Here is a 57,470-nt window from a genome sequence, read left to right as displayed (position 1 = left end):
ACCCGAAGTTTGTTCCATCAAACTTCTCAATCTTGGATGTTTCCTTCTCAGATCCCATGTTTCTGACCTCAAATCGCCCGCGCCGAACCTGGTCGCTCTGATACCACTTGTTGGGGGATGCACAACCCCCCTGATGCGATTTGGAAATAGAGATTTAGGAGATAGAGAGAGAAAATCACAATCACAAACACACAAGATTTACGTGGTTCGCTTCTCAATGTGAGAAACTACGTCCACGACCGTCGCAGGAGAAAATTTCACTATTTTTATCTTAATTACATCATGCCCTAATCAACCCTTTTATAGATATAAGGGTATTACAAACAGGACTTGCGGGCGACCGCCGCGCCACGCGCGGTCGACCGCGCAGTTGCTCGAAATCCAGAAAAGTCTCTGGACTTTTGGCGGTCGATCACCACGCCACTCGCGGTCGACCGTGAAAACGACAGAAGCCTAGGAAAGTCTCAGGACTTTAGGCGGTCGACCGCCGCGCCATGCGCGGTCGACCGCGATGAACTTTTGACCTGTGCACCCTTGCTGTGCACGTATGCGGTCGACCGCCGCGCCATGCGCGGTCGACCGTGATCCTGTCAAACTGAGTTCTTCGTCGTTTTGCTTGAACTTCATCGCCGTTGACCCGGTTCCTTCAACTTCTTCTGTTTCCTCTTTAATCTGAAGTATAGGGCATGTCTGATAGTTAGGCTTCACATATCCTAACATTCGCTAAGCTCGATCTTGGACAATCTTCCATCTTGACAAAAGGTATGAAGCATGAACTCGTATTTGACTTGAATAGCGACAGCTTCATTCCTATTCTCCTTCCAACCTCCAATGGATATGATCGTGTATGCACAATCCAACCAACCTCCAACTGAGGATCATTGTGTAGAATACCTAACAAATAACTACAAACACTCGACAAACGTTGTTAGGAATTGTTTGTAACTAGATTAGATAGTAGACTCATAAACATGAGACCTAACACAAATTTTCTTAGTGAAAAGATTGGTAACTTAGTGTTCAATTTATCACTCTAGAGTTACCGTGATAATTGAGTGTTGTGATTTGATATTGTAGTGTACAAAATATCTTAAGCATCGATTTTTATGGACGAAAATCTGTTGTTAAATGAATGCACAAATAAATTGAAAATATAAATTTTTATTAGATATATCCCTTGTTAAATGAACGCACAATGAAATTTGAGACTGGACAGTTCTAATATAATCTTAAACCTTATTCAATTGCAAAACACTTTAAAGTTGCTATATTGAACATTGAGAATTATAATTATTAGAAGATTACTAGATAGATAAAATCACACGAACTAAACTCATTTTATTAAATAAGTTTGAAATGAGATGATTACTAGATGGATAAATTATATAGAAACTACCTGAGTTTTCCATTTATCCAAAGTAATTGGAAATAATTGATGATCGACATCTATATTTTTTTCTATTTCTTTTGCAACATCTACTAAAAACATCTGCTATATTATCTGGTTAGACAAGGCGATGAAAAAGATAGCATAGAAATTGATCATGTTTAACAGTTTAGTAGAGAAGTTATTTTTAATCTTTTATTCTTTTTGGAAAAGTTACCGTAAGGACAAATTAATTGAAATAATGTCCCGCAGGACCAAACCTAAAGTGACTCCAGGTTGGCTGACAAGGTACAACATAATATCATCTCTGAGACAACCTTTTTAGATTTAGAAATAGTTACAGAAAAAAATATTCTGAAGATTTCTTTTCTAATCAAATCTTATCACTCATATTGGTATAACAACTCATTCACTTCCTTTTATCCCATCAAAAGATTAGAAGAAAGTCGATAGAGGTTTGAAGTCTACAAAAGTTTTGTTAAAAGTTTCTTTTAACTATCATTTCGCACATATATTTGATCTTTTTAAAATGTTTTACCGTAAAATCATCGTAGAAACATAGTTGACATAACCTTTCAGTCCTATATAGGACCACCATTTAAAGGGATAAAGATTGGTACACAAGGTACTAACATAATAATTTGTGTGAATCAGTGATGTCCATATTTGCAAAAAGTTGAGTGTTAATTTTACACAGACGTGACATAAGAAAAATGTTAACCGTATTTTTAATATTGTTCTCCTAAATCTTTCATATTTAGAGTCCTCTAAATCCTTAAGAATTTTGAAATTAGTCCCTAAAATATTCATTTTTGAAAATAGTTTCCCAAATCATTAAGTGTTTTGAAATGATTCTCTCTAGTTTGCAGCAGGTTGAATGCTTTTGGGGACTAATTTCAAAATAATTAAGGATTTGGTTGACTAATTTCAAAATATAAAGATCTGGGGACCAATTTTAAAACAGTTAGGCTTAGTTTGGTAGGAGGTACAACGAGGGAAAGTAGGGTAAGGTAAGGTTCAATGGGGTGTAAAAAGATGTATATATTTTACGGTTTTTGTTTGGCTGGAGAGAAAATAAGGGCATGTACATGACTTTTTTAATTCATTTTGCATCTTCTCTCTTTTACTGTTGTGTCCCTCCAAATTAGAGAGATTTTCTCTCTCTTCATTTTCTAGTTCATTTTGTATCTTTTCTCTCTCCACCTCACTTTACTTCACATTACCCTCTAAAAACTTCCTACCTTCTAGTACATCCCCTCCTATCAAATTAAGCCTTCAGGAATTGGAGGACCAATTTCAAAATACGAAGGTTTGAGGCACTTAAGTCAAAATATGCAACATTTGAGGGACTAATACTAGAAAAAGCATCCCCCCAACCAGGGCCGGCCCTAGGGGCAGGCGGGAGAGGCCTGCGCCTAGGGCCCCCAAAAAACAGGGGCCCCCTATATATAATATATATACTATATATATATGAGTTAATGGGTATCCTTGTCATAGGAGGGGATTTCTTCCTTGACGGCTCTAAAATCACGTGATTAAGCGACATTGTGGATGTATCCGCTCCGTTGAACTTGCATCTACATATTCTAAAAACCCAACATACCAAGTTTGGCGGTGCAACCCGTCGTCGTTGACCCTTCATCCACTCGCTATCAATTTTAACGGTTTTTGAATGAATAGAACTTTTCACATGGCTCGATGGAGGGTCAAACGACGACGGATCACCCCAAACTTTAGGTTCACAACACTTCACGGTGTGTCCTGTTGGCGCCCGTTGGTCTAGAATTATGTAGATCAAGTTCAACGCGAGCGGATCATCCGATAATGTCGCTCAATCATATGGATTTTAGAGGCAAAGGAGCGAAATCCCCTCCTATGACAAGATACCCATTAATCTCTATATATATATATATATTTATATATATATATATATATATATATTATATTAATATATATAATTTATATTATATATATACTATTATATATAGGTGAAAACTCCTATAAACTAAGTGGTAGGATAGTTGTCACCAAACTTTTATCATGGATCTTACCTTAGGACTCCTTGCATGATATGAAGAGACTTTATATAATAAATTGAGTGGCCTATAAAAGTTTGGTGACAACTATTTCTCTATGCCACTTAAGTGATAGGGATCTTGCTCTATATATATATAATCGTATATATTTTATAATATATTATTATATAATATATATATTATATATTAGATATAAGTATAATATACTAATATATTCATATATATATATATATATATATATGATATGGAAATTGGAAAAGTAAGAGAGTTTTTATGCCAAAAATGTTATGGGCTATAAATACAAAAACGAAAGAAACCCTTGGTCTCTCCGATTTCGAAGTGGCCGTCTGATCGCTCGACCTCTCTCTTCTTTCTCTGATTCTCTTACAGTGACGTTTCTTCTTCCCGACTCCGTTCCGGACCGTCTGAGTCCGCTCTCTCCGCCTGGTCAAACTCCACGACGCCGTCTCGGCGACTCCTCCGTCCCTCCCACCAGCCAAGGCAAAACGCGACCTTCGCCGCCAGCGTCTTTGCCCTTTGGAGACTCTGGTCTTCTATGTCTGCAATTTGCGCCTCCTCTGGCGGGCGACTACTCCGTCAAGGTGTACAAGCGTATGATAAGTATATTTGAATAATTGAATATGTTCTATAATTCTATACAGATAACATACTATACTTAGAATAGCATATATATCTTTGTTTCATCACTTCATGACCTAATAATACCTTTGCTTTTTATTGATTCTATACAGCCACGAATCTGTGCATAACATTATTAACATACTGAATTAGTTGTATAAACAAAGTATGAATCTGTGGCATAACATATTTGATGAATCTGTGCATAACATTATATGAAATTATGAATCAGACTATACTTAGTATATTTGCTGATTAGTGATTAATCAATTGAAACAGAAACCATAATATGCATACAGGCTGTATAATCAAAGTGCGGTGCGCGTACCTGAACATGAAATCAGTAGCTAGTGATCCATACTTCAATATGATTGCATCGTGTCCCAAAAAATCTTTAAGTCCAAACTTTGTTTTTGTCTATTGAATTAGGAAGAAGAGATAAAGTGCATCTTTTTGGATTCAGGCGTGTTGATCTGAAATTTGTTTGAAGTTAAACTATTCAAATTTTAACGGTAATTTTATAACTTTATAAATTATAATATTTGTTGATATTATGTATTTTAGTATTTGGTATATAATTTTTTATGTAGGCATCCTAAAGTTACTTAGTGCAACACTTTATTTTAAAAAATCTTGATTATTACCGAGAGCCCCTTTAAGATTTTTGTTCAAGTTTTTGCCTAGGGCCCCCGAATGCTCAGGACCGGCCCTGCCCCCAACCCCCCAACCCAAGAAACAGATATCTCTATGTATCACTTCACATGTCTTATATGTACACTGAGTTATGCACTTAGAATTATGAGATATGATATAGCTGAGGTTATCTAGGCCACATACAGAATCAACATAAAAAATGAGATGGAAAGAGGAAGGAAGTAAAATATTTGGAAATCATTTCACAAAATGCCCCAAGAGTCCAACCAACCTAACTACATCCAAAATCCCATAGGAAAGATGGTAGAACACGTAATTACTGTGAACTAGAACGTAGTTTTCCTACCAAAAGAAATCATAGCTTCATTTGCAGTAAGGGGCATGATAATACCAACTTTTTAGACATATTCTATTGTATACTTTCAGAACAAAAAATAGGCTCGTCTTTTTCGGAAGCTATCATTATCAATTACAAGTGTCTGTCTTCAAAGGGTAGTGACGGGTAGGGGTGTCAATTTGGGTCTAAGGCTCGGGCCCAAGTCAGGACATGGCCCAGAAATCCGGGCCTATCAGGGCTCCGGGCCCACACTTGAGCCGCCTCGGCGGGCCCACACTGGATCAAGCCCGGCGCCAGCGTACGGAGCAAAAGGGTTGGGTCGGGTGTCTGGTCCGGCTGCGCCTAGAACCGAACGCGGACATCTCGGCCGGAACAGGCCGGGCCAATTCGGGCCCGGCCCAGGGCCCAAATGGTCATGAGCCCGGGGTAGACCTTTTTCTATCTGTCTGACTACGCGAGCCGGCCACGCCACAACGGTCACATTCGTGACCATTGGTCGGGCCGGTCCGGTCCAAACGGCCATAACGGTTATATTTGTGATTTTGACCAAAATATCCCCAAAATGGTTAACAAACAGCCTAATTTTGAGGGTATTTTGATCATTTGGTTAGGGGCTGCCTCTATAAATAGAGAGAGTTTTTATTTATTTTTCTCATCCAAAACTCATCTACTTCTCTCTAATACTCTATAATACTTTCTTATTCTTGTTTTTGCTCTCTAATTCTTCAATCAAATGGCTTCCTCCTTTTGATTATGAAGGGAAAATCCCAACTCCCGATGTTGAAACGAGTTTTAATACTCCTACTACAGGAGGTACAGTTACTCCTCCTACCGATGTTGATCACGAATTCGGTGGTGGTGATTCTGCACATGGAGCTTCTAAAAGGCCGAGATCCGATATGTGAGACTTCTTCGAGAAGATAGAAGTCTCCAGAGATCAACACGGTAGACTTCTCACCCAGAAGGCTAAGTGTGAGTTGTGCAGTCATATTTTCCAAGTTCACATAAAAGTAACACTAACCACCTCAAACACCATTTAGAAAAGCACAGCAGAGCTCAGGCAACGCCTCAAGGTGATATCCGACAATCTTTACTCTCCCAATCCTCATCCTCTGGTAGTTTCGGTAGTTGGAACTATGACGCAATTAGAGTCAGGAAATGCGTCATCAGGTTTATTATTCTTAAAATCATTCCTTTTAAATTAGTAGAAGATGATGAATTTGAAGATATGATTACATATGGTTTTTATCCCGTATTTAAAAATTTTCTCATCAATCTTGTCAATGTGATATTTTAAAATATTATCACAAGGAGCAAGCAAAAATAATTTTTTATTTTCAAAGTTTAAACTGTAAATTTTTTTTAACTTATGATATTTGGACATCTAAAGTACAAACTGGTTGTATATGTATCACAACACATTGGATTGATGATAATTGATAAATGTTTAAAAGAGTTATTTATTTTATTACATTTAAAGATTCACATAGTAGTATTAATATTACAAATTTAATAATAGAAGAACTTATAAAATTAGAAATTTTAGAAAAAATATTTTCTCTTTCACTAGATAATGCAAATAACAATAATATAGCTATTGATCATATCAAAGCATATTTGCTATTGCCATGTCATGGTGATATTTTTCATATTAGATGTATATATCATATTTTAAATTTAATTGTTCAAAGTGTATTTTATGAAATTAAATCCATGATAGAAAAGGTTAGGACAATAACTTATGCTCATAATGCTTCTGAACAAAGACTTAAAAGATGAAAACGATTGTGTAGAAGAAAAAAATTTAAACTCGGATTAATTCTAAAAGATGTTGACCATAGGTGGAATTCTACCTATGCAATATTAAATGTAACAATATAGTATAAAAGAAATTATAAATAATTTTATTTCTTTCTATACTTCTAGTTCTAGATCTGGTAATATGTATGGAATAATTGAGGATGAATGGTTAATTATATATAGTGTAAAAGAGATGTTACAAGTTTTTTATGAAGCTACTATGTTATTATCTGGTTGTTATTATCCAACTATTATTCAAGCTGCTTTACAAGTTTTAAATATTCTGGTTGTTATTATCCAACTATTATTCAAGCTGCTTTACAAGTTTTAAATATTCAAACTTTTTTAATAATTATCGTATGGATAATTATTTTGGAATCAAGCTGCTTTACAAGTTTTAAATATTCAAACTTTTTTAATAATTATCGTATGGATAATTATTTTGGAAATATGATTTTTTTAATAGAAAGTAAATATAAAAAGTATTTTAGGCCTATTTCTATTATTTTTGGTTTGAGCATTCTTATTGATCCATTTTTGAAGGATGTTGGCATTCGAAATTTGTTAAATTCTTTGTATGGTAACATGGTGTTTTCATCGAAAGTCACCTTCGTGATTGATTTCATTATAACTTTAGTCGTTTACAACGAATTCAAATAACAAAAATAAAAGAAAATACAACTCTCTCGAAAATAAACACAAGATCCGTTTATCGACTCTTGCTTGCGTGGGTTCTTCGCCGGTGCCGGGGTTTATCTATGGACGACCGTAGATCGGATCCGGTTGATGGAAAATTAACAGAGCTCCTACCTCACCAATGGGGTATTTACTTGAAGCGTTGAAATCGACCAAGCGAAATCAGTAGCTCTTCTCGAGATTAAGACAAAGTCTAATATCAAGGAACGGACGTACGGGGCTTCGAATCCTTCGAATGACTTCTCCTTTGTGCTGAAGTTCATCATGATCTCGTTGGCCTTTGCTAAAATTTCATGCTCCTTGACTCTTCAATCCAGCAACACCTCGTCCTCTTGATGTTCGCACCGTAAAATGAGCCCCTAGGCCTGTATTTATAGGCTTCGGTTGGGGGATTATCGGATAAGAATGAGTGATTTGCCCTTATCTTCAGTTAATAACGACCTAACCATGTTTGTAAATGATATTAAGTCAGTTGGGAACCCATTGAACAGATAAGTCCTGTAAAAAACCGCTTTGAAACCGTGAAAACGCGTCCGGAGGTCGAAACAGCGCGGGGGCGTGGGTTGCGCGGGGTCTGACCCACGCTTACGCGGGTCGGACGGATCGACCCGCGCTTGCGTGGGTCGGAACGCCGTCGACCGCGGCGGGGCGCGGGTCGGCACCTCCGACTAGCGCTGGAGCAGTGGTTGGGCGCAGTGCCCGTCCCGCGCCGGCGCGGGTCTGCCGCCTCTGTCGAACTTTTTTTTTGGCGCTTTGCTTTCTGGGACTTGTACTTTATGTCGTTTTGTTTACTCGCTCGTCGTGTTGACTTGTACGCTACGCGCGAGTTGACTGACGCGCGCGAGTTGATTGTCGTGCGCGAGCTGACTGATGCGTGCGAGTTGATTGACGCGCATGTGTTGACCGATGCATGCGAGCTGATTGACGCGCGCGAGCGGATTGGTGCGCGTTCGAACACTTAGAGATGATCGACGCGCACGAGCTGATTGTTGGGTATGCGTTGATTGACGTGCGCGAGCTGATTAATACGCGCGTGTTGATTGGCGCGCGTGTATTGACCGACGCATGTGAGTTGATTGACGCATGCGAGCTGATTGATGCGCGCGTGTTGATTGACGCGTACAAATTGATTGTCGTGCGCGCGGGTCATTCGGTTCGCCGTTTCGCTTCATGCGCTTGTCGGCGTCAGATAATCCTCTTAGACTCGGATAGCGACGTTCGTCATCTTCTCTCTGTCTCGAGCTGTGTGCGGACACCTATAGGCATTTTTATACGCCTACACATGGTAATAGACACTGATGATGATCAAACTATTACTGCTCTTACTCATCATAATACTATTAGAACTTATTTTCAAAGATTATATGATGAGTATGTAGTTAGATATGGTGTAAGTACACATCAGTCTACAGCTTCTGCTTCTACGAGTTTAAGTTGGGGCAAATGTACGAGTATTAATTGGGAATTATTGATAGCTCAGCTAACTGGTGAATCTGGAGCTTGTTCATCAATGAAAGTTTCTAAAATTGAATAATATTTAACTGTATCTTTAGTTAAAAGTCAAAATAATAGTTTTAATATTTTACAATGGTGGAGAGTATATGGAACCGTTTCATAACCTATACTTTTTATCATAGCTCGTGACTTACTAACAATGCATATTTCCACGGTAGCTTCGGAATCCGCCTTCAACACATCAGGACGTTTGATCGACGACCACAGGACATCGTTAGATCCGTCTACCCTACAGGCGGTAATATACCTACAAGATTGGTGGAGGTACGAGAAGAGAACTCAAGGCATCGATCTGATAGCTAGTATTAAAGATAAACTTGAAGAGTTAGCAATAGCAGATAGAGATAAAGAGTAAAAATTATTCATTGGTTTAGAATTTTTATTTCTTACCTAAAAATTTGTGATAAATTTTTTTAGAAAGAGTTGCAAATGATAGTGATATAGATAAGTAGGTGCAACCTAGTTGGGATGTATTCATCTATTGTGATACGACAAATTCCAAAATAAATTTGTAATTGTTAATGATTAACTGATTATTAATAAAGAATTTATTTTTATCATTTTAATTTTTATGATTTTTTGTATTTATAAATTATATAATTACAAGTGATTAATAGTATGATTGATTTTTTTATCAAAATTCCGCTTAATTTATTGTTATTTACTCTTGAAAAATTTTTTAGCAGAAAAAGGAAAAAAAAAAAAGAAAATGACCAGCCCGGCCTGGGCCAACAGGGCTCGGGACATAGGTTTTGCCCGGCCCGGGCCAGGTTTGTCTGCCCGACCCAGCCCGTTTGGACAGGCCTAGTGATAGGAACATTCATCCTTTATGAATAATTCACCCTTGTCTTTACAGTAACGTCTTCAAACTCTAATGGCTAGTTTGACAATCTTTAGAGTTATGCCATAATCTAGTAAACTGTTTTTTTATTATTAAAAACTGGGTCAGTTTATTTTAGTTTACTTTGAGGTTTTAAACTAATTTAGTTATGGTTTAGTTGTAGACTAAGAAGATCTAATTCACAACTAAACTGTTTTTGTTCATAATTAGTTTGAGGACTAAATTTGAGCCATTTTTAATGAGTTATCAAAGACACCCTTCAAAATAGATGGTCACAACGTGCTTCTATGAAACAATTTACTGTGTTCTTTTATCAACCCATATTCAGAAATACGATAGGAAGAGAATATCTTGATATTTGTATACCATTATTGCTCCTCAGTTAAGTACTTGATAACTCACATCAAGTATTAGTCCATTCTTTTGCTTAATTTCATTGTGCGATAGGCAAGAGCCAGAAGAGAAGAAGGAAAAAAAAAGTTTTTGTTGCTAATTAAAATAAGTGATTGTATGTAGAATTTTTTTTTTTCTTGAAACCACTTTTAAAATAGGATCATTATACAAAAATTATCTTTAATTGTCAATTTATATATAAATCACCTTCAAAGGATTATTATTATTATTATTACAAGTAACAAACTGGACTCACTTGTAAGTCAAGTTTCCTCAGTTTTGCTGTAATGATTAGCAGTCAAAAATCAAATTTATTAGAGGATGATTTTTAATAAGGTTAGGTAGGTTAATCATAAAAAAAACTTAGCTAAAAAGTTAGCCCATCGGGTTAATTGCAAATAAAAAATAAAAAATCTTTCAAGGTGATTTTATGTATACTTGACAATTAAAAGTTGTTTCTAAGTAATGACCTTATTTTATAAGTGGTTTCTAGGAAACAAAAAACCCTTAGGTCCCGTTTGGCAAAGGGTTAAGCAGGAGGGATTAAAGAGAAGGATTAACTTAGATATTTATAATTGATTTTCGATTGAAAGATGGATGAAGAAAAAAATTGGGAGAACAGAAATTCGATACTCATTCCATGAGAAATCTAAAACACTTAAATGGAATATTAGATTAAAATGCGATATAGTTAGATGTAAGTTAGCAAATAATTTTATCTGAGAGTACGAAAGACACACATGTGAAAGGCCCTGAAAAGAGTGAGTTTCATCGCTGATAACCCCCCATCATAATCATGCCTCTGCCTCAGTTGCTGTAAAAGAAAAAATAAAATAAAAAACGCATCTGCCTCGGTTTTCTTGTGAGAAAAAAAATAAAACAATTATTTCCCCACCGAAACTCTGACTTAACTGGGGAAAAAAGAGAAATGAGGAGAGAGAGAGAGACAGCTTTTTCTCCACACACTGGACAAGGCTTTTTCCTTCTCCTGTTGTCTTTTTACTTCAATCATGTGACTCTATAATTAAACAAGTGTTTACTCTTCAACAGTAATTAGCTCTCCTGTGACGAAGCGCTTCCGAGTACAACAAACTGCAACCACTTCACTTTAGAAACCCAATTATATGGTTAATTCTGCAGTAACAAAAAGGTACAAACAAAAGAATAGAAGAGGAAAAAAAAAATTCAAATCTCTTGCTTATTTAATCCCCCCTCTCTTTCTCACTCTTCACCATCCTCCCCCCCCCCCCCCCCCCCCCACACCACTCATTCTCTCTCTGAGGAAACATGAAGTCCGTAGCATGGAAGCCCGTGCAATGGCCATTGCAGCTTCTCTGTTTCAGATGAGCTCAGCAATGGGGGTAAATGAGCCCCTCTCAGCTGAGGACAAGGTCATCAAGCTCCCTGGGCAACCTCAGGTCAGCTTTGAGCAGTACTCAGGCTACATCTCAGTGGACAAGATGAAGCAGAGAGCTCTGTTCTATTACTTCGCTGAAGCTGAGATTGATCCAGCCACAAAACCTTTAGTTCTCTGGTTGAATGGAGGTAAAAAGAACAATTTTGACACTGTTCCCTCAGACGGGTTCTTTCAGGAACTCAAAAATACTAGAATTTTGATAAAGATTTGACGTGGGTTTTATTGCTCTGCTTGATTATTGAATAGGACCTGGTTGTTCTTCAGTTGGGGTTGGTGCATTCTCAGAGAATGGGCCTTTTAGACCCAGTGGGCAGATGCTAGTCAGAAATGAGTACAGTTGGAACAGAGGTAACAAAGTAGAGATCTTTTACATTCTACTTTGATCTAAAATTGTTGGAAAATATAAAAAATTATTTGTGATTCTGCAGAAGCGAATATGTTGTTTTTGGAGTCACCAGCAGGAGTTGGGTTCTCTTATTCCTCTGATAACTCCTATTATGGTGGAGTTGATGATAACATGACTGGTATATTCTCAGTTTCAGTAGAATTTAGTATTGTATCATTGCATTTTTCCAGATATATAATAATTTGGAGGAATTCTGAAACTTTTTATGGTTTGATCCTTAAGCTATGGACAATCTTGTGTTTCTTCAACGCTGGTTTGAGAAATTCCCACAATATAATAATAGGGATCTCTACATAGCTGGAGAAAGCTATGCAGGTCACTACATTCCTCAGCTTGCCAATCTCATGGTTCAGTTCAACAGGAGAGAAAAAATCTTCAACCTCAAAGGAATTGCTGTGAGTAATTCTGGATTGTGCTTCTTAGAGAATTATAAACTGTGCTATTTTCCTGAAAAGAAACTGCTATGAGTGAAAAGATGTACTTTTCAGGATCAAAGTTTATGGCTGAATGATGCTCTTTGTTTTTAGTGTTTATTTAATCTGATACAATTCTATATTTTTATCTCAATTTAGATTCTTTTAGTGGCAAAAACCCACCCTGAATTCTTTCAACTTTTGATCATATTTCTTCTTGACATTACAGTTTATTGTCCTTTAGATGATCCTAAAGAAGTTTCTTACTGCGGAATTCATAGTCATTCAATCCTGTTCTCTATGAGAGATTTACTCTTTAGGATCACGATCTTCTCCTTTTATGGTTTTAGTAATTTATCAAATTACATAATCTCTATCTCAATGAATTGTGAACAGTAAAGACTGAAATCTTTCAACTCTTGTGCACATTTCTTCTGTATACTTGAGTTGAATCGCCTTTATTTGATCCTGAACAATTTCTTTCTTGTTGGTAAATTTGCAGTTAGGCAATCCTGTTCTTGAGTTTGCCACTGACTTCAACTCAAGGGCTGAGTATTTCTGGTCTCATGGATTGATCTCTGACTCTACGTACCATATTTTCACATCAGTATGCAACTACTCTCGATATGTTGGAGAGTATTATAGAGATTCTCTTAGCCCTATTTGTGAAAGAGTGATGAGCCAAGTTACTAAAGAAACCAGCAGATTTGTTGACAAGTATGATGTTACCTTAGATGTTTGCATTTCATCGGTGCTCTCACAATCCTTGGTTCTAAGTCCTCAAGTAAGTTTAAGCTTTGGGTTTTAGATGGAAAAAAAATTCACAAGTTCGAGATTTTGTTGCTTAGATTGGTTTTGTTCTGATTTTGTTGCAGCAAGTTACTGAGAGAATAGATGTTTGTGTGGAAGATGAGACAGTGAACTATCTTAATCGCAAAGACGTGCAAGAAGCACTACATGCTCGACTCGAAGGTGTGACAAAATGGACTGTATGTAGCAGGTAATTCCCTAGAATATCCCCCCGTGTGTAGTGTGCACATGATTTGAAATTTCATTATATTAGTTGTCAAAATGTGGTATTTTGCTTCTAATGCATTCAAATATATGAAATAGGACAGGAGGAAATTGCTTTTGAATGTTTTTTTGTTAAAAAGTTAAAAGAACATTGGTTTTGAACTTTTGTGGAATAGAACATTTTGTGAGTATTACAATTTGCTTAATGTTACTGTTAGTCTAAATTTAGTTTTTATCATTTAAAATTTTTTAATCATTGTTACTTTATAAATGGAAGCAATCCGGTTTATGAAATAGAAGACTACTATGATTGCTCATTTCATTCTACAAATTATTTCATACCTCTACTTTTACAATTCGGTTTACTGTATTTCACGTAGCTCTTCCTCCCTCCTTTAGACTTCGCCAATAGATATATCAAAGTATAAACTAAAAAGGTTTCACTTCCTATAATGTTGCGATATTCTAGCTAAATGAACTATCTTACTCCAAGTTCCTAATGCATATTTTTATGATACTTTTCAGTTAAATATTGATGCTGATTTATAAACTTGAGAAACTTTGGTTCATGCATCTTTTCTGAACTATTTCATCACGGTCTCTTTCTTCAGTGTACTTGAATACGAGCTCCTCAACTTGGAGATACCCACTATATCGGTTGTGGGTTTGCTGGTTAAGTCTGGGATCCCCGTCTTGGTTTACAGGTAAATAAACACTGTCACCAAAATCTTTTCACCCAAACATAGTCTCCATAACCTAATTTTCTATGTGTATTTCCTCATGTCTTAGTGGTGACCAAGACTCTGTCATACCCTTAACTGGGAGTCGAACACTAGTACAAAGACTAGCAAATGAACTACGACTGAACACTACGGTTCCTTACAGAGTTTGGTTTGAGGGACAGCAGGTAATCTAATCAACCCCTAAACTTAATTCTCATTTTGCAGTGTGTTTAGTCGAAGAAATTAGAGTTACAAATTCATTTGCAATATCATGACGTTCCAGCCTCAATCTGAATGTAGCAGTAACTCTAATATTTTTGACGCATTTTACTTTTCCCACAAATCTATATGAATTGTAATAAAATCCAATCAAATAGCTGTGTTAGAATTTAAGGGGAAAAAGGTCCTATAGAAGGCCCTCTATGAAAAATCATAGAGGGAGGAAGATCACAACAAGTGATTAATAACATATTTCAAAGTTGGTGATTTCACTAATACGTTTTTGCATTAATGCAACCTTGGTAATTGCATTAATACGGTATTTTGATTGCACTGATATTGTATATTAATTGGCTTGATTTAGATTTGATAATGGGATGCATGTCACGATATCCTTCCTATATGATTTTCGAGACAGCCTAATTTTGATGTAGTTTAGCCCCATGATCCTTCAACTACTCATAACCAAACATGGCCTCTTTACATTTTCCTTGTTTGTATGTTAATTAATGTTTTACAAATAGGTTGGAGGATGGACTCAAGTATATGGAGGCATGCTCTCATTTGCTACGATAAGAGGAGCCTCTCACGAAGCTCCATTCTCTCAACCTGCAAGATCTCTTGGGCTCTTCAGAGCTTTTCTCACGGGCAAGCCATTGCCCGAAGCATTCTGATGGTTTCTCAGGAAAAGCAGTGTGCGTGTGTATATGGGGTTTCTTTCTATGTAAGCGAGGTTAGCATTCTTTTATGTGGTTTGCCTGTGTACTGGAACTGCAAGTTGGAGAAATTGTGTGATGAGCATGCAGAATGTATGTTTTTGATAAACTACCATCTTGTGGTTTCAGTTCAAATTTGTAGTTGCAGTTCAGAAAGTGTAATCTATATCTTGGCTATCACTTTGAATTCATATTTTGTTTTCTCATGTTAATGGTGGAAATAACAGAATTTGACTTTGTTTTCAACCGATAAAATTGGTACAAACTTGAAAAATTCACATGAATTTGAAGTTGTTGCTTCCAAAAGCTTATGAGCATCTGCATGAAGGTAGGAACGTGATCAAGCTCAACTTGGAAATCTCATTTAATTTGATAATGGATTGCCTATTTTAATGGGCTCACTTGAAGACTTGGAAGTTGCAAAAACAACTAGATGAAGGATGAATGTCATCAATCTCAGCTTTGTCTTTGTACATAGTGTGTTGGGGTTGAAACAATGACAACCCGTGCCCTTCCGGATACTGTGTCGAAAGTATAGCAAGCAAGACAATCACGGCAAATGACAAAACTTGCAGGAAAAACAATAAGAAAGAGAGAACATTAGATTTAACGAGGCTTGGCAAACGTGCCTACGTCCTCAGGAGCCACACCAAAAAATTCCTTTATGATTGAATAAGATTACAATGCCTGCAAACGACCTTCCTCTCTCTCTGAGAACTCTCTCTCAAAGTGTTCAGAAAACCCTCTCAAAACCCTCTTTTTCGTGTACTACATAACCCTAAAAACAAAGAAGGATTATATATATACCAAGCACAAAACATGAATCCAAACAGAAACAAGCTTTCTATTTTTAACGTCGTCGGTCGACTGACGCTCATGCGTCAGTCGACTGATGAGAACAGGTTTTCCAAGTGCACATGTATGTATAGAAATATATACACATGTATGTATATATACATCATAATATATACACATGTATGTATATATTAAAGTGACTCTCTTGGAACTATTTAACGGTGCTAAGGAGTTCATCACAAAGGTAGGTAATCATTTCCTTATTTTTTCATGCTATTGGATTCTTTTTCTATGCAACTTCGTTCATTGGATTCCTAATTTTTAGTTGTGTAAATATCCATGTTTGGGATGTTATCAATTGATGCTCTATGCATATTGACTCGTGTCATTGGACACATTTCCTTTCACATAATAATTACCTGTTTGCCAATATCAGTTGATGAAATTACTGTGAAATTGATACTCGTATAATTATTATCAGTATGCTTTCTTTTATTTTCTATTTCGGTTGACCAATGCCCTATTTGTTGGTAACATTTCTTTACTCGCTCTCAATTGATTGAGAATTCGCCTATTTCTTTCCTTGTGACTATTATGTGTAGGTACGTTCATTGTTCCCTCTCAATTCTTTAAGAGTTTAATTTTTCTTGAAATTCCTACAAGTTGATATTCGATGCTTAGTTGTATACCTTATTGCTTTTATAATATTCTTATTTAAATCACTTCATGCGTGGGCTATTTGTTGATTGCTTAACTTTTTCTATATCATTGTTGTAAATGGTTGAAATATACTCTATTTGACCAACGATGAGTTCGAATCCACGAAGTGAACACACATGGGCTAAACACTTCAGATGGGCTCAAGCATCAGCATATGGTAGGCTACAATGAAGTTCACTTGGATCACATGCGAGCATGACTATATCCGAGCTAAAGAGGACCTGAGTTTGAGTTAATCCTCAAGTCAGACTCTGGGCCGAGTCAAAAGGCGTCCTCAAGGCAGCGAGTCAAAAGGCATCCTCAAGTTAGATTTTGAGTCCAAGTCGAAAGGTATTTCTAATGTGGATTTTGGGCTGAATTGAAAGGCATCCTCAAGTCGACCGAGTTAATAAATGAGTTCAACTTGGATTATGAGTAAAAATTGACCTTATCAACAAAGCTCGTCCAAGCCACAACGAAGCTTGTCCGAGTCATAATGAAGCTCACTCTCAAGATCAAAACAAAGTGAAGCTTCAGGCGAAGTTCACCTAAAATGAGATTCACCCAAATAGTCCACGTGGGCCATGTAGTGAAGTTTGACGAAGCCACGAAGCCATAGTGAAGTTCACTAAAGCCGTAGTGAAACCCGCAAAAGTCATAGTAAAGCTCACCTAAGTGAGCTTCACATAAATGAGCTTCGCTCAATAGCCTATTGTAGGCATCAAAAATTACCTATAGGTCCCAAACACAGCTCAAGACGGAGAGAAGACGAAAAACATCATCATCTAAGTCATAGAAGACTAGCCAATGCAGAAGGAAGCAAAGGAGTATGGAAAACGACTCAGAAAAGAACTCAGAACTGTCTCACAATTGGTGAGACAACACCCATTGTCTCGTGTATCCAAGACAGTGTTCATTGTCTCGTATACGCGAGACAACCTCTCGGGTTTTCTGATAGTTTTGAGACTTTTTATGGGTGCCACGTGTTGGCCTTCTTATTTTGATGATGATTTACAAACAATTTACATCTAATATTGTTTGTCTAGTGTTTGTGTTTTATATTGATTCTAGGCAAACAATATGTTGGAGGATGGATGGAATAGAGCTTCAACGATCATATTCAAAGGAGGTTGGCGGAATGTCGGTGAAGCCTTGCAACTCAAAGTTAAAGATCAAGTTCAAGCTTCATCCGCACGTGTACCAAGTCAAGCTTAATTGAAGATCAAGATTGCTTGGGTAATGTAGTTTAGGATTTATATTATGTGTGTTAAGTACTCTAAGCTCAATTATCTACACACACACACATTTTATTGGTTTCCTTGTATATATATGTAGTCACATATATATACAATACAAGTTTTAGTTTTCATGTTTATAAATATGAAATTACATGTTTCATATTGTGATTTGGTTTATCTACTTAGATATGAAACAAATATATTTTCATATACATACTCATAGGTTTCATTTTCTATTGTATTTGTGAAAATATTGTATTCTTAGTTTATAGAGTTTAATATCAGTTTATATATGTTTTACTAAGTCTATAAAATCATTTTGTAAAGTTTTAAAAGTTGGTTTAGGTCAAAACATCAAACTCATGTGTTTACATTTTCATGTTTTGGACTATTTTGCAAAATGATGATATTTTTCATTTGGGAAGTCCTTTTTCGAAACCAGTTGCTGTAGCATGTTTATTATCATGTCTACAATCATTCCCCAAAGTTTTACATTTTTTAGAATTTATTTGATATTTTTAAACAGCGTTTTAAAATCAGATATACAGTTTTTGAGTATCAGTTTTTGGTCAACCGAACCGGTCGACCGAACCTGAGTTCATATGTTCTCTGGGCGACAGAGAGTCTGTCGGTCGACCGGTAGTTTTCTAAACTCTACTCTAGCTTTCATTTGTTATTTGTTAATTATCAATTCTATTAAAGCTAGTTTTATATTGAGTTTAGATTTGATTTCACTCATTGTTACACACACCCACTTTGAGCTTATTGTATTTGCATTCATAATATATTAGGGTTGTGAGAGTTGTAGCATTGAGTGTGAGCTTTTATTGTGTTCTCATCCATATTAGAGAATAATTTTATATTTGTTACATTGTGAGATTGTTAGGTTTTCGGTGAGCTAGAAACCGAGTGTGGTGTGAAAGTTTTCGGTGAACTAAAAAACCGATTGTGAGGAGTGACGTTGATCGGTGAGCGTTGAAAACCGATACTGTGAGGTGTAAACGTTGTTCGGGTGAACGTAGAAAACCCGGTTGTGATAGTGGAATTCTCCCCGGGAGTGGGGAGCGGAGACGTAGGACGGAAGGTCCGAACTCCGTGATCATATCGTGTGTTTGTGATTGCATTGGCGTTCTTATTCTTGTTTTCATATCTTATATCGCCTTTGTGTATTGCTCATCATATTACCCTATCACTTGTGTAGATTGTTTATTTTACCCTTGTGTTGTTTATATATCCTTGCATATATACATATTCATCACATAGGATATATCTCTTTGTTGTTCATATTACTTATCCTAGCTCATATACATTGTTGTATTTCATACTTGCTAGGATAACTTGTTAATAAGTTTTAATTGGCATTTAATCGGACTAGATTAGCATAAGACCCTAATCACCCCCCTCTAGGGTCGAACACCACGTGGCTCCATAACTGTTGGAAAATGTTCATTAACGTTAATGGACGATTATAGCCATGAAATACGCCCACTATCCATAAAATTTGCGGTATTTAACGCAATTTAAGTAGTGGGATGATGGTTACAAACTGGCTGGAACTGCCTCCTTTAGCCGAGACAGTAAACACTGTCTCGCCCAAAGGAGGTAGTGATCGTCAGTTGTTTTAACTTCTTTTCCATGGTTACGACTTCCAATGACTATAAATACCCCTTGGCACACTTGTGCACGGGGTACTGACCGAGGTACTAACAAAGGGAGAGGCTTTTGGAGAGCAGATAGAAGAAAGAACTTGGCATTTGGTGAACTTTGAGAGTAAGAGAGAGTCCCTCATCCGCTTTCAAGCATCTTCAAGAGTTCTTTGATGTTTCCTTGAGTTCAAACTTGGGTTTGATTTTGAGAAGAGTATCTATCTTATCTCAATCAGATATTTACTTAAGTTTTTTTTGTTTCCACATCGAAACATCAACTTTTAGCCTCATTCGTTTTTGACTTGGAATGTTGATTCGGTGGTCCATGGATAACGTATCCCCGGCACAGGCAAAGATCCCACACAAGCAAAACCTACTACATAGAAGTTTCCTGTGTGTGCTTCTAGGGAACATCACGATTTTTTTATTGTAAAAAAAAAGTTTTGCACATGTAAGGCTCATTCTTTTGTTTCTATTAAACGATTTAATGGAAGCTGCAATAAAATTTTTTCCCGACATGAATACGCTGGCGATCACAGTGGGAGCCAACAGTCTCGACAAGACTAGAGTGTCGCAGCCGATCAAGAAAAACCTAGTTCACTCGCAAGCATCCATGGCTGAATGGAGAAAGCGATCCGCCTAAGAAAGGGGAAGATCCCGGTCGACTCAACGGTCGAATACGAGTTCGACCAAGCTAAGTCCGCGGAGTATTTCTCCTCATCTTCATCAAGGTATTCCTCTCCCTACAAGTGCAGGAAGATTTCATTTTCAAAGAAGGTTTTTTAGTCTTCATCACTAATGAAGGCTCAGGGTGACGACTCTCGTCCAATAGTTGTCGAGGCTTCTGTAGGCGTCAAAAATTACTCACGGATTCCCGCACGTGGCTCGAGATAAAGAGAAGATGATGAACTTCATTATCCAAATCAAGGAGAATTATCTAATATCATAGAGAACGTAACAAATGCACGAAGCGAGTAAAGCATACAAATCAACGGGATGGTACAATAACGAAGAAGCAACTCGACCTGGGGTTACGTTTCACCCACAAAGGAGTAAGCACCACTCGTGTCTTGATCATCCCATAGATATCTCACCCATAGAAGGTTGTAGAGATCTTCATGAGCTTTCTAACTCGCCTTGGGTTACTTCATTCCAAGGTTGGGCGAGAGAGTTAGAGTCAAAATACCCGAGATAGTACAAACTGTTTCGTACCTGCGAGACACCAATTATGTCTTGCATATTTTGGTAATGATAAGATTCGAATCTGAAGAATCTCAAAAGATAAAAGTTATAGGTTTCATTGTCAGCTTCCTAATACATTTTGAATCACGTTATTCCAAGATCGGCCGAGAAAACTACAATGAAAATAGTATCGGGCATCCCGAGACATTCTCGGGCGTCTCGACCCTAAAAATACTGTCCGTAGCCTAAGATTCTATCCGCAGCCTCCCAAACTGATTTGAGGTTATCTTTGAACGTGGTTAAGTGGTTAAAACTGAGGATAAGAGAAAATCGTTCATTCTTATTAAAAAACAGGGCTTCTGAAGCCTATAAATACAGCCCTATGACCTTTATTTACACAGATCTGAAATTCTCGAACTTTGGCGAAGCCCTGTCGATTAGGAGACTGAAGGAGCATGAATTTTCAGAGAGGATACGGAGATCTCGGTGACTCATTCATCATAAAGAGGAATAGCTCAAGAGATCTACATTCGGTTCATCCTCTTCCCTTGAAATCTTACCTAGCTGTGATTATCGAGAAGAGTGGGTATCTCGCTTTGTCGAGATATTCGCTTAAGTTTCTTGTCTCCTTTGTGAGGCAACGAAACCGTTCTTTTGATCTGATCGCTCAGTGGTCCACAGATTAACCCCGGTACAGGCAAAGATCCCGCGCAAGCAAAAGACCGATAAATGATCTCTGCGGGTGTTCTCAGTAAATCTTTCTTTTTCTTTTCATTGTAAGGAAAGTATTATAAAAAGACTTAATTTTTCTTTTATTTTGAATCATAACACTTGAAGTTATAATGGATTCGAAAGCAATGAAACATATTTCTGATGCGAACATCTTCCCCTCGTAACATTACTCCAGCAACTAACAAAGCCGGAAGTTCTGCTAGCAATGACTCCTCCCCAGTTAAGAAGTCGCCCAACAAAAGTTTGCCAACTCTGACGAAGAGGGCTCATCAGAGACAATGCCAATGCTAGGCTCGTTAGCTTGCTAAGGCCTTAGAACAGGTTGATGGAGTTAGCTACTACGCGGACTTGGAGTCAAGGAAGCGTCGAGCATTCAAACCGGTTCAACATCAAGTCGCTGACGTTTCCTCCAAGCCATTGACGGAGGAATGAGTGCTCATTAAAAGGATTCATTCGACAAAGAAGGAGAGCATCCAAAAGCACCGCGCACATGCCGTGCATTCTCGTGTGTGAAAGGCACAAGAATTGAAGAAGAAATGGTGGCCGAAAAACCACCAAAATCCTGCAATGTTTGGATTCCAAGGTCCAAACTTGCGCGAAATCAAAATCAGAAAGTACCAGAAGGAGACTCCTTTGGCCGAGACAGTGGAAACTATCTCGTCCAAAGGGCCTTTGGCCGAGACAGTTCCCACTGTCTTGCCCAAAGGAGGTCTTCTGCGGTAAATTCTTCAGTTCCTTTGACATCTATTTTAGGTCCATTATCCACTGTTGTTTTTACTATGCCACCAGTGAAGCCTTGGATCAGTCATGACCTCTCAAAATTCAAAATCACAATGGCTGATCGCCTTGGTCCTTTGCACAAAAAACTGAGGAAAAACACCGGTGAAAGAGCGCTTGGGCTAGGTAGTCAAAACCCAAGAAGCTCCACAGACTGGGGGATGTACACACAGTCCCATCAAGCCAACTATTGCTCAAAGGTGTTCAGCCGCCTCCAAACAAACCGGGGTATCTCAATGTACTTGTTCGTGCGTCGTACATAAAAGAGGCAAGGAGGTCTCCCTTCCTAGGAGAATTCCTGTCACCTCTCACCTGGGATCTAAATGTGTGACTCCTAACGTGACCTTGGATCATTCAAAGGCAACAATAAATCATCCTGAGAATGTTAACAAGGTTCTACATCCCTAAAAGAAGACGTGTCCATCAAAAGACAACGTTATACTTGAGGAATCACACCAACAAATGATGGGGTACTCCGGTCACCATACAGATGTGTTGTACTATCAGACTGGGGGTGTGAGCAAGAGTCAAAAGAGGACCATTCGAGAAACAAGCTCTCAGTGTTCATGTGAGAGGCTTACCAAAGCAGTAATGTCGGAATGTAGCTATTCCAAAGCCATCCCTCAAAGATTCTTCGTGTTCCAGAGACTTTCCAGACTGTCAACTGAAGCGTCAAAACCTAAACAAAGACACTTTCGAAGGAGGAGACCTATCGTCCAAGATGATGAGTTCCCCAAGGTCATCATCAACATGGTCGGCAAAGGAAAAGGAAAGTCTAAGCAACATTTGACTGACTTTGATCCTGATTTTTCCCCAGGAGGAAGAGTCGATCCGAAAATATCCCAACGAATGTCTCGGCTCCAACTAAGAGCCACCAAACACAGGGACTATAGGAGAATGCATGAAGGAACATCTTCAGAGGATGAACTTTCAGACACTTGCTCTGCAATTTCTTCTGATGATATAATGTCCAGCATAGGGCAAGCTAGAGAGGTGCTCACAATCACTCCTGACCAAATGAATCAAATGCTTTAAGAAGCTCTAGCAAAGCAACATGAAAAGATTAGAACCAAGATAAAGATGGAGATGGAGTTGTCTATGCAACAAATGAGGGGCAAAGACAAGAAGATGATGAAGGAGCTAGAGAATAAGGTCAATGCTCTAATATCTGACCAAGAAGTAAAGAAGACCGGTATTCCGTGTCCATACCCAAGAGAGTGGGAGTCAATTACATACCCGACGAAGTTTAATTTGATCTACTTCACGCCATTTGATGGGAGAGGCTCACCAACCCAACATCTGATTTATTTCAAATCTCATCTGGGTGTGATCTCCAGTAATGAACCATTGATGATTCAGTCATTCGTAGGCACCCTTCGCGAGGCTGCCTTTCGATATCTCAAGCCAGGGATCATCAATTGCTAGGATGACATAGAGAATCTCTTCCTTAGCAACTTCTTTGATGATGATACAGAAGTGTCAATCAGAACTCTTCTAGATGAGAAGCAGAAAGACGGGGAGTCAGTTGATAATTTTGTCAAACGCTTTCATAACAAGGCTATGAATTGTAGGGATCCGGTCACAGATGAGTTTATACTCCAGACCTACCACAACAATTTTTCTCTCGACGTGTTGGAGACCATAGGGATTGTACCATCCAAAACCTAGAAGGAATTAAAGATGTGCGGAGAACAAGCTGAACGTTTCTTCAAAAGGAAAAAGGCTAAGAGAGGCCAAACGACGGTGAATTCTTCAAAATCTAACTTCACTCCTAAGGGTAGAGGGAAGGCACCATTGAGTGCTATTGATACTCATCAGACGTCACAACGACAACCGCAACAGCCATTGCCGCAATAGTCATCATTTCAACTGTAGCCTCAAACGCAACAATAACCTCAGAGGCAAAAAAGGACTCCGAATCCGAGATTCCAAAGGGAGTACTCTTTCAAAGACGATGAAGTTCTAGTCATCTTCAAATATCTCCTTGACAACAACAAAATCAAGTTGCAACCTATAACAAATCATGAGGAAGCCAACGAGACTTCGGATCCAAAGTACCGTACATATCACAGGAGAGTTCATCGCCCTACCAAGACTTTTTTGTTCTTAAAGACAGAATCCAAGCCTTGGTCGATGCCAGCATCATAACATAGAAAACGCTAGCATTATAACTCATGTGGCAAGCACTCCTTAATATTCAAAATTTTTTTAAGAGTCAGAGTTGTCCTAGTTTCCCCAGAGAAATATGTGATACCTCAAGCCTATTCTCTAATTGTACTATATTCTTTTATTGGGCCATGCTCCAACAACATGGCTGAGTATAATGCGCTTCTCAGTGGACTCAGTTTTGCTAAAGAACTGGGAGTGAAATACCTTGAAGCTTTTGGTAATTCCCAATTAATACTCAACCAAGTTCGAGGAGAGTATGAAGTCAGGAACCAAGACCTAATCCTGTACCACAAAGCAGCTATTGAGATGGCAATGTTATTTGAAGAATTCTTCATCGAGTATATCCCACGCTTCCAGAATGCTTATGTAGATGCATTGGAAGCACTAGCAGTCTCTTTGGCACAGCCTCCAGAGACAGAATAGTTGGTCACTGTGAAAACTCACGAACTCTTCATACCAGACTGTGCCCTAGACATCAAAGAGGTACACACAATTAGAATCAAACTCAAACCTCAAGACTGGTGTTTGCCCATCATTGATTATTCTATCACGATATCTTGTCGGAAAACATAAAAGAAAGGGACTCTGTTCGACGAAGAGCACCAAGGTTTTACTATAATGTATTAACCTAGACGCTCTATCACCGTACATATGACGGCTTATTACTCTGATACCTTTCCATCAAGGGGGCAGAAGAAGCCCTCAAGGAAGCTCATGATGAAACTTGTGGTGCACACAACCTGGTCCTAAATTATGTGATCGCCTTAGAAGAATGAGATATTATTGGCCGACTGTGGTCAAGAATATAATCACGTATGACCGATGGTGCCACACATATCAGATACATGCCAACTACATACACTAACCACCAGAGCACCTGCACCCTTCGGCCACATCATGTCCATTCGAGACCTAGGGAATGGGTGTTGTTGTCTTATTTTCCCTCCGTCAGCCAAAGGTGACTGCTTTATCTTGACGTTGACCAACTACTTCTCCAAGTGGGCTAAAGCGATTCTACTCAGACAAGTAAAGACGAGCGATGCTGCTAAATTCATCAAACACTATATTATCTACTAATATGATATTCTAAGACGAATCGTGCATAACAAAGGCCCTCAGTTTGTTAGCAAGTCGTTCGTCAAATTCTATGGAAAGTTTAGAATTCAAGATGTTTCGTCGACCACCTACAATTCCACTGCAAATAGTTTAACTGAAGCCTTCAACAAGACCATCATCAAGATATTGACAAAGCTAGTAAAAACCAATACGCGAGATTAGGATGACAAATTTGGTGAGGCTCTCTGGGCCTATCGTACTATAGTCCACACCCCTACCGGGGCAACTCTGTATTCTCTAGTGTATGGGTGTGAGGCTGTCCTTCTTCTGGAGATCTAAATTCCATCCCTTTGTATTGCTCTTGCAACAGGAATAACGATAGAAGAACAACATCAAAAACATCTCAAAGAATGTGAGATGTTAGATGAGAAATGCTTGAAAGCTCAGCAAGAAATTGAGCTATATCAAGCTAGAATCTCTAGAGCTTTCGACAAAAAGGTTCGACATCAGGTCTTTAAAGAGGGCAACTTAGTACTTGCCGTTCGGCGACCAATGACACTAACTCAAAGTAGAAAGTCAAGTTCCAACCTAAATGAGAAGGACCATTTGTAGTAGAGATAGTCTACTCAAACAGAGTATATAGATTGATCACCCAAGATGGTGATAAGATAATAATGCCAATTAATGAGAAGTTCCTGAAAAAGTACTATCCTTAGTGCTTTCAGGATAACCCATTTGATGCGCACGATTTGAAATATTGTACATATCATACATATTCATATACATCATTCTGTATCAATAATGGTGACAATGCACTTCGACAGGAAGCTCCTAGAGAATATTACACATAATATTCTTAAGGATAACCTGTCGTTAACTATTTAAGATGCTAACTATCGAAATAGTGTTCTCTTGATTATTATTAAGATGATTAAAATTCTCCCACTATGGCTCTAAGTTCCTTTAGAGATGAAGCATATTTCATTGGCATCAATCCATCTGGAATAAATCTTTTGAATCCTTTTGTGAAGTGAAAGATAACAAAATATCTTCTTTCCTTCATCCATAATCCTAGTTATTTTTAATGACCAGGATAACTTCATCAATCCTCCCACCATAATTCTTGGACCATTCTCCTACTAAAATCTGAGGATCACATCAAATCAAATTTCCTCAGCAAAATTCCCACTGTATAATTGTTGAACGTTCGACAAATTATAGTCTTCCACTTCAAAATCCCTCACTGATTAATCAATTGATAGTGGGTCTACCAAATCAAAATCATTAGCCATAAAAAAAGTGAAAGACAAGAAAATACCTTCTTTCCTTCTTCCATGGTTAAACCCATACATCCTCCCGCTGTGTCCTAGCATTCAAAACTCCCACTGTTAAATCCCTAACATACTACTCAATATACTACTTTGCATTAATTGCTGATCTATGACAATTATCAAACCCCTGTGTATCAAGTTTTTGTAAGAAAATACCATTAAGAAAGTGACACTAAAACTCCTACTTTGCCATTGTTTTCAAGCAAACAATGGTAGTCAGATCTATGCTCATCGGTTCTACTACCTTCACTGCTACTTGGCCAAACCTTCAGACAGTTAGGCCAAAGCCAAAATCCCCTCTTGATTCTTTCCATGAATGAGAGGTCCATTCAAATTGAGTGATCAAACCTTTAGACAGTTAGAGTCATCTTAGACTCTCACCTGGTCAAACCTTCAGATGGTTAGGACCAAAAACCAAAATACCTTCTTGATTCCTTCCATGAACGAGAGGACCACTTAAATTGGATAATCAAACCTTTTGCTCACGTGAGTAAAAAGGTCTTTTCTGAGTAAATGCCACGTGACACGACTCAAATTTAATTCTCGGAGTAGAAATCCCACTCTGAGTTTCCTTTTTAAGATTCTCGGAGTGGAGATCCCACTTTGAGTTTCTTTCTAGATTCTCTGATGTACGTGCATCTAAAATCCTTCGATTCTAAGTTCACATGAACAAGGAGTCCCTTTTGAAGTAAAAAAAAAAAAGAAAATACATTCTTTCTCTTTAATACCGGGTTCATCTCTGCCCTAAGAGGAGACACAATAGGCTTCATCTCTGGTCCAAGAGGAGACATAATAGGGTTCGTCTTTTCCCTAAGAGAAGACACAAAAGTCTACACATGTAGCCGGGAAGTCTATTCCCATAAGAATAACAAAGTCTACGTATTCAATGTTATAGTACCTAAATCTATACCTATCATGCATAGGGGATAGGGGACTTTATCTCGATCCCTTATTAAAGATAAATCTGCATCTAACACATATAGTTGGGTAGTCTATTTCTGTAAGAATGACGAAGTCTACGTATTCAATATCGTAGCATCTAAATCTATGCCTATCATGCATAGGGGACTTTATCTCGATCTCTTATTAGAGATAAGCCTACATCTAACACATGTAGACATGTAATCTATTCCCGTAAGAATGACGAAGTCTACATATTCAATATCGTAGCACCTAAATCTATGCCTATCATGCATATGAGATTTTATCTTGATCCCTTATTAGAGATAAGTCTACATCTAACACATATAGCCGAGTAGTCTATTCCCGTAAGAATGATGAAACCTACATATTCAATATTATAGCATCAAATCTAAGAAAATTTATTCTTTAGCACAATGTTACATGCAGAACGGACTTAGACAATCTGCATACTAGCTCGACTCAAACGGTAGTCGGTAAATGCTCATCAAATCCGTTGATGGCTAAGGATTTGCCAAAAATCCTATAAATATTATGTTTATTTCTTCCAAACAGAATAAGTAATCATAATAGAGTATAAATGATGAAAAAGTTTGTTTTATTCATAAAATGAAAAAGATACGAAAGTGGTGCCATCAATCAACAATCAGCTTTGGGAGGCAGATCTGGTCTTTTAACTTGGAGAGTTTATCTTCATAACCTCGTTCAAGCTCCACACTTAGATTAGCTCTTATGGAATCCTTAGTGGTGGTCAAGGCCTTAGAGACCTCTTTTTCCATTTCAGCAAGCTTCTCTCTCTGAGGCTTCAGCTTTTCGAGCATCGTCGTGTGAGCTCTCTCCACACTAGCCAAGCCGCTTTCTAGGGTGGCATGAGCATCCTTACCATATTCAAGGGCTTTCTCAAGGCGGGCTATTTCTTCGCGGCTTGATTCTAGAGATCAAAGCAAGTCGTCTTGGTTTTTGCTTTCTTAACAAGACCTACTTCCATCTGCATCACACGACTCCGTAACTTTTAGAGTTCAAGCCCAACAGATGTTTGTGTTGTTGGATATAGGTGCCCTGCAGATAATAATTGTATATTGTAACATGACCTATATGAATATAACATCCTTATTTAAAATAATAGTATGCTATTTTGGTCAGATTCATCTGGTATTTTAATACAGATAAAGTCCTTAGAATGATACTAGAATATCAGACATTTTGAATATGATCGTAGTGAAGAGATCTGATTTGTCGCTAACGTATATTCTAAAATGTTCCTAGTCGATGAAGTGTTGAAATGGGACATCATCACTTTGGTAAGACTAGTGTATACTTTATTTCTTCTTTGGAAGGACGATGATCCATCTCTTAGATCATTGATGTGAGACATCAAGATATAGTATACAGGTGACTCATTAGTGAATGAGTTGACTGAACGACTAACTGAGAACATCTAGTTGGTAATTATACTTAACTGTCAAATAGAAGTTCTCAAGTGATATAGTACATAGTAGTCTCTTGACCTGAGGCATGAGTGCAATATCTTATATGTCAGTAAAGATGTATTTAGACTTTTACCTAACCACGGTTCTTATTGAATTGTGCATAACGGTTCTTGTTGGGTACATCCCGAGACATAAGTAGATATTGAGATGCCAAGAAGGGATTCGTCTCCCCCAGTATAAGGGTTGATGTCATAAGATTGTTTGATATAACTATAGTCTGGAAATCCTTGACCGAGGTAAATAAGATAAACTGAGTGTCAGTTTGATCTTATAGGTTATGAGTTTAATATCTACAAACACTAATTGAGCAATTAGGGTTTGACAGTTTTCCATACCCTAGGCTTAATAGTTTGACATGGTTTGACGAAGAGACCGGACTGTACGGCATTATCACTGAGTGGTCCTGATAAAATTATGTAAGCATCTTGCAGACATTTATCATAACTTATACCCGGATAGTCTTCATGTGTAGTTAGCACCTCTGTTGTACTTGTGGATATGATCCACTGCCGAGTTCTTAAGTTGGGCCCTAGAGTCACACCAAGCGCGTACTTGAATCCTATGAAACACAATTTATAGAGTGATGCATATGATTGATACGCATATATGATTTTACCGGATACACATAAACGGTTATGTATATCGATAAAATCGGAATGCTATGTGCTTAGGAAATGAATTCTAGTATTTTTCTTATAAAGTTAACTTTTAGTCAACTAGTTGACTTTTTGGTCAATAGTTGACTTTTGGTCAACTCATTGACTTTTTGGTCATATGATGACTTATTAATCAATGATTGGAAAATTACAAAATATCTTATTTATGAAATAATATTTATTTGGTATTCTCATTTATGAAATACACATACCATGTATAATGAGTTATGAGATGAGTCATTTAGTGGTATGGTTTGAGCACATGGTTTATTAGCACATGGTTTTGAAATATAATGATTCATAAGATGATTTGTTGCATGACTCACTAGATTAATCATTGATATTTGATGATTCATTGCATGACTCATAGGATGAGTCATTCATGTCATGAACAAATTTCACACTATAATTATGAGCTCTCTTTCTTATGGAAAGGTTAATAAAAAATTGGCTAAGTGGTTTTTTCCATAAGAGAATAAAAGATAGCTCTCCTCTTACTAAACTTTAGTAATCTTTGAGTAAGAGGAAGTAGTAGGATTTTAAGAACCCCGGGGTGGATATCTTGCCTTGTTTCTCAAGAAGACTCCCATTTTATCAAGCCCACTTGAAGACTTGGAGATCCACTACGAGGAGATTTTCTACTACAAGGAGCAAGAGCTAGGGGTTATTCGATCTTCCATCGAATCACGCTTCGAAAGTATGACTTTCTAACTCTTGGATGCTCTCTTTAATGTATGGATTATGTTAGATTTAATTAGGATGGTCCTATTATGTATTTCATGCTCTCTACATGCTTAGCATAATTATACATATAGTCTTCCGCTGCGTATTTTGCATGTATTTAGCATGAATTTCCTTTATGGTATCAGAGCCATGGTTCCATCTAATTGAATCTTTACATGCATATCTAACTCATAGAGGACTTTGTACTTGCTTCTAGTTACTAGTTTAATTAAAAGATATTTTAATGAAACTAGTAATTTATTCAAGTTGTTTTGTAATAAATTATACTAGTTGTTGATTCAAAAATGTGATTTTTGGTTCATATGTTTTTAGGAGTAAAAACACTTGTATAAATTGCAAAACACTTATTTACAACTAGTGTAGTTGTATGTTAGAAGCATGATAGTCCTATTTGAGTTAGGATAATCCCTATGTTATCTAGTTTTCCAATTTGTTGCATAACTAGATAGATGCATATTTCTTAATGTTGATTAAGTTATATGTTTTATATCATCTTGCGTGGATGTTATGTTTATGGATGGTAGTGGACAACGATTCTCTTGCATTTATTGTATTGATGTAATATAGCTAGAAATGTAATATTATTTTTGACCTCTTCCCTCCCCGAGCATGGGCTACGCCTACGGGTTTTGGCACTTACTCACCGATCATGGGCTACGCCTACGGGTTTTGGCACTTACTCACCGATCATGGGCTACGCCTACGGGTATAGGCCCTTGTTCGGGTGTGGGGGAGTATGGTTATTTAGTTTAGTTATTTCATTTATGGCTTTTATTTTATATTCAATACAATATTATTACCCATCCTACGAGATGGTTTTTCCATTATAAATGGGGCTTGCACGTCCTATGTATATGTGAATGTAATAATACAGGATTTGCAAGGGAGCTAGCAATGTAAGGAGTTGCAAATTGCTTGCCAAAATGTAATTAGTGTATTTGTATTTTATTCCCTTAGTTGTCCACTACCATTCCATATTGCTTTTACATATGTTGATATGTTGGTTGTGCCCCAATTCTAGATGTTAATACAATTGGGTGCTGTATTCTACAAAGTTTATATCTCTATCTCATTAGAGAATAGTTTTTATTATAAAAAAACTCATTTTTAAACTTTGTGAGACATGACAATAAGAGTTTATTGACCATAGAGTGGTGAGATCGACATTAACATAGTGTTAGTATGAAAGATAAATAAACCTAAAGCAGTTAAAAGAGATGTATTTAGAACGAACTTTTAACTAGTGTCTAGGACAGTGATTATGAGATATAACTCATGAGGTGATGCCCAACTTAAGATAAGGGGTGATACTCAATCTTTCGCGTTATAGTCTTAAAGAGCGGTGGTTACTTAATTAAGGTCCGATGAATATTCCCGGTGAATAGCTCGGAACCCTCCCACTAATCTTGCACTTTCCTGGCTAGTTTAATTATTGCAAGTATAAATATAGAGAATCTTTTAACTATATCAAGTTTGATTACGGTAAAAGATTTATGAAATCGCCCGTAGCCCTCCAACATTTCAATTGAATACTACTAAGCTTATAAATACTTTGTTTGTTGGCTATCGTCAAGGCAATACTATTCTATGGCTAAGTAGTATTCATCTGTATATAAGATATAAGGATAGCTTAAGTTGGTTATGCAACTTTGTTGGCATACGTCAAGAGTTTGCATAAGTTGATGGGTCCAAACATGACTAGCATTTTGTGATTTGTTGGCATACGTCAAGGTCATAAAAGACTAGGGGTAAAATCATATCAAGAATTACAAGAGTGTAAAAGACAAAAGTTGTCTACCAATTATTGAGTGTATCAATTTGTTGGCTTTCGTTAAGGTTGATACATTCAATGATAATTGGATCTTGATCCCAATTGAAAACAAGGGGTTGTTTTCCGATCACCTCTTATAAGGTTTTGAGGGACTTGAAAAATAGTGGGAGGCATAACTTAGATAAAAATAAACCAAATCTATTTTATGTATTGAACATCTGCTAAAATATTTTTTTCTCTCTTTCAGGCCATTATGTCTGGCTTAAAAATCATATCACAACAGAACAAGTTAACCGATCCTAATTTCATAGACTGGTTGAGAAATGTTAAAGGAAACTACCCAGAATTCTTAGCCTCACACATCAAGAATAAGCAAGTTGTTGCTTCATCTTCAGGTGTGTTTGTTACTCAGAATTGTTTTTCTATAAATCCTACATCTTGGGTATTAGATACCGGATCAGGATCTCACATCTGTAATTTGTTACAGGGACTTAAAAGTTATAGAAAACTTGGAGCTGGAGAGATGACTATGCAAGTTGGTAATGGTGCAATAGTTGCAGCACTTGCAGTAGGGGATTTTCATCTAGCTTTACCAAATGGAAACGTTTTGATTTTAAATAGCTGCTATTTTGTACCAACTATGATGTGTAATATAATATCCATATCTTTATTAGATAAAGATGGATATGTATTTAAGTTGGAGAACAATGTTATGAATATCATATTTAATCAAAAGTTGATTGCTTATGGAACATTGTGCAATGGCATCTATATTCTTAATCAAAATACAATTCTGAACACTTATCACACTAATAAAAGAAAGCACTCAGTTATGAATGACGCTTTCTTATGGCATTGCAGACTTGGTCACATTAATAAAGAAAGACTTGGCGAGCTTCATAAGCATGGATATTTAGATCCATTTGACTTTGAGTCTTATGAGACTTGCAAGTCTTGTCTTAAAGGTAAAATGACCAAGACTCCATTTACAGGAACTGGAGTAAGAGTTACAGAACTCTTAGGACTGATACATAGTGATGTATGTGGTCCTATGTCTACAATGGCCAGAGGTGGCTACTCCTACTTTATTACTTTTACTGATGATTTTTCAAGGTTTGGACATGTGTTTTTGATGAAACACAAATCTGAAGCACTTGAGAAATTTATCGAGTACAAAAATGAAGTAGAGAACCAAACGGGCAAGAAAGTTAAAATTCTTCGATCGGATCGAGGAGGTGAATACTTGAGCTCAGAATTCTTAGGGTTTTTAAAAGAGAATGAGATTCTCTCTCAGGTTACTCCACCCTTTACACCACAGCTTAACGGCGTGTCAGAAAGGAGGAATCGTACCCTATTAGATATGGTACGTTCCATGATGAGTAACGCTGAGTTACCTTTTTCATTCTGGGGGTATGCGTTGGAAACAGCAGCACACTTACTGAATAAAGTTCCAACTAAAGCAGTGCCTAAACCTCCATATGAGATATGGTATGGGATGAAACCACATCTTAATTATATTAAGATTTGGGGATGTCATGCTTATGTAAAAAAGCAAGATCCTAAAAAGTTAGAGGCACGGTCAGTATTGTGTAAATTTGTAGGATATCCAAGGAATTCCCAAGGATATCAATTCTACCACATCGATGAACAAAAGATAATTGTTTCTCGGCATGCCACCTTCTTAGAGAAGGAATTTCTTGAAAAAGAAATTAGTGGGAGCATGGTAGAACTGGAAGAAATTTCAGATATACAAATCAATACTGATAAATTAGTAGAACCAGAAAATTCAGTTGTACCAGAAGAACCACAACCACTCCATAGATATCCAAGGAGATCTCATGCACCTAAGAGACAATATGATTTTCTCATTGAAGGTTGCATGTTAGATCACGTCATAGAAGATGACGAACCTTTGAGTTATCAACAAGCCTTTCAGAGTAGGGACTCTGTTGCTTGGCAAGATGCAATGAAATCTGAAATAGACTCCATGTACACCAACAAAGTATGGATCTTAGACAATGCTCCTAAAGGGGTGATACCCATAGGTTGCAAATGGTTGTTTAAGAAAAAGTTGGGTGTAGATGGGAAAGTAGAAACTTTTAAAGCTAGAATGGTAGCTAAAGGTTTTCGTCAAAGACCTGGTTTGGACTACGATGAAACCTTTTCTCCAGTAGCTATGCTAAAGTCTATTCGGATCGTACTTGCTATAGCTACTCACTATGACTACGAGATCTGGCAAATGGATGTCAAAACTGCATTTCTAAATGGTGATTTAGAAGAGTGCATATATATGACGCAACCAGAGGGTTTTGTAGTCAGTAGGAGCAGTGAAAAAGCATGTAGATTGCTTAAATCCATTTATGGACTGAAGCAAGCATCACGGAGATGGAACATCTGTTTTGATGATGCTATCAAAGAGTTTGGTTTCATCAAAAATCCAGATGAACCATGTGTATATAAAAGGATAATTGGGAGTATAGTATCGTTTCTTATTTTGTATGTAGACGATATACTCTTAATCGGTAATGACATACCGTCATTACAAGCGGTTAAAATTTGGCTATCAAAAAGATTTTCCATGAAAGATTTGGGTGAAGCATCCTGTATACTGGGTATTCAGATCTATAGAGATAGATCTAAAAGGATATTAGGATTATCCCAATCTAGATACATTGGCAAAGTGCTAAAGCGGTTTAGCATGGAATATTCCAAGAAAGGTTTTGTACCTGTATCTCCTGGAATCTCGCTCTCTAAAAAGATGTCTCCCCAGACTGATGAAGAGAGGAAACGCATGAGTCTAATTCCTTATGCCTCGGCAGTAGGATCGATCATGTATGCCATGTTATGAACTAGACCGGATATCGCTTATTCACTCAGTTTGGTAAGTAGATACCAATCTAATCATAGAGAAGAGCACTGGAAAGCGGTCAAAAATATACTTAAGTACCTGAAAAGGACGAACGAGTTATTTTTGATATATGGTAAAAGTGGCCTCCAAATGGAGGATTTTACCGACTCTAGCTTTCAGAGCGATATCGATGATAGTAAATCTGTTTCAGGATATGTTTTTATCTTCAATAGAGGGGCTGTCAGTTGGAAAAGTTCCAAGCAGGACACAATAGCAAACTCTACTATGGAAGCCGAATATATTGTGGCAAATGATGCAGCCAAAGAAGCTGTCTAGATGAGGAAGTTCCTTTCAGAGCTGGAAGTTGTTCCCACCATTAAAGATCCAGTACCTTTATACTGTGATAGTAATGCTGCAATAGCTCTGACAAAGGAACCTTGGTCTCACCATAAGTCCAGACACATTCTGAGGAAGTATCACTTGATCAGGGAGATAGTTGATCGCCAAGAGATCAAGATTGAAAGAGTTGACACAAAAGATAATATAGCAGATCCATTCACAAAGGCAATTGCTCGTACACAATTTGAAAAACTTGTTGAGCTATTAGGTATTAGATACTACAATGATTGGCCTTAGTGCAAGTGGGAGTTTGTTAGATATAGGTGCCCTACAGGCAATAATTGTATATTGTAACAGGACCTATATGAATATAACATCATTGTTTAAAATAATAGTATGCTATTTTGGTCAGATTTATCTAGTATTTTAATACAGATAAAGTCCTTAGAATGATACTAGACTATCATACATTTCGGATATGATCGTAGTGAAGAGATCTGATTTGTCGCTAACGTATATTCTAAAATGTTCCTAGTCGATGAAGTGTTAAAATGAGACATCATCACTTTGGTAAGACTAGTGTATACTTTATTTCTTCTTCGGAAGGACGATGATCCATCTCTTAGATCATTTATGTGAGACATCAAGGTATAGTATACATGTGACTCATTAGTGAATGAGTTGACTGAACAACTCACTGAGAACATCTAGTTGGTAATTATACTTAACTGTCAAATAGAAGTTCTCAAGTGATATAGTACATAGTAGTCTCTTGACCTGAGGCATGAGTGCAATATCTTATATGTCAGTAAAGATGTATTTAGATTTTTACCTAACCACACATCCCGAGGCATAAGTAGATATTGAGATGCCAAGATGGGATTCGTCCTCCCCCAGTATAGGGGTTGATGTCATAAGATTGTTTGATATAACTATAGCCTGAAAATCCTTGGCCGAGGTAAATAAGATAAACTGAGTGTCAGTTTGATCTTATAGGTTATGAGTTTAATATCTACAAACACTAATTGAGCAATTAGGGTTTGACATTTTTCTATATCCTAGGCTTAATAGTTTGATATGGTTTGGCGAAGAGACCAGACTGTACGGCATTATCACTGAGTGGTCCAGATAAAATTGTGTAAGCATCTTACAGACATTTATCACAACTTATACCCGGGTAGTCTTCATGTGTAGCTAGCACCTCTGTTGTACTTGTGGATATGATCCACTGCCGAGTTCTTAAGTTGGGCCCTAGAGTCACACCAAGCGCGTACTTGAATCCTATGAAACACAATTTATAGAGTGATGCGTATGATTGATACGCATATATGATTTTACCGGATACACATAAACGGTTATGTATATCGATAAAATCGGAATGCTATGTACTTAGGAAATGAATTCTAGTATTTTTCTTATAAAGTTAACTTTTAGTCAACTAGTTGACTTTTTGATCAACAGTTGACTTTTGGTCAACTCATTGACTTTTTGGTCATATGATGACTTATTAATCAATGATTGAAAAATTACAAAATATCGTATTTATGAAATACAATATTGATTTGGTATTCTCATTTATGAAATACACATACCATGTATAATGAGTCATGAGATGAGTCATTTAGTGGTATGGTTTGAGCACATGGTTTATTAGCACATGGTTTTGAAATATAATGATTCATAAGATGATTCATTGCATGACTCACTAGATTAATCGTTGATATTTGATGATTCATTGCATGACTCATAGAATGAGTCATTCATGTCATGAACAAATTTCACTCTATAAATATGAGCTCTCTTTCTTATGGAAAGGTTAATGAAAAATTGGCTAAGTGGTTTTTTCTATAAGAGAATAAAAGAGAGCTCTCCTCTTACTAAACTTTAGTAACCTTTGAGTAAGAGGAAGTAGTAGGATTTTAAGAACCCCGGGGTGGATATCTTGCCTTGTGTCTCAAGAAGACTCCCATTTTATCAAGCCCACTTGAAGACTTAGAGATTCACTACGAGGAGATTTTCTACTACAAGGAGCAAGAGCTAGGGGTTATTCGATCTTCCATCGAATCACACTTTGAAAGTATGACTTTCTAACTCTTGGATGCTCTCTTTAATGTAGGGATTATGTTAGATTTAATTAGGATGGTCTTATTATATATTTCATGCTCTCTATATGCTTAGCATAATTATACATATAGTCTCCCGTTGCGTATTTTGCATGTATTTAGCATGAATTTCCTTCATGTGTGTCGTGCCACATATTTAGCCTTGATTCCATAAGAGCAGCTACATATGAGGAAGAACAAGCAGCCCAGAGTTCCCTCAGCTCTTGGAGTTCCTGCTCTAAGTGAGCCAACTGCGATGGAATCAACCAAGTCTGCATACCATTCTTCCCTGATGCCCATCACATGTCGTTTGAGGAGTCGCTTGAAAGAGTGAAAGGGCGATCCCTTATGAAGAACTCGGTCAATCAGCATGTTCTGGAAGGAAGTGAAGCTATAAAGCTCCGAGCAGATCATGACCCTATCCGAATCTTCATCTGACATCAACGCCTTGATAGAGTCATACAGAAATGAAGAAAGCGCTAGAGGAAAAGATTTGAAACCCTAGAACAACACTCACCTTTTCGATCAAATTGAAGGAGGAAAAGGAGAGAAAAAGGATTTAAATCTCTTTTATAAGTGTTTCAACAGGTTTGACCTCAAAACGAGTGGTCGATTGAAGCCCAAAAGAACTACATAGCGAATACTTAAAAACTCGACCTGACAGCTCGCTCACACGAGACAGTGTAAACTGTCTCGCACGAAGGGTCTATCTGGCGTGCGTCCGATGCGTATTTCTAGTACTTTTGCAATACTCCAATGAGTATACGAGTATAAACTATTTCTCTGTGCCACTCCGATGAGTATACAAGCATAAAATGTTTCTCCGTGAACCTCCAACTGGTATATGAGGTTAAACTGCTCCCTACACTCCTATGAGTATATGAGTATAAACTACTCCTCTGTGATCCTCTAACGGGTATATGAGGTTAAACCGCTCCCTACACTCCGATGAGTATGAGTATAAACTGCTCCTTCATGATCCTCCGACTGGTATACAAGGTTAAATTGCTTCCTAATCTCCGATGAGTATACGAGTATAAACTGCTTCTCTATGCTCTAACGCCTTAAGAGCTTAAACTGGGTAGACTCCATCTACGTATGAGTATAAACTACGGTTAAACTTTCGTCGATGCTCTAGCAATCAAGCTAACATCCAGCTATGCTCCAGCAGTTACACTAAGATCCAACACACGTTGTGATGGATTCATTCCAAAATTATCTTCGGGAGTCCAACTACAATTCAGCTACGAACTCCTGACAAAGATGATCAGTTTAGTGTTAACTCAATGACATGAGCTAATTCAACTTCTCAAAAGTCGACACGTCAACTTCAGTTCCAGATTTCAAAAATGGTCAGCGATGTCACAGTACCAGAAATATTTCAGACTCCTCGATAAAATACTAAGGAAGCTGAAAACTAAAGAAGTTAAGAAACTAAAGCCACTTACAAGTCCTTCCACATAGTCCAATGTTGGACAGAAGCAAAGCCTATTTTGTCCAAAGAATTTCAGACTCATAGATAAAATACCGAGGAGACTAAAAACTTTAGAGGGGGTATCTGTAGGCATAAAAAATTATCTATAGGTCCTAAACATAGCTTAAGACGAAGAGAAGATGAAGAACATCATCATCTAAGTCAGAAAAGACTAGCCAACGCAGAAGAAAGCAAAGGAGTACATAAAATGACTTATAAAAGAACTCAAAGCTGTCTCCCAGTTGGTGAGACATCATCCACTGTCTCGCCAACTATGAGACAATCTCTCAGATTTTTTGATGGTTTTGTGACTTTTTATGGGGACCACGAGGCTCCATAACTGTTAGAAAAATGTTCATTAACATTAATAGACGGTTATAGTTGTAAAATACGCCCACTATCCATGAAAATTGTGGCATTTGACACAATTTAAGTAGTGGGACGGTGGTTACAAACTGGTTAGAACTGCCTCCTTTAGCCAAGATAGTAAACACTATCTCTCCCAAAGGAGGTAGTGATCATCATTTGTTTCAACTTTTTTTTGACAGTTAAAACTTCCAATGGCTATAAATACCCCTTGGCACACTTGTGCATGGGGGTACTGATTGAGGTACTGATGAAGGGAGAGGCTTTTGGAGAGTAGATAGCAAAAAGAACTTGGCATTTGACGAACTTTGAGAGTAAGAGAGAGTCCCTCATCCTCTTTCAATCAACTTCAAGAGTTCTTCGGTGTTTCCTAAAGTTCAAACTTGGATTTGATCTTGAGAAGAGTATCTATCTTACCTCAATAAGATATTTACTTAAATTTTTTTGTTTTCACGTCGAAACATCAACTTTTAGCCTCCTTTAATTCTGACTTGGAACGTTGATTCGATGGTCCACGGATAACACATTCCTGGTATAGGTAAAGTTCCCACACAAGCAGAAGCTACGACGTAGGATTTTCCATGTGTGTTTCTAGGAAACACCACAATTTTGTTTTTATTGTAAAGAAAAGTGTTACACGTGTAAGACTCATTCTTTTGTTTATATTAAATGATTTAATGGAAGCTGCAATAAAAATTATTCCCGACCGAACACTCATGTAGGCCACGTCACCCACGTTCTAAAAAAAGTGGACTATCTCCATTCTGGCGAAGTTCGATCATGGCTATAATTGGTAAAATTCAACCATGGCCGTTATAGAAAAAGTTCACCCATGGCTATTAATTGTGAACCTTGTGTTAGGACTCATGCTTATAAGCCTACTATCTAATCTTGTTTTGATGATTTAACAAACAATTTATAACTGTGTGTTTCTAATGTTTTGTGTTTATTATATATCCAGGTCGATGATATCTAAAATGAGGCCAATAAAAATCAAGTCAAAGATTCAAGAAAAAGCTTCATATGCATTCACTTGGGTATATTAGCTTAGAATTTATATATTGTGTGTTGATACTTCAAGCTCAATATTATGCACACACACATTTTTTGTTTTATCACAATTTGGTTATTTTTTATGAAAATATTGTGTTATTAGTTTATGGACAAAATAATCCTTATATACATGTTTTATTAAGTCTATAAATCAATTAAAAAGATTTTATAATTTGGTTTAAGTCAAAAGTCAAAAATCAAGTGTTTTATATACACACACGTATTTGTGAGTTTTTGCAAAACAAAGAGATTTCACAAACGAAAAATAATATTTCAAAATTCCTTTTATAATATGTTCATTTTCGTGTTTATAAGTATTTTCCTAAATTTAATATTTTTTGGAATTTATTTGATATTTTAGAGAGGGTTCAAAGTTCAATTACTGTTCCAAAAACCTCTGTGCACGTTATCAATCGACTGATGATTGTTATCAGTCGACCGATGAAATGCATTGGAATATGCAATTAGTTTCTTCTCAGTCGACTAATGAACCATCAGTCGACTGATGCAGGTTATCAGTCGACTGATGAGTTTATTAGTTAACCGATAGTAGATGAGCGGTCTGTAATGATCAGCTCATCAGTCGACTGATGAACAGAATCAGTCGACTGATGGCACTGTAACGGCTAGTTTCCAGCTTGCGTGATTTTTAGGGTTTTTTGTCTTTTTGCTTAGTTTTTTTTTGGTTTTTGGGGTTTATTTTATTTTTGGTTTTTGGGGTTTATTTTATGAACCTATATATACCCCATTCTCTCTAACTTCTAAAATAATTTAAAAAAGTTTTAAAACAAGTTTACAAGGGTTTCAAGTTTGTTTTAAGTGTGTTTCTACAAGTGTTTATGTGAAGAAAGTTTCACAAGAGGAGGAGATCTGTTCATCTATTGTTTGATCTTCAATCTGTCTTTCTTGTTTTCAGAGAAGATTTCTCTAAACTCAATTTATAGCTCTATACATTTATTTATTGTTTATTCATTTTATTAAGCTAGAATATATATTGAGTTTTGTTTCGATATTGCTCATTGTTCCACACACCACCTATTTAGCTTTTAGTATTTTCATACACTATATAATTGGGTTGTGGTGAGTAATACATTGAGTGTGAGCTTAATTGAGTTCTCATCTTGTTAGAAAACAAAACAATTTGTATTTGAGCTTATTTGTTGAGTGAACACATTGTAATACATAAGTACACAGAGAAAAGTGTGTGATGAGAGATGGCGTTAATTCTAAGAGGAGTGATATTGATAGTAAAACCTAGGGAGAAGTGGTAAATTGAAGCACTTAAGGAAGTTGATACGGGTTTGGCCAACACTTAGAGGGTGTATTGTGTGATTATAATTGTGTGAGTTGTGAAGGTTTTCGGTGAGCTAGAAAATTGATTGTGTGAGTTATAAATATTTTCGGTAAATGTTAAAAATTGGTTGTGATAGTGGAGATTATCCTCGAGTGTGAGGAACGGAGACGCAGGTCGAGGGTGACCGAACTCCGTGATCATATTGTGTGTTTGCGATTATCATTTGCACACTATCTCATTTGCATTTTGTGTTCATGTTTACTTTGCCTTTGTTTTTAATTACATATACTTGCTCATATTTTTTTGAATATCAATCTTGCTAGGATATAATTGTTATTAAATTTTAAATTAGCATTAATATCGAATTAGATTAGCATATACCCTATTCACCCCCATTCTAGGGTAATTTCATTTGGTATCAGAGCTTGGTGCTCTTGATTTGTGGCTTAACTACCTAGAGTTAAAGATCCAAGTTTTATATCTTGCTAATCTTATTTTTGTTAGGACTCTAGTTTTTGAGCCTACACTCTTATCTTGTTTTGATGATTTTACAAACAATTTATAGCTAACTTGTTTCCTAGTGATTGTAGCTTGTTACAGGTTCATATCAAAGAATTAAAGATTCAAGATCAAGTCGTGTTCGCAATGACTTAGGTATATTAGTAATTTTATAAGGTATATTGTGTGAATATATTTCAAGATTAATATATATACACACACATTTTTGATTTCTCTTACAAAATGAGTTTATTTGTTAAAACAATGCAACATTGGTTTATTGCTCTTGTTTATATTACTTTCATGCTTTATAATATGTATAAAAATATTTCATGAAGTTTTAACATATTTCTACTTATCAAAATTTATTTTTAAGTTTCATGTAAAACACGTATTATGTACACTTTGCAAAAATGATGAACTTTTTACAAATGAAAAAATGCAATTCCAAAAATTCCTTCTCAAACATGTCTATTCTTATGTTTATAAAGTTTTCCCAAAGTTTCACAATTCGTGGATAACATTTATTATTTTTTACATGTGCTCAAAGTCTATTTTCAAACTTGTTGATTTCATATATTAGTTTTCGGTCAACCGCGTGTGTCGCTGCGGTCGACTGCACATTATCTAGAGACCAACTCTTGTTTTTTAGCTATCCACGGTCGAACGAAGCGGTCGTGGTGGTTGACCGCAAATTGTCCAGAGATCCAGTTGTGTTTTTTCAGCGTTTCGCGGTTGACCGGCCATGGCGCTGCGGTCGACCGGCCATGGCGTTGCGGTCGACCACCAAGATAGCCATTGCACAATAACGACTAGTTTCCTGTTTTGTTTTCTAATGAGTTTTTGGTTTTTTTATTTGGGTTTTTACTGATGTTTTGGGTTGCTATAAATACCCCATTACATTCAAGTTTCCAAGTTGTAAAGAAAATTGTTTTAACAAGTTTTATAAGTGTTTAAGAGGTGTTTTAGCCTTGTTTTAAGTTTTGTTTTAAAAGAAAAGTTTTTCACAAGGAGGAGACTCTTAATTTCAATTGAGGAATTCTTCTTCATCATCATTCCTAAAGCTTCTTGTGTTTATAGAGAAGATTTCTAACTCCTTTATCTAGTTTATTTATTATTTGACATTCATATTCATATCTTAGCTAGTTCTATTTTAGTTAGAATTTTATTGTTCTCATTTATCACTCACACCTCAATTGAGCTTTTAATATTATTCATATAATATATTGTTGGGTAGTGGTGAGTGATTTAGTGAGAGTGATCTTTATAGTGTTCTCATTCATTGTTAGAGAACAAATCATTGTACTTAAGCTTTATTTGTGAGAATCACTTTGTAATACACATTTACACCAAGAGGAGTGTGTGGTGAGGACGTAGTCGATACCAAAAGGAGTGGCGTTGGTAGTAAATCCTAGTGAGAAGTAGTAAAGCCGAGCACTTGAGGGAGGAGATACGTGAGGACCAACACTTGAGGTTATAGTTTGTGTATGTTCATTGTGAGTGTCGTGTAGAGTTTTCGGTGAACTAGAAAACCGAGCGTGTAGAGAAGTTCCGACTTCCAAACTGGGTGTGTTGTGTTGTGGATTCTCCACGAGAGTGGGGAGCAGAGACATAGTACGAAAGGTCCGAACTCCATGATCATATTATTGCGTTTGAGTTTGCTTTGCGTATACTTATTTTTCTCATAACTCACTCATTTATCTTTTGCAAGAATTAATTAATCAAGAAAGTTTTTAATTGGCATAAAATCAGAATTAGATTAGCATTGAACCTATTCACCCCCCTCTAGGATCTAACAGTTTTGAGATTAATTCATATTGCTTGCATAATATATCATGGATATGCACGGTGCATCTAGCTTAAGTTATACCATTAATATTATTCATAGAATTGTTAATTTTTCTTATACTCAATGGTGTGTTAGATTTAAATATTTTGTTAGATCTAGACATTTTGATTTATGAGAAATTATTGATGGTGCTTACATTGTACCCACTACGGAGAAATCCAAGTGGAGTAAAAATGATAAAAGAATATTTACTATGAACAAGTTCTTGTTAGAATTTTTATTAAATGCTTTTGACTCATCCACATCTAACAAGCTTGATTATTTTTATAGTGCTTATACATTATGAAAATTTATAGAAGCACATCAAGGGAGCTTGGAGGAGATCCGACGAGCTTTGACGGGTTCCGCTTCAAGCTCAAATGTAGCATTTTCATATACACGGTCACTAGGCGATAGCCCTAGTAAGATATGTGAGTCTGATACAGATGATGAACTTTCTATTGATGAACTCGCTTGTGGATATGAAAAATTAATACATGAGTATAAGAAGTTGCAACATAATTTTATTAATATGAAAAGCAAGCATGTTAATTTAAAATCCGATCATGAGACACTAGCATCTAAGTTTAATGTCATTGCTAATGAAAACATTAATCTTAAAGAGAGCAATACAAAATTAAAATTAGAAATTACTAGTTTATCTCATAAGAAAAACAATGCCATATTAGAAGTAGAGAACATTAGAAATAAGTTTAATTCTTTCAAAAATAATGATATATATTCTACTTCTAATAACAAGGAATTTGTATAGAAAATGAGTTGAACCATGTTAATAATCACAAATCATCCTTAGATTTAACATTAAAAACATGCATTGTAAATAACAATAAGCTTATAGACTTATGTGTAAAGTCCCGTACAAATTCTTCCAAAACTCCCATACACTATGCACACATGTATAACAAAATTTATAAGTATTCAATTTGCGACTGGAAAGGCCATCTTGCTAAATTTTGTTATAATGCACAAAAATCTACCAAATCCAACAATATTGACACTTGTGCATCCCATCAAGCTTCATCACATCATACATATACACATGCTCACAAAGTTTATCATAAACATGCAAATGTGTATATATGTGATTATTGCGGTAGAATTGGTCATTTAACCAAGTTTTGTTTTGATTTAAAAAGAGTTTCTTGTTTGCAAAATACTTTCAAAGAATCATCTATATTTGTAAATAATTCCCGTGCACAACCATAATGTCAACACATATCTTTTCAACCTTTTCATTGCACATATTACAATCAGAAGGGTCATTTGCACATGTATTGTTTTGACCGTGTCCATGCACAAGATGTGACCAAATGGGATCATAATCCAATGGCATTGAGCTTGAATGATAGGGGTCATGTCCCTAAATAATCTGGCACCAAAAACATTTGGGTGCCAAAACAAATTTAAAGTTTATCTATTTTTTATTTTGATTTTGTTTTTTGTTGGTTTATTATTTTGTTGTTTTTGGTGATATTGATTTTAATAATGAAAATTAATCAAATTCTTTCAAGTTAAAATTTCTTGTATATTTTTTAATGGAATACATTTCTAGAAGTGTTTAATAAACTAAAAACAAATTTTTATGAGTTTATAAGAGTTCTTCATTTCATGGTTCTTAATTTCTTTAAAAACTAGATTTTTGGTCTTCAGTTGACTTATAAGTCGACCGATGTCTGTCATTAGTTGACTAACGGGCTCTAGTTTTTCAGGTTTGGATGTTTTTATCTTTAGTTTTTCAACCCGTTTGAGACCCGATCCACTGTAGCCTTTGATCCTAGCCATACACATGTTGGTTGACTAGATCCTAGCCATTAATTTAATCTGATATGTTATAACCCTAACCGAAATCCCCAAAATTTCCTTTTGTTCCCAAATCCCTCCAGTCGACTTACCCTATTCTTCAGCTCCTGTCACCGTCAGTCGATCGAGATCTCCAGCATCTGACCGCCAAGCTCCCTTGCAGTTGCCTAGCTTTTGTAGTTCTTCGATTTTAGTTTATCAAATTTTAGGGTTTGTTAATCTAGAGCTATTTTCATAAGGGATTGTTATTTGTGATCTAGATCCATCACTTAGGGTTGATCTTGGTCTTAGATTGTGTTTATATCATCATCATTATCTATTTATCATCTTTCGAGCTTGCACAAAACGTGCTAGAATTGGTAGACCCGCATCCGTGTCTGCTATTGCTCCTCCTCCCGAGGCCAATTATGAATTTTATGAGGGTTATCTTAGAGATCCTTCTTTAATTGGAAAATATCATGCTTTATGTAAATTTAAATTATTTCCCGGGAGATTTATAAAATTCGATGATTTTAATCACTTTATCTTGAGCACATATTTTGGAGATGCTAGATTATTTTAATTACTTGCTAGTGATAATCATCGTCCATACTATCCTCATTTAGTTCGGCTATTTTATGCTATCTTTCAAGTTAATTCAACTAATCCTAGCACTCCTTTCATTTTATCCATAGTCAAGAATTATCGTATTCTATTTTGTGATGATCAATTGTCTAAAATTCATAACATTCCACGTGGGGACACTTTATTAGATGATGTTATTTATGATGACCCAGCAGTGGCCTCCTTATTGACTCTCCCTAGCAAACATTTTTCACTTGTTTCTAGCTCTATTTCTGATTTGGCCAAAATTATTGGCCGTATCATTTGCTACAATATAATTCCAAAAACTAGGGGTTATAGTCATTACTCTCATGAGCTCACTCGTGCTATTTGTGCTATTGTTGGGAGTCATGATGTCAAGTGGGGCAATGTTATATTTAATGTTATGGCTTCCACTCACACTACTTTTCTTCCTTTTGGAGCCATCTTAACCAAGGTTTTCTCTCAATTTAAGGTTGATTAATCAGATGAGAGTCCTGGCAAAGTCTTACCCTTCTTTGACTCTTAATCTCTTCATAGAATGGGTATCCTTGCCACTCAATATGAACTAGACCATCTTGTTCAGCAAGCCTCTAGCTCTGAGTCCTCCAGTTCCGAATCTTCTAGCTCTAGGGATTCGTCACCTCCTCCATCCAATTCTAGGGCTCCTCCTCCTGAATCCTCTTTTGGTATCCCATACTATATAGTTGATCGTATGGATATGCTAGAAGAGGGAGTATGCGCTCGCTTGTCTGATTATGAGCGGAGGTAGGAAGAGATTCATGACGAGGCTCAAGTTTGGCATGGTGAGGTACTTAAGAGGATTGACAGGATTAAAAACAACCAGGTTATAGGATTTTCCAGCATTGAGAGTAGATTTGATAACCTTTTCAGGATGGTGCAACATCCTTCTCCTCCTCCTCCGGGTCTAGGGCCATCAGATTCATGAAGACATATTTTATTTGGACTTGTATTTTTTTTTATTATGAACTATGTATTTTTTTATTTTAGCTTGTAGTTGTTTTATGAGTTTGAACTATGTAATTTGGATTGTTTTGTTTTTGGTATGAACAATGTATGAGATCATTGTAAACTCCTTGATATTGATGTTTATGCATTTCAGCTTATGGTTCTATGCTTTATCAATGTGTGGTTAATGTTTTATGCATATATATATTCTTGTGAGGCAAAATTTTAAGATTGTTGAGGTTTCGTTTAATTATCTTGCAATGTTCATTCTTAAATATTTTAAATGTGGCTTCTAAATAAGGGGAGCAATCCTTATTTATTATTATACTCACCCATGCTTATAGGTGGGGGGAGCTTTAGCTCTCTTTATATTATTTTCCCCCATTTTGATATTGCCAACGGGGGAGAAAAAGTGACTATATTGTGGTTTTATTATTGTTTCATTAGTTTTATATATTTATTGAGAAATTGTTTGTCATTATGAAAAAGGAGGAGATTGTTAGGACTCAGATATTTGAGCCTACTATCTAATCTTTTTTTTGATGATATAACAAACAATTTATAATTGTGTGCTTCCAGTATTTTGTGTTTATTATATATCTAGGTCGATGATATCTAAAATGAAGCCAATACAAATCAAGTCAAAGATTCAAGAACAAGCTTCATATGCATTCACTTGGATATATTAGCTAAGGATTTATATATCGTGTGTTGATACTTCAAGCTCAATATTATGCACACACATATTCTTTGTTTCTTTGTTTTATCACAATTTGCTTATTTTTATGAAAATATTGTGTTATTGGTTTATGGACAAAATAATCCTTGTATACATGTTTTATTAAGTCTATAAATCAATTAAAAAGATTTCATAATTTGGTTTAAGTCAAAAGTAAAATATTGAGTGTTTTATACACACACATATTTGTGAGTTTTTGTAAAATAAAGATATTTCACAAACAAAAAATGATATTTCAAAAAATCCTTTTGTAACATGTTTATTTTATTGTTTATAAATATTTCTCTAAATTTTATATTTTTTAGAATTTATTTGATATTTTTAGAGAGGATTCAAAGTTTAATTTTACTATTGGAAAAACCTCTGTGCACGTTATCAATCGACTGATGATTGTTATCAGTCGACAGATGAAATGCGCTAGAATGTGCAATTAGTTTCTTTTTAGTCGACTGATGAACCCTCAGTTGATCAATGCAGGTTATCAATCGACTAATGATCTCATTAGTCAATCGATAGCAGATGAGCAGCCTATAATGGTCAGCTCATCAATCGATTGATGAACAATATTAGTTGACTGATGGCATTGTAACGGCTAGTTTCTAGCTTATGTGATTTTTGAGTTTTTTTTTTATCTTTTTGCTTGGATTTTCTTGGTTTTTAGGATTTATTTTATGAACCTATATATACCCCATTCACTCTAACTTCTGAACTAATTTAAGAAAGTTTTAAAATAAGTTTACAAGGGTTTCAAGTTTGTTTTAAGTGTGTTTCTGCAGTGTTTATGTGAAGAAAGTTTCACAAGAGGAGATCTTTTCATCTACTGTTTGAGCTTCAATCTCTCTTTCTTGTTTTCAGAGAAGATTTATCTAAACTCAATTTCTAGCTCTATACATTTATTTATTGTTTATTTATTTTATTAAGCTAGAATTTATATTGAGTTTTGTTTCGATATTGCTAATTGTTCACACACACTACCTATTGAGCTTTTAGTATTTCATACACTATATAATTGGGTTATGGTGAGTGATACATTGAGTGTGAGATTAATTTAGTTCTCATCTTGTTAGAGAACAAAACAATTTGTAATTGAGCTTATTTGTTGAGTGAACATATTGTAATACACAAGTACACCAAGAGAAGTGTGTGGTGAGAGACAGAGTCAATTCCAAGAGGAGTGGCGTTGGTAGTAAAACCTAGGTAGAGATGGTAAATCTAAATATTTGAGGAAGTTGACACGGGCTAGGCCAATACTTAGAGGGTATATTGTGTGATTACAATTGCGTGAGTTGTGAAAGTTTTTGGTGATCAAGAAAACTGATTGTGTGAGTTGTAAACATTTTCGATGAACGTTAAAAACCGGTTGAGGTAGTGCAAATTCTCCTCGAGAGTGAGGAGCGGAGACATAGGTCGAGGGTGATTGAACTCCATGATCATATTGTGTGTTTGTAATTGTCATTTGCGCACTTTCTCATTTGCATCTTGTGTTCATGTTTACTTCACCATTGTTTTTAATTACATATCCTTGCTCATATTTTGTTGAATATCAATCTTACTAGGATATAATTGTTAATAGATTTTAAATTATCATTAATATCGGATTAGATTAGCATATACCCTATTTACCCCCTCTAGGGTAATTTCACCTCGCCCATTACCATTTTCAAAAGCTACTTTTAAAGAAACGCTTCACCCGCTAACTTACTCATTTAAGAGGAGTTAATAACCGCTAACTCACCTATTTAAAGGGAGGTTAATAACTACTAATTCACCCATTTAAAGGGAGGTTAATAACCACTAACTTACTCATTTAATGGGAGATAAGGCCCGTTGACTCAGCCATTTGACGGGAGTTAAATCCTACTAACTTACCCACTCAATTCTCCTAAGCTATAAATAGGCATGATCAACATAAAAGAAGGGGACGGAGAAAAAGGTCTTGGGGTTAACATTTTCTTGGCTAGACTCTTTGCTATTGCGAAATGAGAGAGCATGATTTGGAGGCTACACTGATAAAAAGCCTATCTCTCCTCCATTCTCATTAGTCTTCATAGTCAATACATCAGCTAATCATTTGGCTCAATCAAAGGTCCTTGTGGGAAAGGATTCATTCTCCTCAGCTAGTCATCTAGCTTAATCAATAGTTCTTGTGAGAAATAATCTATTAATATCTCTTCATCCAAAGAAGACTGTGTTATCTTCCGAAAGATTAGAGATCATCAATCAACAAAAGACCAATTATCTTGGTCAGACTGTCAATGCAGTACAAGATCGATGCTTCATTGGCACGTAGAAAAGAGCACCAAGAAATATAAAAATTTCCTTTGTTTTCTTGTATTTTTTATTATAGTCTATGTCAATTGTCGTATAAAATACTCGAAACAGGATGTCGACTCTACTAGGGAATTCCTTCTCAACTGACGAGAATATTATGTTGCAGTTTGACACTAAGACTTTAGGGTCTTTTGCTGAGTTATTGCTCATTGAATTTGACCAAGTGAAGTTTAAGAAACTTATCTCTATCTGATGTAAAATTGGTTCTAAAATGATTTGTATTAATTAAATGTGTGTTACAAATCAAGAATCAAATTACATAGAAGTGAAAGGAATTAATTCGATCCTTTCTTGTTTAATGTGGGTTCTTCAGTAACGATAGGATGCCTCCCTCGAATGCTTGCGTAGAGCTTGCTTCACTTGGACGATTCGATCGAAATTACGGATGAACTTCAGTCCGTGGTAGAAGTTCTATGGATTGAGTTTGAATACCCGAGCTTGAATTAAGACAGATTACTCAAAGATCGGTTATTTTATCACCCAAAAGAACCGATTACCCAAGAGATTTTGATCTCGAAAGGCTAAAATGCAAGAATTCGCAAAGAGACGAGAATTAGAGCCAAATCCAAGATCTCACGGGCTAAAATCTGATAGCCAAGAGATAAAAATCCAGGATCCCCTTCTCTGTAGCTGTCCGAGGCTATTTATAGAGAAGGATGGTGGTAACCAACCCCTCAAATCATAGGATGTGGACGTAACCACTCTCACAAATTAAGCAATCGGTTAAAAACCGCTCAGGTGAGCTAGCAGGAGAGCCATGCGAGCTAGCGTGCATGTTGAATGCTTAGGCAAGCTTGTAGGCGAGCTAGACGAACATGTGAGATTGTTAGGTGAACCCATTAAGCATTTAGGCGAGCTTAAACCCTGTAGGCGATCTTGGTTTGTGCAGGCGGACCTTCTATAGGTGAGCTTGACTCGTACAGGCGAGTGAAGCATTTAGGCGAGCTTAGATAATTTGCTAGCTGATGAACTGAGCGTTCAGGCGAGCTTGACTCATGCAGGCGAGTCAAACTTTCAGGCAAGTTTAAATCCTTTTGGGGCGAAGTCTACTGCGCATGTGAACTTCATTTTGCCTACAAGGTCAAGCATTCAGGCGAGCTTGACTTAGCCTTTTTGATGCAAGCGAACAAGCAGAATGAGTTTTGTTCTTGCGAGCTTTAGACGCAAGCGAAGTCCTGCATGCAAACTTCTCAATTGTTTGGATTAAGGTAGTTTTATTGCCTATAAAACCCCCTTCAAAGTTTTCAGACCTGAATCATTTTGTATAAGGTCTGAAATACTTTAATGAAAATGATCATTGTTCATCAGTTCAGGCAAAGTCAGATGCCTTACTAGTGAACTCAATCATTATGGCTAGCTCTTCAGGTGAGCTCAATGAAGTTTGGCGAGCTGCGTGTTCAGGTGGACTTAGCTTCACAGGCGATCTTGAGTCTGTAGATGAGCTAGCCAACTACAGGCAAACCACAAGTGCCGACATGTGAGCCACATGCTTGTAGACGAGCACATGCTTACCAGCGAGCCTTGTGATGGTGTGTTAGATCGCATTAAATGTGATCTGATAGGGTGTCCTTGTTTTCATGTGCTCAATCTAAAGTGTTGCTTTGGTTGGATCTCCAATCTTAACCATTGTTTCGACAAGAGATCGTGGCTGTTGATTTCAAAAAAATTGATCTCAACCGTTGGCTTGAATCCGAAGCGTCTCACCACTTGGATAGCAAATCTAAACCATCCGATTCAAAATTTGACCATGGCTGTTCGATTCGAAACTATCAAATCTGAACCATTTTGATGAATTTGAACTATTGTTTCGGTTGAGATAGCAAATCTCAACAGTTAGTTCTCGTCTATAAATAGCCTTCACCTTCCTCCTGTGGAGATTTATGCTTACTTAAGAAAATTTTCATCTAAGTTTCTCAGAGAGAAAAAACCTAGATTTCTTCATATTTTTCTCAACTTTGAGATGACACCAAGAACTAAAGCTCTTGCTTCAAAGGTAAAGAAGAAAGCTTCTTCTTTCACCGCCTCTGGCGTCGCTACCGCCACCGCCGGCATGTCATCGTCACCTTCAGGTAGGTTTAAGACCAATGGACTGCTCTAAGGAGATGAACATGAGTTGTTCATCTTCTGATGAGCTTCGTCTACTCAGGCTTGCTCTGCTATTCAGGCGAGCTTTGTTCAGTCAGGCGAGCTCTGTTTGTTGGGCGAGCTTCATCCTATCAGGCGAGCATCACTCTGTCAGACGAGCTCTACTTGTCAGGCGAGCTTTGCTTGTCAGGCAAAGTTCATTAGCAGGTGAGCTTTATTAGCTCGCCTACATTATGGAATTCACCTGCACAAGCAGTTCGCTTGTTTTAAAGAATTCGTGAAATTTTCAACTTCGTGTCAAAAATTTCTAACTTCTTTTTGTTTTGTTTTGCTGCTTCCTATTCTGATGAGACTCTTCCAAGGGCTAGTGCCATTGGCCATGCCAGTAGTGTAGGCTCCTTAGCTCCTCCTAGGTTCCCCCTCCTTAATCCTGTACCGGTATTTTCTACTAATAGACCTGCATATTTGGAACGGAGGGTGTCTGAGGGTCATTACTTGACCCCACGAGAATTGATCACTGATGCGGTGATGACGGATTCCCAGCATCATGAGATGAAAAATCCTGACTTCTTATTTGGTGAAACCGTAGCTGATCCGACAAGTCTGCTACTTGGTGAGAGTAGATGGCTCTGTATTGTGGACGTTGTCCGTTATTTCATCCCCAGCATGATGAGTGGATTCTCAATTTTCGAGCTAAATCACTCTCTGTACCGAGAGTGATGAATTAGGGCATGACTCTGACTCAAGATGGGGTCACCTGTAGGATCTTTATAGGTTCAATAGCTGGGTTCGGAATTAACAACTCTATCAAGTGCATCATTGCCTTACATCCAGGTTTGTTGCAAAGTGAACTGCTGATGGAAGAGATAGTAGCGGTGGCGGAGACTTTCCGTTATCGCTTTTTCAATGCCGGGGGTAGGGGTGCATTCGGTCCAGATACGGATTGAATATGATGCTTATCATATCCATATACACTTACCTATCTTGTATACGGATATGGATACAGATATATCTTGGTAAGGAAATTTTATAACCATATCCGCTAAAATCGGATACAGTTATAGATATACATGCGGATATATAAGCGGATACGCATATGGATACAAAACAAATATGAGAAAACTAGATAGTATTGAGAAATAGTATTGAGAAAAACATAGTTCATGTGATACAAAAGAGTTCGTTAATATGTCCATTATAATTGAAAAGTTAAAATTAGACATCTTGATCATCAAAATTAACCAGAAATCCATAATCTAAGAATCAAAACTATCGTAAGAGTAGGACTAATATGTATTCAGATATTTCGGATATGGATATAGATATTTCACTATAAAACCATATCTGTAACCATATCCTATCAGTTATATATTTGAGTAACCATATTCGTATCCTAACGGATACAGTTACAGATATTTTCTCGGATACGGATACGGTTTAGCACCCCCAGCCTGGGGGGCAATCTCCTCACAAGGATTTCAGAGCTCCAGGGTGGATCCACTCTACACCCAATAATAGTTTTTGTTGGTCCAGGATCACTGGGTTCATATTGGAGGAGAGCGCTGATATGTAGGGTACAAAATTGTCCTCTGCCATCCGAGCAATACAATTTGGCCAGAAGATTAACGTACCGTAGTTCCAGAGCATACTGGAACTTTATTGTCCCGAGGGTGGCACATTCTTTACCCTGAATGGGGAGTTGTGATTCGCACTTCATGAGATGTATGAAGTGTCACGATTGCCGACGGGAGAGCTCTCGTATGACGAATACGTCCCTAGTCAACAAGAGATTGAATATCTATCGAACAAATTCCCTCAGATGGTGGAGACTCTATGGGAGCTATTATGCCACTACTACATTTGCCTGAATACCATCGGAGCAGTTGATCACAAAGGAAAAAAAGAAGAGGATACTAGGAATTAGCCATAAGAATTGGGTTGATAACCTCTGTCAGAACGTTGACGACAAGAAGATGCCCATGTTGCCGTTGAACGTGTGTGATCAAGTGGAAGTGGAGAAATAAATATTTGAGGGTAAGGTCTTGGAAACCTTTGAGTATGATGAAGGGGATTTCAAAGTGGGAACAACCTTTCAATCGTTCCACCATCAGGCTAAGACCCCGATCTCAACTAAGGCCCAGCTTGCCGGGTACCTTATGTTGTGGCTAAAGAGATGTGTGGTTCCCATACTCTCTTTCGAGGCGATCCCAGTAGAGGTCATCTATCCCACCATCTGCTTTGGCTTACGGGCGATCATATGCATTGGTCCCAGCCTTGGAGGTATGCATGCAGAGTGGGCTTAGGACTCTGACGACACAATTCTGCCGAGTGTCATTCATTGAAAAGGATGGAGGAGAGGAAGTGGCCAAGACCCCCAACCCTCACGTCAGCTTGCTATACACGTATTTAATAGCATGGTATGTGCTGTACTACGAGTGCTTGATGAGCGTGCTAGCAGCGTGTCAGGAGGGGAAGCTAATCCCTTTTGCTCAGCGCTTGGAGAATTGCTCTTGGAAATATAAGAACATTGCTGAAATGAGAAAGGCCTTTTCCTTTTTCAACAATTATAATTTCTACCAGTTCTTCCCCTACTTTTCTGATGGAGGATACGGTGAGTCTCTCCGAGATGTGTTAACGGGGGACAACCACACAACTTTATCCTTAGGTGGCTTCCGTTGGTTGGTCAACATCCGGCTAGGCTACCACATCTTCTGGATGGGCTTAGTCTGTCAACATCCGACCATGTTGATTTGCCCATCAATTTGGGTATGGTCAATTGTATGTAGGGAATATCAACCCTCGGTTGAGTTATGAAGGAGGGTTAAGAGATGGTGCACAAGGCTGGTTTTGGACTCAAGGATGTACCAACGCACATTTCACATTGCCACTCAGGGACCGCCCACTCCGACATAGACTGGCATACTGTAAGTGGTATAGGAGTGCAAGCACGACTCCAGAAGGGTTCAATCCTTATGAGTCTTGTTTAGCGCTATAAAGGCGTCGATTAGGTGAACTTCCCCATGCATCGAGGCTGGGAGAGCACCAAGCTGAGGAGTCTGAATAGATTCCTCATGAAGAAATGAGATCTTATGAGGGGCTCTATGAAGGATTGTATGATTTCTCGGGAGTGGAGTTCCAAACTCAATACGCTCCCACCGAACTTGAGCCTTATAGAGAAATAAAAATGACCGAGGAGTTGGCCAGGGCTGGGGACCTTTTGGAGCAACTTAGGGGTCCTATTACTTAACACCTTCAAATGCCCACCTTTGCTCCCGACCTCCCGGCTTCCTCTAAATGTCTGCAGGAGACAGAATGTAGCCCCTCTGAAGAGGAGGTGAACAAGAAAGCCCGCCACGATGAAGTGACGTTGAATATTGAGGTAGGGTAGGGTCACACCACAACCATTATCGAGCCAAGTTCGGGGGTGACTACATCTGTTGTCTTAACTCCCTCAACTACCGAGACTCTCATACTAGATTCCGTTGTTGCAACAAAACAAATCCTGCTAACTTCGGAGTCGATGCCGTCGATGCTCGTTGTCGAGTAACAAGTGTTGGCTCAACATGATCAACCGATTGTTTCGGAAGGTAACCATTCTCTTACTCCTCCTTTATTTATAAAATTGAACACGATTGCCTCATGTTCATTCCGTTTTAACGTTGGAATGACGGATGTTGCTATCACCGTCTCTCCTGATGAGGAAGAGGAGGAAGAAGAGCCACTTGATTACTTAGGTGAGGATGATGTCGATTTTGTTCAATCTTCTGACGTTGACTCTTCGGTTGAGGACTTGGATGTTATAGGTCCTCTTCTAGCTCAAGTTCTAAAGACAACAACTGCTGCTGCTCCATGTATTTTAAATTGTTAACTCTTTACTCTCCGGAAACCATTTTAGTAAATAAGCTAACAGTTATTTTGTTATTTCTTATCACAGTTGATATGACTTTTAAGGCTGTTGGAGAATGGAATAGCTTGTTGGGAGCTGCTTGTGTGGGTGCATTAGTGTGATGCCTCCGGGTTCACACAAGGTAGTCCAAGGTGAAACCAAAGATGTTAAACCTGCCATGCACCCACACTGTGTAATAACATGTTTTACCATTCATAGTAATATCCTCAAGTAGAATTAAATAAAAACGTAGGTACAAAATAGGCAAAGAAATAGGACAATGATGGTAGACATGAATAAGAAGAAGATATCTCATAAATAAAGATCGTGTCTCAGCTGAAAAATATCTGACAACTGAAGTAATGAAACTATCTCAACATAAATCAAAATTAGAAATCATACTAAGGCACATTGCCATTACAATATGGAAATAAACTCTAATTTCTAAATAAAATCTAAAATCTATTATGGAGTGTAGAGGGTAAAATTTGTCTTAACCTCCAGAGAGACTGAATCTCACTTGTATTAGTAGAGCCTACTCACGGACGAAGTTCGCCCACTCAACTGAGCGATCTGCTAGGCGATCGAAATCTCGCCTGCACGTCTGATTCGTTTGGGGAATCAGGAGTTCGATTCACCCACACACCCAAGCAAGTCACCAAGCAATCAACAAACTTGTCGGACTCACTCGAGTACTAGGCAGCCGTAGCATCACGTACAGTAATGGGCCTTCCCACTTCCCACGACGTAAAGGGAAGGAGCGTAGGTACTCCAAGACCATCAAGGGTTCGTCCATAGTGCAAGTGATTGGTTAAGCCTACTGTGTCGCTAGACTATCTCGCG

General features: G+C 37.2%; 1 protein-coding gene across 1 annotated transcript; it reads left to right on the top strand.

The window, feature by feature from the left end:
- Positions 11,565 to 15,411, top strand: LOC109831535 (serine carboxypeptidase-like 45). The gene is made up of 9 exons (XM_020398871.1): positions 11,565 to 11,843; positions 11,962 to 12,063; positions 12,144 to 12,239; positions 12,344 to 12,516; positions 13,037 to 13,318; positions 13,410 to 13,534; positions 14,160 to 14,252; positions 14,338 to 14,455; positions 15,014 to 15,411. The coding sequence occupies exons 1-9, from the start codon at positions 11,600 to 11,602 to the stop codon at positions 15,161 to 15,163; spliced, it is 1,383 nt and encodes a 460-aa protein (XP_020254460.1). The 5' UTR covers positions 11,565 to 11,599; the 3' UTR covers positions 15,164 to 15,411.

The sequence above is a fragment of the Asparagus officinalis genome, chromosome 2, assembly GCF_001876935.1.
Source record: "Asparagus officinalis chromosome 2, Aspof.V1, whole genome shotgun sequence".
In the NCBI taxonomy this organism is placed as follows: Eukaryota; Viridiplantae; Streptophyta; class Magnoliopsida; order Asparagales; family Asparagaceae; genus Asparagus; species Asparagus officinalis.
Note: the sequence above shows the minus strand (reverse complement) of the source record. Positions and strands in the feature narration are given on the sequence as shown.

What these genes read in the sequence shown, in the direction of transcription:
- LOC109831535 (XM_020398871.1), top strand. Translation starts at nt 11,600, where the DNA reads ATGGAAGCCCGTGCAATGGCCATTGCAGCTTCTCTGTTTCAGATGAGC. An exon ending in AGTTGATGATAACATGACTG is followed by an intron (nt 12,240 to 12,343) that starts GTATATTCTCAG and finishes TTGATCCTTAAG; the next exon opens with CTATGGACAATCTTGTGTTT. An exon ending in CCTTGGTTCTAAGTCCTCAA is followed by an intron (nt 13,319 to 13,409) that starts GTAAGTTTAAGC and finishes ATTTTGTTGCAG; the next exon opens with CAAGTTACTGAGAGAATAGA.